At 32.5% G+C, this 72,089-nt stretch overlaps 2 protein-coding genes and 1 pseudogene across 7 annotated transcripts in view; all 3 read right to left on the minus strand.

The window, feature by feature from the left end:
• Window positions 1-3,201: 3,201 nt before the first annotated feature.
• On the minus strand, window positions 3,202-7,048 carry LOC123202361 (beta-galactosidase 15-like). The gene is made up of 17 exons (XM_044618251.1): window positions 6,890-7,048; window positions 6,687-6,782; window positions 6,481-6,593; window positions 6,320-6,386; window positions 6,137-6,229; window positions 5,921-6,064; window positions 5,753-5,841; window positions 5,563-5,668; window positions 5,278-5,484; window positions 5,023-5,184; window positions 4,731-4,939; window positions 4,544-4,647; window positions 4,353-4,462; window positions 4,043-4,264; window positions 3,751-3,962; window positions 3,384-3,660; window positions 3,202-3,309 (listed from the first exon to the last, which is right to left on the minus strand). Exons 1-17 carry the CDS (start codon window positions 7,046-7,048, stop codon window positions 3,202-3,204), a joined length of 2,478 nt encoding a protein of 825 aa, XP_044474186.1.
• Window positions 7,049-22,208: 15,160 nt separating this feature from the next.
• LOC123202294 lies at window positions 22,209-58,944 on the minus strand (annotated as a pseudogene).
• An 11,397-nt stretch (window positions 58,945-70,341) lies between these two features.
• Window positions 70,342-72,089, minus strand: part of LOC123202194 (aspartic proteinase 36-like) — a 14,691-nt gene continuing 12,943 nt past the window's right edge. For all 6 annotated transcript variants that reach the window (XM_044618027.1, XM_044618029.1, XM_044618026.1 and 3 more), the window contains 3 exons: window positions 71,836-71,899; window positions 71,004-71,075; window positions 70,342-70,901 (listed from right to left, as the gene is read on the minus strand). In XM_044618027.1, the coding sequence (XP_044473962.1) occupies window positions 70,741-70,901; window positions 71,004-71,075; window positions 71,836-71,899 (297 nt within the window). In that variant the 3' untranslated portion in view covers window positions 70,342-70,740. The remainder of the gene's footprint in view (window positions 70,902-71,003; window positions 71,076-71,835; window positions 71,900-72,089) is intronic.

Consider the following 72,089-nt stretch of genomic DNA (forward strand, 5'->3'; position numbering starts at 1 on the left):
AAGGCACTACTACATACCCGAGATTTCTATTATGTCTCTCAAGATGACCTTTTAATCTCTAGCCTAGTTCCCTTGTTGTTTTCTTTCTTCTACCCTTCATATATAGGTGTGTGCTTCTTAACATAGGGGGTGTATTCCCCTTTGCACATACATGACCATCTTTCTTGTGGCCTTTTGTTGCCTATAGTTCACAAGTGCATGAGTCAACCAAGTAATATAGAAAGATGTCAATCCTACAGGGATTGGTTGTTAAGTATTAGTTTGTTTCATAATTTGAAGTAGCCAAAGAGACCAAATATTTAATCCAAAAAATTAAAATAAATGCAACAATTTAATTAAAATCAGCGAAGAAATTGATTAAAATAGAAAATTGAAAGACTAGTAATCAAGGAAATTTGTCTCGGATTGATAACAAATCAGATTTAAAGCAATAAATTAATGAGAACTTGATGGGTAATCATCTTAAATTACTTAGTTTTTCTTTTGAAGTTGATTAAGTGTGTAAAGATTAAGAAATTACCTACTTTCATGGTCAAGTATTAATCAAAATTTATTAAAAGCTTCTATGATGATCATAAAACCCATAAGGAACCTAAATCTATTTCTAAATAAAAATTCTAGTTTAGAAATTGCTTGAACTAATTATTTATCTATCTTTCAATGGTATAAAATCAATCTACAAACAAACTAGATGTTGAGCCCAAAACATCAACAAGAAATAAATTCACAACTACTAAATCAAAACTCCATTAACATTAAATTAAATAAAAAACCTATCAACAATCACAAAGATTCATAGATTCATCATAAACCTTAGGTAGGAAATTTAGCTACTCATATCCATTGCAATAAATCCACTAAAATCAATTAAAGAAAGATTTATTATATTCAAAATAGATAAGAAACAACTATCAAGAAGAAAAAGGTTAGAGAAAGCTCTTGGGTTTTCAAGCTTGCTAGACTAGATCCTCTCTAACTTGATCCTTAAGCTCGAATTTTGAATCTTCCTTTTTGGTCTTGTGGGTTTTCCTTTAAAATTTCCTTTTTTATGTATTGTGGTTGTCCTCCCCTTCTTGTAAAGAGATGATTTTTTTTACTTTTAATAGTAAGCCAACTCAGCCCTCATTTGTTTCTTGTGTTTTTTTTCCTTTTTTTAAATTCACGTCACCAATTATGGGCATAATTAAATTGATTATAGTCATAATTGATTTCTACATCACTTTTAATAATTCATGCCCTTTTCTCATTTTGATCCTTTAATTCATTCCCAATCAAGCCCGAACCTTGTCAAATCACCTAAAAATATTATATAAAGTGTCAAATAAGATTAAACCTTAAAAAAAAACTAAAATTAAAAATATACACCAAAATTTGCCTAAAATGAATTAATTAAAAGCTATAAATGTGTGTATAAAATACACACATCACCTTTCCCTATGTAACCTTTTCCTTATATACATTAATATGGGCATGTGCTTTTTTGGTAAATTAATGCATTTTCCTTTTTTATACTCATCTTGATCACACTACTTCTCATGAGTATTCTATTTATTTCACCCCCACACATGGTCTTGCTAAAGCTATACATGGGTAGTCCATATGTTTTAGTTGACTGTTCATCGGTTATCGCCATCCAACAATCGTCAAAAAACTCCATCCAAATTCTAGAGTCTAAGTACAAGGACTTGTGTCCTAGATCATATAGTTGTGTATCAAATCTAGAATTTGAAAGAGCAAACTTGAAATCGCACCCTAATACGTCTCTATACATCTCTCTCAATTCAAAGCATACTTGAGGCATTTATAACCCTTTCTTAATGCCATTCAAGTATCATGACTACACAAATCATGAATAATCACAATATAACTCAAAACATAGCCATGACACACCTATTATCATGAAAATCATGAAAATAATCTGAGGATCAATTGTCAGATAAAGAGTGTACAAACTAAACTAAGACCTCCAACTAGTAACCTATTTAATATCAATCAAACGTGCTACCATCAAATCAATAACACACACAACAACTCCTTTGAAACATAATCTATCATCATCATAATCTAAATCTATTAAGGTAGCAACCATACCATTTAAACATTTAGTACTATCAATCTTACACCACAAATCATGATTATTGACTGCAACTAGCAAGGGAATCAATTCAAATTCACAGAACATAAAAGACTTAGTGTACAAAGGCATCCCACTTTCCTTGTGAATGAGCTCTCTTCTCTCTATGACTATTGCTGCTTGGATCACTGGTAAATGTCGTCGGAGCTGCCACATGAAAGCCAAATGATCAAACTAAAATTCCCTCTCTCCTTTCTAGAAAACTTGTGCGTTTGGATAGGGATTGGAATCCCTAAAATACAGTTTTCATTCCTCATTTAAACTAAATCCATGTAACATCACACATAGACATGTATACAGTATACATGATCATGTATCACTCAATTTAAATTTCACGCAAAAATCACTTTAACCAGTTGACATGGCATCAACACAAAGGTATAACCTTTACATACATGACAGTGTGTCACCCCAAAATCATATTTTAACCTTAAACTAACCTAACATCATGCATAAACATATAAAATGACTATTATGCTCTTGAGACGTACCTGTGGGTGCTACAAAACTCCCTTTTATTTCCATTCATTTTACCTTTTGTGGAAACTTTATCAAATATTTACCACATTTTTAAATATGAAACATATAAAATATATGCTAATTAAACAACTAATACTCCATTACAACATAAATAACCCAAAAAACCAATTACAAATTGTTGGTTTTAAATAGTTTTCTCGACTTAATAGGTTTATCAAGTTTGACCAAATCTCAAATAAATCAATATTTATATATAAATTGAATCGATTGCGCAATCGAACTAGTTTTTACAAAAAGTTGGTTGAACCGGTTAGTTGTTTGATTGAACCAGTCATATCACAAAAGAGTGAGATGACTCAGGTTTTAAAATATTGCTCAGAATAATCTTTGTAATATAAAAAGAGAGTACTAGAGGGTATAATTATAGAGGTAAAGAGAACAATTATGGAGAGGAATTAAACCTTCTCATTGTAACAAAATTTGAATTTCACAAACATCTAATATATTTTAAAAATCGTAGTTCATAGAACTTCTTATGCTTAATTGACATATTCCTAGCCTAATTACATAAAGGGAAAGAAATGAATTCAACAAACAGCTTCAACTGCTAATCTGTATATATTAGAATGGCAACCCGTTGGCCCCAAAACGGTTTCTGTCACTGGTATGGAACAACTCTCTTTGCCTAGACATGCCTGCCATTTATATTAAAACATTAATTAGTATATATCCACCAATAAGGTAATTAGTGTAGTATTAGTATTAATACCTGTTCAATCACTGATAATGAGTTAGTTGATCCACATCTGCCTTGCCTAAATGATCCACAACTACCCTCGGTTTCACCAAAATTAGCAAATTTAATTTCAGAAAACACTTTTCCTCCTTGGCATGATAGTTTCAAGGTGCTTCCCTCAAAAACATTTGCACAAACTTTTCCTACAGTTATGGTACCAATGTTGACTAGGCTAGGGGTGCCTCCAACTTCCTCAAACAAAACCAGGACATTATCATCACTGTTGAGAAACTCTCGGGGAATATGGTACCTAAAATTTTCAAAGGAAATACAAGAGTAAGGTTCAAATATTGTTACTCAAGTGCAAGAACATGTTAATATGATTCATTAACTTGCTTACCATTGCATAGAAGGTTCTCCACAGCCAGTTTTACAATTCTCAGCTTTGTAAGACTGGTTGAAATAGCAAGCTGAGGCACATCCATCTTTACCAGAAACATAGCTAGGCCAATACCGCCCGATGCTTTTGCCATTGACCCAAGCTTCTCCCTTGCCTAATCCAAGCAAGTCCACCACTACAGGATCGTCGCCAACAGGGTTTTCAAATGTTGTCTGAAAGAAATTATTGTTAAGTCCAAAGATTTTAATGAAATGCACATGGTTAATGTGTCAAACATGAAGGGAAGGATTACCTTGTACCAAACAAACATCTTATTCGTTGGAAGTTCTTCATAACTCCATTCAGACTCGTTTAGCTTTTGAGGACTGTAAAATTCCAGGATTTGACCTTGCAAACCAACCTTATATATCCATTGGTTTGAAGAGATGTCTTTTGTGTTGTTAGTGCCAGGATCAATCAACTTAACAGGACCGAGAATTCCATTTGGTGTTTTATCGAAGTTGGCACCATAGTTCTAAACAAATTTAAACATGAAGAAATTCAGTATCTTTTAAAAAAAAAAAAATCCAAACCAAAGCTTTGATAATCTAATTGATGCTTACTGGCAATCCCACAGTAGCACTAAGTAGAACGAGTTGATTAGTCCCAACATTCAACGGAACATCTTCTTCAAGAACAAAGTCATAGTGACCATTTTGAGCCAATTTTGATCCTGAGAATGTGACGGTAATGTGTTGGTTCTAGAAAAGTAAAAAGCCAAATAATAGTAAAATATTATGCACTCCATGCTCACCTATGTGCTTTGAGTTGAAAAAAGCATGAAGAATGTGTCCACTGGTATGTACTTGCAGGGTTACTGTCTTGCCCACAAGAGAATCTTTCTCATCAACAACAATACTGAAAAAAAGAAAAAAGAGAATAAATTGATTGTACTTAACCAAATATATGCACAATCTTAGCAAGTGAAGAAAGACTATTACCTAGTCATATACCACAAGTAGTCACTGGTATCATTTGTTACAGCCTTTTGATCCAAGAGTGTATTTGTGGTCAAATCGCTACCAGTAACGATGCCATTCTTAATTTCCTCAATATCTTCATTTTTCCAAACCCATTTCAAATTGGAGGGCTCCTCAGCATTATCAGCTCCATTAGGTTTCTTGACCATTATGGAGGTTTGGCTATTGACCTATTGATGAAACAAAACACAACTCATTAAATTTCATGTCATCTTAGTAACAAGATGGCTAATTTGACTGCCGAAATATCCACCTTAGCAGTATTATAGGCTTCTGTGAAGCAATCTGGAAGAATGGTAACAGACCATGCAGGAACTGTGTAATTTGTGTTCTCGAATTCAACAGTAAATGCATCTGATGTGTTTGCATTTCCTAGAAAGCAAACCGATTTTCCTTGATAACTATAAACAGAGGCCTTCAAATTGAAATGAGATCAATATATTGATTGCATAGCATGTAACAAACCATTCTAAAAATTTGTAGAAACAATGAAAAGACTAGTACTCACCGACATCATATTTCCATAATCAGTATCTATTCTCTCACCATTAAGAAGAGTTTTCTCCACTGAAATTAGGACTTCATGAAGTTCTTTAAGATGCCCCCATTTAGGTTGATTCAAATTGCCATATTCATCAAGGGGTGCATCATAGTCATATGAAGTGGTAATGTATGGTCCCCCAGATGTATGGCCAAAATTAGTACCTCCATGGTACTGAAAGGATAAAAAGAAAACATTAGCCAAGAAATTCGAGAGCAAAATCTTTTGATTTGTCCTCCAATATATGCTAACCATATAGTAGTTCGTCAGGCTGCCACCATATTGAAAGAAACGAGCAACAGCAAAAGCAAGATCTTCAGCAGGCCTGTGTGGAGATGGATCTCCCCAGCCCTTATACCTGCGGAAGTTATTAACAAAGTAAAACCATTCAATTTACTACAAAAAAAAATTATCAAGAGAATAAGAGGAGAAAGTAAGTTACCAGCCACTCCAGTTTTCGGTCCACATTTTAGGACTATTGTTTCTGTTGGGGGTGAATTGATCACAGTAGAAGCCATTACATGTGTTAATCTTTAAGAAAAAAAAATTATTCAGATAAATTTCATAGTGAAAGTTAAACCAATGTTATTGAAAAATAAATGTAGAGAACCATTGGCTCTGGAGCATCGTCCTGTTGACACATGATCCAAGGTATATTGATGCTATAGCTTTGAGCCAATTCAGCACACCATTTTACGTAAGCCTTTCCCTCTTCTCCATATTCCCACATTATATTTCCATATTCATTTTCAATCTGAACCAAATATATATTTTAATGAGATAAACAAATTCACAACAGGGAAAAAGGAAAAAGAAATGTGGAAACCTGAGCAAGAATTATTGGTCCTCCTTGTGAAGCAAAGAGCTTCTCATCTTTCATCATATTCACTATTAATGTAGTGAAATTTTGCATCTCATTCTGAAGTCAAAGTTTCAATAAAAAAATTAGAAAAAATAAAAAGGTGATTTTTAAATTAATATATAAATTATTAACCAAAAAAATATGTACCTTAAAAACTTCATTATTTGTTCTAAGAGTAATGTTTGGCATATTATGTAACCACACGGGAAAACCTCTATAGTAAATTGAAGCAAAGGTCAAAATAATTATTAAAAAGCAATTAACAAATTAATATAATGAATTATAACTTATTATAACTAATCAAATACCCATAATTCCACTCAGCGCAAACATATGGTCCAATACGAAGTATAGCATAAAGTTCTTGATCTTGAATGGTTTTAATGAACCTAACAAGATCAAGATTTCCTGAAAAATCATACTAAATTTAAAAAAAAGAAAATAAAGGTTAGATTCCTACGTACATTTATATATAATTAAAACATATGATAGAAAATTATGAAAATAGTGACACCTGACGATAAGAAGGCTCATGAGCATTCCAAAAAACGTAAGTTTCAATGGCATTGAGGCCACCTTCTTTCGCTTTATGAATAAGGGATGGCCACATCTATATAGCATATAGTATACATTTAAAGTATGCATTAGAAAAATAAAATAGATTAGTCAAATGAAATAACAATAATAATAAGATGATTTAAAGCTGAAAGCGCTTACTTGAGCAGTACTTCTAGGGTAATGAATGGAACCAGATAATATAACTTTCCTTTCTCCATCAATCATGAGACTTGAACCATCATATGTGATCTCAGAAGCTGAAGTAAAAGTAAAAATGGCACACAGCAAAATAACAACAACTGCCTTACGAGAAGTCATATTTCTGGCCATTTTCTGAATGCTGTGAATTACAGTGAATGGTGTTTCTTAATTTATAGTAGAGTACGATAGGATGAGATAACCATGAAATGGTATATTAAACTGTATTTTTTATCTACAAGACTCGTGACATTTATCAGAATTTTATCTCGAAGTTCTGCTGAGATATATTTTTTATTTATTAATTTTTAATACAAATGATCAATCTGTAAAATTATCTTACGTACAACCCTTTCTTTTGCTGATACTGATAATTCCCATAAATTATCCCCCTTTATTGCTAGATTTTATATAGTTTATTTCATCTCAATTTCACAGCAAAAATTTACTATAGTTAATAAATATAGTTATCTATTATTTACCCCAATAAAAGTAAGTTTTGCGTGTTGGAAATTTGTTGATGTGCGCTAACAGTGATTATGATTTTAGTTTTAATAAAACTGAGTAATTAAATGGTCTAATACCAATTTATAAATGAACTTAAGTGATCAATAAGGATAAGTCTAATACATTTAAAGGTTATGATCTAGGTGAACAATATAAATTTGAATTTTGAGATTTATTGGACTTTGATGATTGGACAATTAATCTACTATATATTGGCTAAGTCTTACTCCAAAACTTAATATAGCATAACTTATCTATTCAAAGTTGTCATTGAAGAAGATTTTTGGAGTAGAAAACCAAATCATTTTGAGAGGTATTCTCACCAGATAATTTCAGTATCTTTATGAATTCAAATTGCATAATGATTCATGTATTTCTAAAACACTAAAGTTTAATTTAGTATTTTATAATTTATACATAGATCTTAAGATTATATTTTATTCAATTTATGTAAAATAAATCTTACATATGGTATCAGAGTGATACGCATAGGTTATTAAATCTAAAAATTTAGAATTGAAATTGATATTATAAAAATATGAAATTAGGGTTTGATGATTCTGAGTTAAAGATTGAAAATTCAAAATTAAGGAATTAAGGTTTATTTAATTAGGGTTTTAAAATTCGAAATTAGGGTTATTAAAATTTCAAATTTTGGATACAAAATTGATTTCTTGAAACCCGAAATTAGAGTTTAAAAAAACTAAATCCAAAGTTATGAGGACAATTTTTACTATGGCATGTTTGATTAGCATTCGAGATCATTTTTTTACCGAAATTGGTCATAAGAAACCGCCAGCGTGAATCATGTCTCACGCCACCTCCTCATTGGATGAAACCTCTCATTCATGAATGGAATTAGGATAGAAAGACCATTTGAACCTAAATGTCTTACCTCTTCCTTTGCTTTTTTTTAATTATATTTGAAGTCATAGACACTGAAACAAATGAAGCCTGCATGATTCTAAGCTTTCTTATCATTTGTGGTTGTTTGTTATTATCAAAATCAGACTAAATCGACATCGATGTAAAGTAGATCAAAACCTAGGGTTTTTTTCACTCGTGGTCAACCGGGTTGGGAAAACCCAAAAATTTGACCTTGTAAAGTAAATGAATAGCCTAATCTAGTCAAAGTCAAAGTGGGTCAATAGCAACCCATGTAACCAACCCATTTCAATTAACTGACATGGCTTGAAGTGTGAGTTTCACGCGTGAAAGTTGAATCATGGTGTGTGGTACACAAGTGTGCTAAAAATCCTATAAGTAAAGCATGCACACGTGTGTGAAGACCTTGAAGCATGTGAAGGCACGTGCAAAATTATAGTGGCAAGTGGAGTTTATTGGAAAGCTCATGGCTATGCATCTAAAGCATTTAAGGTGTTTTCTGACGCATGAAGGCCTTTGGACAATGCGTGCAATGTGTGAAATGGTTCATTTGATGTGTTGGCGATCGCTAGTGGGGTGTATAGGCTTATGGTGTGTGAAAGTAATATGTAGGGTCTTCTGAAAGCATGTCAATCCATGTAAATAATGAATTATATTGAGTAGCAACATGCAATTGTGTGTAATCAGTTCCTAGCAGGTGTGTGTGTGCATACATAAAGGATTAGTTAGACATATTAGAGTGTGTAATTTTCCTAGGGCATGCAAAAACACATGAAAGGTTCTCTAGGATGCATGTGAAAGTATAAAAGTTAGATTAGACACATTTGGTGCAATAAGGACTTGTGACAGGTTATAGCACATTTAAAAGTTTAAGGACACACATGTAAGGCAAACAACAACCCATGATGTGCATTAAGGACCTATTAAGGCACATGAATGGCTTAGGGTGGTATGTAAAGACATATGAAGCACTTGTAGATCTTTGTTTAAGGTGAATTTAAATTTTAGATTAAATATTGTGGCATCAGGTACTCCCTTTTGTAGGAGTGATAAGTTTAAATATAATATCAACTCTGTTGTATATGGTTAAGTTACCACATTAGATCAAAATTATTGTTCACTGAGTTAGATGTAATAATTTTAAGGAAAACTATTAGACCCAATATGGTATCGCGTCTCATGTAATCTTAATTAAAACAATAATATTTAGCATCATTGGAATAATTTTGAGTTTTTATGATAATAATCAACAAGGCAGTACATTATTGATACTTACAAAATTTTCCTTTTGGTAATTATTCATTCTTTGATTTTTAATGCATAAGGTTAATTTTAAAAGTGCACTAGTCATGGAGAACTCAACACACCTAAAGGTGGTTAATCTTATTCAATTGACATGTGTTTTTCTTTTAAATAGAGGATAAAAAATGGTTTAAAAAGTGTATCTGCCTAAAAGTGATATTTCTTTCGGAAACCATATGTTTTAAAGGTAGTTGTGATTTTTCAATTGACATATGTTTTTCCTATTGGTGTAAAAGGGAGTAGTAACCTAGGAGGTTTATCTATCCAAAGATGATAGACTTTCTATTTGTAACCATACGTATGAGGGCTCTAATTGCATGTCGTATTTTATGTCCGAAAGTGATTATATGATGATGCATTTGGAACCCTTATGGACAATAGCTTATAAGGTTTTCAAGCTATTTATTGCCAAAGATATTGCTTATTACATCTCATCTTAAATAAAATCCATCATTGTCAACAATAATAATAATGTCATAATAGAGGTCCTAAATGACCCTAACTTTAAAGAGTCAGAGATAAAATTTGTATTTGCACTACTAATTAAGGATATAGTTTTAGCCCAGTGAGTTGATGAACCACCCAATCCCAAGATAGTAACTCAATTGAATAAAATGATTTCTATGATGAGCAGAAGAAATCTATTAAGTTAAGGTTGCTTGCAATAAACAATTAATTGTTGATTACCTCATTGGAGGTTTACGTTAAACAATCAGTGTTAAGAAGACATAGTATTTTCTCAATTAAATTCCTTATAAATCTATACCAAAGATTTCTTTAAGGTCCTTGAACATGAAGAAAACCTAGCCTGAAGTTTTGGTTGAGTTAGGGATGATCCACTTAAGTAAGCATTTATGATCCTACTGAGAAAAGACTAAAACTAAGATTAGTTCGTTACTACATCATTGGTCACCTGGGGTATTCCAAAAGAAAGGATATTTATTGCCCAAATCAAGATGCTAAAGTAATTAGCTCATATATAGTAAGGTTCTTAGGTCTTGAGATTTTCCAAAGTAATACCTTTCCACTTTTAAAGGAAGTGATGTAGATCCATTTAATTCTTGAAATATCAATAAAGTATAATAATATCATGACTAAATTGACAATAGGAATAAATAATGTTTACAAAGTCCAATGGAATTTGATATCACTTCAGAAAATATCCTCACTAAAAAACTAATAGCTAATCTTAAAATATGAGTCAAATATAATTGACAAATGTGTGGAAATTTTGACGAGAAAGTCTATTAGAAAAAGACGAATTATTATCATTAAGAATTATTTTGTGTATCTTAGTAAGGGAAATTATGTTATTGAAAGCCTTTATTAATTATCAATCTGATAAGCATTTATAGTCATGTGAGAAAAAATAAAGTCTATGATTAATAATATAGTATGAGACCTCATGGTATTAGAAGCTCATTTGGATTAGAGCTATACAAGATAGATGTCAAAGTGGTCTTTTTGAATGAAAGTCCTTGTATGGAAGTCTATATGGTGCAATAAGGTTTATCAAAAAAAAAAAAAACATAAGGAATGAAATTTTTTGTATGCAACCTAAAGAAGTCAATCTATGGTTGAAATAGACTTCTTGATATTGGTCTCTCAATTTTAATGAACTTTATAAGGAATAAATTGGACCATTATAAGAATATGAATATCAGTGGTAGCAAATTTGTCTTTATGGTATAATTCAATATATTGATAGTGGCGATATGAACTTGTTTCATGAGAATCAAGTCAATTTTATCAAAAACTTGTGATGTGAAGGTTCTTAAAGATACATCATTTGTTCTTGGTATTGAAATCCACTAGAATAGTACTCATAGTCTTTTGATTATCTTAAAGTGTATGCATGGAATATGTGTTTAAAAGGCTCAACATGTAGGATTGTAGAGCAAGTGATGCATTTGTTGTGAAAAAAATAAAGTTGACATCAAGCATTGAGAATGAGGTGAAGGGAAATCCATGTCAAATGTTCCTTATGATGGTGTTATTGGAAGCTTGATGAATGCACAAGTATGCATGAATCTAGTATAACTTTTGCCTTTAAGGTTCTTAATATATACCTCTCGAATCAAAGTTTTGATTATTAGCTTGTGGTTTAAGAGGTAACAAGGTACTTGCAAAAGATCAAGTTTTTGGTGGTTGTAAAGATGATTCAAGATATGCTTTTGAAAATATTATTATACTTGGTGAATGGGTCATATTTAGAAAAGTACTAAATAGTCATTAGTAGCAACCGCAACCATAAACATTAGATTTGTAGTTTGTCACGAGGCATCTTCTTAGGTTGTGTGGTTGAAGAATTACATTTCTAGACTACTTAATATCGACTTTATTTATCATGATAGCAATGCAATTAGGTAAAAGACTAGTAGTAAATTGAGTCATACAAACAAAATATCTTATTGTTAGAAACCTCATAGAGAAATAAGATATTAGGGTAAAGTAAATAAATATAAGGTTGATATAAGTTTAAGCCTTTAACCAAAGAAATAAGACTTGTAACTCTCTTCTATTGGGTTGAAATTGGCACTGTCCCTGTAGCTAACTTGATGATGAACTATAGCTCCCTCTTTGGTGCTAACCTTGAAAAACTGTTAGAGAACATGTTTGGAAACTCTTACACCATTAAATTACATAAAAAATAATTTGTGTTTAAAAATTTTAATTAAAATTTTTTTTTAAAATATTGATTAAATGGGCCAGGCTGGCCTGGCCCGGTTAAAACTCGGCTTGACCCAATTAAGGCCCATTATTATATGGGTCAGGCCTTGGACCTTTATATATCAATGGGTCGACCTGGTTCGAAGGTCCATTACTGTTTGGGCTTAGGGCCCAACCCGACCCATTGACACCTCTAACTCACTTACATGTCTACACCCATATTTATAATAAATTGGCGGCTTGTCATGCCTTGGATAATCTTCTCTCCTCTATTTCTCACCCTTCCAGTTCCTTTTATTATTCCTAAACTGGAAGACCTCTTGCCTCTAAAGTTCCTATTACCACCATCTTGATTGCCACCTCATTTGAGGTTGATTAATTGCTCTCTTTCTCCGCTATTGTTGTCGATTTGCTTATCAAAAAGGCCTACCAAAATTGCTACGTGGATAAGCTAAACACTCAACCTTGTCTCTTTTTTTACACTGCAAAGGGGAATGGTATAAAATCTTTACATCTTAGAAATGTGTCTTATTTAATCTACTTTAGTGTAATTCAATGAACAGGCGTTCATGCTTTGTATGGACCATCATTCATCACTTAAATTTTTTCTACATGGCACTTATCCATTTCGACTGATGTAGCATGAGCGTTCAACATCTCAAATCCATAACACTTAACTTATTTCATTCCAACTCAGCCACGAACATATTTAAACATTAGATATGTCAAAATGACTAACTTGCCCTTGAGACATACTTGTATGTATTACACTAAACTTGTATTCAAAATCATTCTAGGTGAAATCTTGAATCTACTATTGTATTGGGAAAAATCTTAGACAAACTAGTGTAAAGCTTAATTGAATTTAGTGAAACTTTAAGCATATTGCTCAAGGAAGTGAACGTAAAAGACACGGAAGATAAAACTTTGAACCACTATAAACACTGAATAATTTCTATTTCTTATCTTTTTATTTTGGCCATCATAATTACTTGTGTTGATTTTATAAAGTGTGTTTAAAATTTTACAAGATCTTATTCATCCCTCTCCCTCTAGGATTACCTTGGCCATTAGAATGTTTTCACACACCACTCTTTCAGTCCATAACACATTTATTGTGAAAGTAGAGCCTACCACCTTAACCAAGGCTTTATTTCACCCTAATTGGGAGGCTACAATGCAGGCTAAATATGATGTTTTGTTTCCCAATAAAACTTGTGCCATAGTCCCCTTAGTTACTTATATGAATGTTATAGATTGTAAGTGGGTTTTTAGCATAAAGTATAATCCTGATGGTTTAGTACAAAGATAAAAAGTTAGACTTATAGCTAAAGTCTTTTAGCAGACACCAAGGATAAATTTTTTGAAACATTCAGCCCTATAGTGAAAGTTGCAACCATAAGGGTTATTCTTAGTATTGTAGTGAATTATGATTTGGAAATCGTAGATGTAAATAACACATTTTTAAATGGTGAATTAGATGAAACTATTTTTATCAACTAGAAGGGTTTTACACAAGTGAAATTGATGAGATGTCTAATTTGGCTACTCAAGCTTTTAATTTTATAGCTTATTTTGGGAAATTAGCTTGTAATTGAATGAGACATTATATGGATTAGAACAGGGCCTTAAAGCATGATTTGAGATATTAAAGTTTGTCTTAATTACTTAGAGATTTAAATGTTCTATTTTAGAAACTAGTCTTTTGGAAGAGAAATAGGCTATAGGGTGTTTTTTGTGTGCTTTTTTATGCCTCCTCCCATAAGCTAAGACATGTCGTAGAGGTGGGTTATGACTATTTGCCCCTTGTTTTGTTTGTTTCCTTGGTGGCAACCTTGTTCAGGTTGTCAAGCTTAGGTTGTTTCTTCTCTCCTATTGTCTTTCTTAAGGTGACACTTTTGCTTTGTCGATAATACTTACTTGCTTAGCAAAAAAAAAAAAAAAAAACTAGTCTTTTTCTCTACAGAGTCCAAAATAAGATTATCTATGTCTTTCTCTATATTGATGACATTCTAATCACAAGAAATGATTATAAGTTGATCTCTCTGTTAGTTATTTACCTTAATGAGAAATTTTCTCTCAAAGACTTAGGGGCTTTAAATATTTTCCTTAGCTTTGAAGTTATAAGAAACTCACATAGGCTATATGTTTGTCTAACAAAATATGCCAAAGATTTACTTGGAAAAGCCAACATGGGTGGAGCTAAGCCTTGTTCAACACCCTTTTTTATTAGTACAGAGTTATATCCTATTGATAGTGATGCATTTGGGTAGCATATTTTGAATAGAAGTATGATAGTTGTCTTACAATACTTAACTTTGACCAGGCTAGACTTAGTTTTTTTTTTAAATAAGATGAGCCAAGAAATATGAGAGGAACCTTGTCCCATGGATTGTTTTTGCAAAAGGAGTAATCTTACAATAAGAATGTTATGTTGATGTTGATTGAGCCAACAATATCCAAGATAGATCAACTGGTAGGTATTGTATACATTTTTGTCCTAACCTTATTCAACACAGCTTAAGAAAAAAAACACCTTATTGTTTTATCTTCAACTAAATCTGAATATAGAGCTCTAACTAATATAACATCTAAAGTTGCCAAGTTAAGAAACTTATTCTTTGAACTTGTCCTGGAATCTTCTTAAAACAATATTGTTGAATATGCATTAGAAAAAAAAAAATATACCTGATGTTCTAGCCATTGTTGTTCAAGTAAAATATAAAATGCAAACTCACACCTCTCTTTTTAAGTGTTTTCTAGCTTATACTAGTAAAGTGCAGAATGACAGTATAATGATGGTATTGTCACAGGCTTTTATATTGGTTAGGCTAGAGACCTTACATATTAACAAAAAAAAGGTTTTTTGCCATCAAGAAAACATAACTCTTATACTAAATTATTATTAACTATCAGTTTCAAAATTAAGTGTAAAGGCCATTTTAAATTTTAAAAAAGGAGTTATAAAGAAATAATTTTTATTATTAACTCTCAAAAGAGAGTTACAAAAAATTAAATGGCTGACATTAACTTTCAAAAGAAAGTTACAAAAGTAACATAATGACCATCATTAACTCTTTAAAAGGAGTTATAAAAATCAATTAAATGGCAAACATTAACTCTTTAAAAGAGAGTTACAAAAATTAATTAAATGACCAATATTAACTCTTTAAAAGAGAGTTACAAAAAACAATTAAATAACCAATATTAACTCTTAAAAGGAGTTACAAACACTTATTACAAAAATAATGTCTAATAAGTAGGCCACTTTTAAGTCTTAAAATAGAGACATGTACAACATTCTCCCACTTGGCCTACTTGAACAAACTATTAGTTGAAAGTTATCATGACTAGCTTTAAAATTCTAGAAATAATGATGAAATGGTCCTTCAATGGTCCATTTAGAATTTTATCAGGAGACAAATTTTCTTTTGTGTACAAAATAACATTTTTTTTATTCAAATTTTGTTTTTACAAAAATTCTCAACCCAAACATCTAAATAAGAAGCAAAATTAAATCAAATCTTGAATGAACTAACAAGTCCCATACAATCCACATGATCTTTATACTATTTAGTTGAAAATCTTTTGGTCATAGGATTTGCAATCATCAGCTCTGTACTAATATGTTGGATATCCACTTTGTGCTTCTTAATATATTCTTTAACAACAAAATATTTTATATCAATATGTTTACTTTGAATTCTACTTTTGTCATTTTTTGAGAAAAAATTGTTGTTGAGTTGTCACAATAAATTTTTAAGGGTTTGTCCATTGAATTAACAACTTTTAATCCATAAACAAAATTTTTCAACCATAATGCCTATGACGTAGCTTTATAGCATGCAATGAATTCTGCTTACATAGTGGATGAAGCTATTATTGTTTGTTTGACACTTTTCCATGACATAGTTGTTTTAGCAAAAAGAAAAATATAACCTAAAGTGGACTTTCTTGTGTCGATACATCCACCAAAATCTAAATTTGTATACCAACTAATTCCAAATTGTTAGTATACTCATAAGTGAGCATGTCTTCCTTGGTCTCTTGCTAATATCTCATAACCTTTTTAGCAGCTTTCTAATGTTCCAATCTTGGATTATTTTGATATCTGCCAAGCATTCTTACTACAAATGCAATACTAGGTCTTGTACATACTTGTGCATACATCAAGCTTCCTACTGCAGATGCATAAGACACATCTTTCATTTTCTCCTTTTCCAAATCACTATGTGGACATTGAGAATGACTAAATTTGCCCTCTTTAACAATGGTTGCTAGAGTAAAACAACTCTGCATCTTGAATCTTTTTAAAAACTTTATTAATGTAGGCCTTCTAAGATAAACCCAATATCTTTAAGGCTTTATCTCTACGAATCTCTATGCCAATGACATAAGAGGCTTCACCTAAATCTTTCATTTCAAAGTTTTCAAAAAGAAAATGTTTCGTTTCATGTAGCATAGACATGTCGTTAGTTGTTAGCAAGATATCATCAACATATAAGACTAAAAAAATGACTTTACTCCCACTAACCTTAAGGTATACACATTGATCAACAATATTCTCAATAAAACCAAAAGAGCTTATAGTATTATAAAATTTTATATACCATTGGTGGGATGCATGTTTTAGCCCGTATATCGATTTTCTTAACTTGCAAACCAAATGACTTATTTCGTTGAAACCTTTAGGTTATTTCACATATACCTTTTCTTTTGGATCTCTATTCAAAAATTTTGTTTTCTCATCATTTGATGTAACTCTAAGTCAAAATGAGTTACTAAAACCATGATAATTCTAAATAAATCCTTCTTTAAAACTGAAGAAAAAGTTTCATAATAGTCAATGCCTTCCTTTTGAGTGAAACCTTTGGCTACTAATTTAGCTTTATATCGTTCTACATTACCTAAGGAATCTCTTTGGGTTTTATAAACCCATTTATAACCAATGGTTGTTGTTCCTTTCGATAATTCAACAAGATCTCATTGATTCCATTTCTTCTTTCATGGCATTAAGCCAATGTGTGGAATTGCTACCATTCATGGCTTGTAAAAATGATTTAGGATCACCTTTAGGTCTAACATCAAATTCAAACTCTTAAAGGCATATAACATAATCATTAGAAATTACTGGCCTTTTTTCTCTTGAAAATCTTCTTACTCCTATTTTTTCTTGCATTTCTTATTTATTATGAACTTTTTCTTGATGTTCATGGAATATTTGTTCTTGAATTGGTTGTTTTAATGTGGGACTTGTAATGTAGTCTTTTACTTCCTCAAATTCTATTTTTTAAGGAAAGTCACTCCTATTATGCTCAAAATTCTCAAGAAATTTAGCATTTCTAGCTTTAACAATTCTAAAAGAATGATTAGGATAATAAAATTTGTATCATTTGGAGTTTACTGCATAACCAATAAAATATCCATTAATTATTCTTGGATCCAGTTTCTTTAAGTTTGGGTTATACACCGTTACTTTAATTGGGCATCCCCATACATAGATATGATTCAAACTAGGCTTCCATCATTTCCACAATTCAAAAAGTGTTTTAGAAACAACTTTTGATGGAACTCTATTCAAGATATATACTGCAGTTTTTAAAGCTTCACTACAAAGGGACATTGGAAGATTAGTGCAACTAATCATACTTCTCACCATGTCCATAAGCATATGATTTCTTCTTTCAGCTGCACCATTTTGTTGTGGTGTACCAAACATAGTATATTGACCAATTATGCCTTCTACCTCAAGGAATTTAGCAAATAGACCTAACAATTATCCCTTTTTTATGTACCTTCCATAGTGTTCCCCACCTCTATCTGACCTTACTATCTTAATTTTCTTTTCCTTTTATTTCTCTACTTCTGCTTTATAGATTTTAAAGGCATCAAATGCCTCTGATTTATCATGTAGAAGATAAAGATATATATATCTAGCATGGTCATCAATAAATGAAATGAAATATTTTTAACCATTGAAGCAAAGAATATCAAATGGTCCACATATGTCTATGTGTATGATTTCTAAAGTTTCAAAACTCTTTTTAGCACCTTTAGTGGTCTTGTTGCTTAGCTTTCCCTTTATGCAACTCAAGCAAGTACTAGAATTAGTAAAATCAATGGTTTTTAGAACTTCATCATTTACTAATCTTTTGATTCTCTCAATAAAGATGTATCCTAATCTCCTATGCTATAAATATATGAGTTCTTATTAATAATACTACGTTTTATGCCAATACTATTACCATGCACATCTGAAAAGTTGCATCATAAATAAGATCTAAATTAAATTTATATAAACCATCGATTAGCAACCGGTACCAACAACATTTTTATTTTTTAGAATACCAAACATAAAGTCTTCAAAAAGAAAATTAAAACCAACTTTAACAAGTCTTGAAAATGAAGGAACATTAAAGGTATTTTCAAGGTCTAAAATAAAAACCACTTTCTAAAATTAAACGAAAAGTCTCCACAACTTCAACTTATGAACGCATCTAATTGCCAGAATAGATTTTTGCTCACTTCTTTTCAACTTACTTTGGTTGAGAAAGCCCTGCATGGTATTGGCACTGTGAATTGTAGAACTAGAATCAATCCACCAAGTATTTGTTTGGAACATCAACCCATAAGGATTAATAACACACTAGGGATACAAAAATACCTTTCTTTTCAAGCCACTTCTTGTACTTAGCGCAATCCTTCTTCATGTGTGTCTTTCTCTTGCAAAAAGGGCATGTATCTTTATTGCCATTTTTCTTTATTGGCACTTTTCCATCCTTCTTCCATGTAGGAATAGTTTTGCCATTTTTCTTATTCCTATTTCCATGAGTAACAATATTAGCATTTTCATGTTTCATATCAAGTTTTTCATGTTTCAATCTTTCTTCCTCTTGTACATAAATGGTCAAAAGTTCATTGATTGACCAATTTTCCTTGTGTATTATAGGAAATCTTGAAGGGGCTATACTTCATAAGCAAAGAGTTAAGGACAAAGTGTATAAGAAAAGGGTTTGAAATATCAATGTTCATGGATTTGAGTTTAGTAGCAATATCTCTCATCCCCATAATATGCTCACGCACTGCCTTAGAATTGTCAAATTTCATTCCTGAAAGCTTCTTCATAAGGGTGCTTGCTAATGCCTTATCAAAATTTACAAATTTTTCTTCAGTTGTTTTCATTAGATCCTTGACCTTCTTACATTCAAGGACTGATCCCCTAATGCTTTTGCTCAAATGAGCCTTCATGAGCATGATGCTTAGGTGATTGGATTTTTCCTATTGTTCATAATGAGCAATTTGTTGTGGCATACTTGATTTTGTGAGAGCAAGAGGCTCTTCCTCATGGATCACCAGGTCAAGATCCATGCACTCAAGTGTTAAAAGAATTTGTCCTTTCTAATCAACAAAATTATCACCACTTAGCATTGAAATGTGAGAAGTATTGTTAAACAAAGTAGTAGAAAAGACTACGATAAATCAAAGCATCTAAATTTTATATAACAAAGCAGAAAAGTAAATCTGAAATATTAATAAAGACTAACCTTCCTGTGGGCAAAGGTTGTGTCAAACACGAATTTATCAATTAATTTTAAGATTAGTGAAATTCAAATACAAAAAGAATAATTCAAACCTAAGGGCATAAAAATATTATTTTTGCATTTTAAATTTACTACTTCATAATTTATTTATAAAAAAATAATCACTGTCCTATGGGTAAAATGATTGTATTCTGTAAATCATTCTTAAAATTTAGATGTCTATAATCTTTGTCAAAACATACACATTGATATACGTTATGAGTTAGGATGTTGTAGCCAATCTTAAGACATCAATATGAAATCCAATACTTGAAATGAGATATCCATAAAAATCAGTATCAAATAATAAGAAACCTAATATTTAATTAATTAATTATATATATATATATATATATATATATATATATATATATATATATATATATTAATAAAACAAAAATTTAACATACATGCATATATAGTGCTTAAAATTAGGATTGAAACTTCAAACCATAGTATGCATGTTTATGTCCATTAAACTCTGATAATAAAAAGAAAAAAAAAATTATACACATTTATACTTTTATCTCTAGTCCAATTAAGAATAAAGAACTCATAATAAAAATAACATACATGCTAAATTAGATTATATCCACATGCAATAATAATTCATACTCTAAAGCATTAAAATATGTAGATCTTGAGACAAATACATGCATGAAAGAAATCAAATTTATAGCCAAAAATTCAATGGATCATATTAATCAATCACATAAAATTATGTGATTAATCTTATAAAATAAAACAAATAGCCAAAAAACTATGAACTAAATACTAAACAACATTGCAAGAGTGAGGCTCTAATATCACTACTGAAAGCAATATTGTTGAATATGCATAAAAAAACCATACTTGATGCTCTAGTCATTGTTGTTCAAGTAAAATATAAAATGCAAACTTACACCTTTCTTTTTAAGTGTCTTCTAGCGTATACTAGTAAAGTGTAGAATGACAATACAATGATAGTATTATCACAAGCCTTTTATATTGGTTAGACTAGAGACTTTTCATATTAACCAAAAAAAAAAGTTTTCTACCATTAAGAAAACATAACCCCCTGTACAAAATTATAATTAACTATCAATTTCAAAATTAAGTGTAAAGGCCATTTTAAATTTCAAAAAAGGAGTTATAGAGAAATAATTTTTATTATTAATTCTCAAAAGAGAGTTACAAAAAATTAAATGGCCAACATTAATTTTCAAAAGAAAGTTACAAAAGCAATATAATGACCATCATTAACCTTTTAAAAGGAGTTACAAAAATCAATTAAATGACAAATATTAACTCTTTAAAAGAGAGTTACAAAAATCAATTAAATAACCGATATTAACTCTTAAAAAGAGAGTTACAAAAAATCAATTACATGGTCAATATTAACTCTCAAAAGGAGTTACAAACACTTAATGCAAAATAATATATAATAAGTAGGCCACCTAAGTCTTAAAATAGAGACATGTACAACATCTTCAGCTCTTCCTATACTTTGGTTCAATAATCTGAGTGTTAATAATTTGATCTCAAATCTTGTGTATCATGCAAGAGTAAAACATATTAAGATTGATGCTTATTATGCTCGAGACCAGGTAGCTTCCAAACAACTAGTTACACAATATGTACCCATTGAATTTTAGTAGGTTGATATACTGACAAAAGCTCTGTCAGCAGCCAAGTTTGTAGATTTCAGAACTTAGCGTGGTGTATTGCAGTGATAAAGTGTTGAATGGTATTTTGATGGTGGTAGTCTTTTGCATTAATATCGCGTATACTGAATATTGTTGATGTTGAGTTGAGGTCTTTTTATTTTATTTTATTTTAATTTTTAAGAAGTAAGTGTTTTTAAAAGGATGGTCAAAACATCAGGAGACTGAAATATGCAGAAATAAACAGACATGAGATTTGGAATACAGATGCTGAGCTTTCGGGTATTTGAGTTTACGAGCGATATTGAGGTGAAGTCAAAACGATGAGTTTTGGTCTAAAACCAAAAGACACCGTTTCATCTTTATATTACCAACACCCTAGAAGTCCTCAGCTCACACTGTTCTTGCCTTTCTCCTCTCATGGTGAACTTCTCCAGCAGCCATGCAACTTGCAGATCAAAAAGTAAGATGTTTTTTGTTTATAATTCCTTTTGTTGTTAATGAGAAGAGAAAGAAATTTTTGAGGTCTTTTATTCAAATTTTTCTTCATTTTTTGCAAATTCAAAGACAAACCAAAGTCTTTACTTTGCATCCTTAGCAGATAGTCCTACTACCTTAACCTTAATATAAATTAAATTCAAACTTATATTAATACTAAACAAACGTAAAATATGTCCTAAAGAATTTATCTTCTCAATTCACTACAACCTCAGCAGATATGTAATTGGAATGAAGTACTTCTTGACCAGAAACTTTGGCCTGGGAAAGCTTGAGCACTTGCACAGCTTCCTCCACTTTGGTGGCTAAGGACTCTGCTGACTCCAATAAAAGTAGGAGTTCCGAGTTGTCCATCTCCAAAAGCATCCCCGTTATCTTTGCAACAAGATCAGGCTGCACAGACATTTCATGCTGTCAACATAATGTTGAACAAATTTTCTTCAACGAGCAACAATATGCAATATTTACCTGGTGTTTCTCCACAAGGGGATGCAGGTACTCACCCGGTATCTGTTTCTGCTTCTCAGGAGTGGCACAGCGAGAATACTATTCAGCGTCTCGGGTTTTTGTGGCACCCCTCTTAGGGAGTTAGATGCAGCAGATATCACTCCAGACCCTTCAATCATCTCACCTGTACGCCCATTTGATACATACTTGCTCTGCCCACCCCGCTGTGTTATATGAAATACGTATAATAACTAATATCAATCTGAATAGGTTAACAAGAACTTTGTCAATACTAACATAAGAATAAGAGACCAAAACTTAAGAGCTACACAGCTGTGAAGATGCAATAACATGAAATTTTAAATAGAACAAACCCTAAAATGTCAGTAGACGAACTTTAATGATAAGATTGAATAGTACGAAACATAAATCCAAACCTGCTGATTGCTTGAATCTTTTGAAGGAGCCACCGATTGATTGGGATGCTGCATACACTGAGCATCTGTCTGTGGAACCACATACCTATCCGTCCTAACCCGGTTATGTCTATGATGTTTCTGATTGTTAGGAGCCTATTGAAAAAATTTAAAGGACAAAGTAAACAAGCTGTGTGGACAACCAAATACAATGCTAATAACCAAAATAATGTTGAGAAATCTATCAGAGGATCCAACAGATGGTAGATTCAGTAAAATGGCCACAACAATTTGGCATGATCAATGCAAAGAAAAATGAGGCTTGCCATGGCAAGTTGAACGAGCAGACTTACAAATGAAGTGTTGATGCTTGAAATGTCGACCTGGCCGAAGAAGAAAGGCTGTTTGCCCTTCATCCAGCCCGCAAACGAAATGGTTGGTATATCATCCCAAGTCGTGTAGCTACTTGTGAAACAACACCCAAAGGAGCTGTATAGTAAAGATGAGGATATCCACCAGGAAATACATCAGTTGAAGGTCATGCTAGTCCAGCCATCTGCTGTCAATACTGAAGCTGCAGTTGTATTCGTCTATCCTCCTTCCTTTGAGCAATAGCCACATCCAATGGCTTACGATGAAGCATATATCCTGTTAAGTAAAAAGGAATAAATATTTGGCAGCTTATTGACCCAACATTTCCTCAAAATAATCAACAAGTTCGTTGCGGTACGACAAACTTTGGTTCTTAAAAAGCCCTTAATTATATATAGGCATGTAGAAAACATACGTCTTCATATAGAAAATATAAGATCCTTTAAACCTGGATAAAGAGAAACTAGGCAAATAAAACTTGTACAGGTACATCTTATTTGATTTATGAGGCACATTACTGGATTATTAAAGGAGGGGAGCTTCCCTTCTTACAAAGCTTTATCAACTTACCATGAAAAGTGTTGACAGCCTCGCTGGCCTCCTCAGGAGTGGAGAAGCAGACAAATCCAAACCCCATATTTTTTCCTTTCTCAGCACGCATAATTTTGCTGAAGTAATGGTGCCATACTAACTGAAGTGCTCTCTTAGCACTTCTTCAGTGACATCATCATCAATGTTCTTGACATAGACAATCGATCCCTATAATTTATACAATGATATGCGAGGATAAGAATTAAAAATCATTATGCGTAAATAAATCTCTGGAAAGAAATACAACCAATCATTAATTTGCATTTTAATATTTGCTCCTTACGTTTCTCCTCGAACTGGCGACGCAATATTTCCTCACGCTCTGCTTTCTTTTGTGCCCTCGCCACATACAGAACCTTTGACTCTAGTCAACAGGAATAAAGTGAAACGAGAGAAAATTATCAGGCCGTTATCAACTCCTCAACTAAGGGAAAAATAGAAACAACAACAGTAACAATAATACAAAACCCACCAAGTTGTGACCCTCATCGCCTCAAATGCTTGTCTAGCATCATCTAGATTATCAAAGTTCACAAATCCAAAACCTCCTGAGGCCCGTCTTCATCCTTTGCAACAACCAGGCTAGCAATTTTCCCAAACTCTGAAAATTTATGTGTCAGAAGTTCTTCTGTGACATCTGGATCCAAATTTTTAACGTACAAATATGTATATTTAGCATCAGGCCTGGGCAAAATGCGATCGCTCTTCTTAAAAAATTTCCTGAAATATCCGCATCGTAAATTATAAGTCTAATTTAGCACGGTGAACATCAAGAGATCGAGAAGTTGGAATAAGCCAGAAAATGAGACTACATTTAGTCAGATATCTCAGACATAGTAAGAAAGAGAGAGAGCTGCATTTACAACTTATTGTCACCAACGGCGGAGCCATTAAGATTCCCAATAGCGGCATTTGCAGATTCCGGAGTCTCAAATTGAACAAATCCACGTCCTTTACTCTTCCCATCCTCAGAGGTCGCAACTTTGCGGGGTACTATTGTCCCATATTTTTTAAACATCTCTTGCAGCCCCATATTATCAATAGAGTCAATCAAGTTCTGCCACAGAATTCCCATATTACATGTTAAATTGCTGTTAAAAAAAAAAAGTGGAAGCTCAGTCTTATTTTATAGTAAACAAGCAAGATACCTTAACAAACATATTCGCTACTCCACTTCTTCTAGCATCGGGATCTCGACATGACCATGAAATCCCTAACATTTTACCATTGACCAAAGTATGATTAATTTGCTCAAGGGCACGAATTGCTACGAAAGTAAGAAGAGAGAAAAATCAAATTAAGAAGAGATTATATCAAAATTCGAAGCATAATACATGAACAGGAAAGCGACAAGGGCAAACAGAAAAGTAATTCCTCTAGGAAAAAACTTCATTGTAATGCCAGACAATAAATATGTTAATGTATACCCTTGGAACTATGTGTTGTCCATTTTAAGATATTTTATCTTGTATGTAACCTTGTAGTAATTTATTAATAAATAAGCTGTTCTTTTGTTTATATACATAAGTTGTTTTCTTTATTTACAATAATATAAAGTATATATGTAAACTATCCAGATAACTCACTTATTAAAAACTGAATCATCAAATTGTTTTCTATAGACACGATAAAAGTTGGACAATTATATCATATAGTAGGTATATTGAATGCCTCCATCGAACACTGTTAGATGACATTAGTGTGGGTGATTATGATGGTTATGTTGTTAGGGTATTAATATGGATTAACAGTTTGAGAACTATTTTTCAAACATGACAAATAACGATGAGTCACATAATCATTATATTATAGTAAATAATTTATCATATGATTGTATTAGTGTACAAAGTAATGTTTTAATCTGAAACATCATGAACAGATCTGATATGGATGCACGTGATTCATATGGTGAATAAATATGGGTATAGCCATATTTTGTACAAGAAGCTATGTTGGTCATGTATTGCTTGTATTTGGAAATGAATGATGATCAAGATGGGATTCGTTGACTTAGAAAATATTGGGTTATGAATATCCAATGATTTGATCTGGATCTAAGTTTCAAAGCGAACATCCATAAATATTGAAAATCAAAATCTCTAGTCAGAGTATAATGAATGTCCTACTAAGGATATTCGTGATGACGTATTTCGAATATTTCAGTCGACAATTTGTAAAAAATCAAAATTAGGATTTTGATGATCCATGAGTCCAAAATCAATTTGGATTGGATAATGAAAGGATATTCCCTACACATAATGTACAATTAGAGATATTAGGTTTGATAAAGTATTTATTCATCATGGTTTAAGGACTATGACATATTGCTAGATATTTACTATAGTCATTGAGTTTTCAAATGCACTTTTGGATTGTTCAAAAAGGGACTCAAGACTACACTACGATGAACCTAAAGGTTACACCAATAAACTAAGCTTTCGAGAAGGAGAATTAATTATCTGAGGTTCGATAGCACCTTATGAGGGATAATAAAAATCATATAACATGTTTTATGGGTTCAAAGATAACATTTTCAAGATTGAAATGTTAGTGAAGTGAAATTAAGGTAGCTGAGGTATATAATTGATATACAAGCATGGCAAGGCTTCAAATTAAGAATTTGGTGGGCCAAAATAGAATTTCAAAATTACACATTGGCCACCATTATAAAATAAATCCTTTAGTTCATTTTGAAAGAACTAAGTTCACTACAGACAAAAATTTTCTCTCACTTAAGCCAAACTCTCTCCCCTCTATCTACCTCAAGACAATGGTGTCTTTTTTTTTTTTTGATTTGGTCGTGGATTATGTTTGAAGGTCTTATAAGTGGGAGACTCATTCCATCATCCTATATCCATATGGGGGGCAAAGAAGTAGGTAAATCACTTAACTTTCCCTAGTTTTCTATACATGCTTTGAGTTTTTCTCTCTTGATATGCATGTTTGTTTTGCATCTATTTTCTTCATCCAACATTTCAAAATGGTATCAATGTTTGTTCAGCTCCTTGCATGTCCTTCTGAAGCCAAAAATATGTTTATTTTGCATAAAAGTATGCATTGGTATCATATAAATGCATGAATGTTCTAGGTTTGCCTTGAAATAAAATTTCCAAGCATATTGTCCTCTTAAATGTCTCAGCTGGATTGTCTTGGCTGGTTTTTTTTATTTTCTCTTCATGTTCTAGTAATTTTAAGATGAAGAACATGTAATAGATGGCATGTACATGATGAAATGTCCATAGGATGCATGTGATTGTGCTCATTTTTGACATGCATGTGTATTTTGCCTTGTGGAGCGAATTTTTTATTCATGGAATGAGATGTATGTTACAGCAGCCACGTATATTATGATATGCATTTTGCTTTGAGTGGTAAATAAAAGGATATGATTTGGGAGCATGCATGTGTAGCTTGTTATGTGATTTGGCTTGAGAAATTGAAAAATTGAACCTTGATGTTATGTTGCATGTCTCAGCTCCATGTGTATATGATATGCTTGGTGGATTTTTCTTGATGTTATTTTATGCATTGTACATGGAATATATGTATTAGAGACAAACAAGAATTGTATGTGCATTGAAAGAATTAATATATGATTATACGTTAATATGTAAGCATATAAGTAATGAATGGTTCATATTAAAATTCTACATTTTTCAAGTATTAATTTGAGCATGTTAAACGATGTTTTAATATTGATTAAAACATTTGGATAAAGATTATGATGCATGTGATTAATGTAATTACATATAATTTAAAAGGTTATGACGTCTGGTGAAAGTATATGCATGTAATTTTTGAATGGTAAAGGATGTGTATGAGCCATAAGATGTGCATGTTTTCTGATCACTTTAGTTGAATGAAATATTATGTACAAGCATCAACTTGCATTAATATGATTAAGTATATGAGTTGAATAAAAGATTGTGTATAAGTATAAACTTGCATTAATGTGACTAAGTGTATAAGTTGATAAAGATGCACGGGGTTAACTAATACTTAATATTGATTAAATGTGAAAGTTGTTAGTTAATCATGGTCTAGTGTTAGGTAATTATTACCTAAAATGAATATTATAAATATTTGAATAATATACATAATTTCATTTATACTTAAATTATTGAATCATTGCATGTTGGTAATTATGTTTTTAATTAGATCATATTTTATGAATTAATGTTTAATAGATTATAAATGAGTTCATAATTTATATTAAATATTAATATTAATGTTGGATAGATGAATGATTATGGGATGACCATGGGTGTAATTTGCCTTTTTTCAAAGTTAAAATAATTGAATTGTAATATTCTTTTAATTAAGAGGTTTGTATTAAATAACCACATCTCATTTATTTAATTTTTTTTATTTAATCAGATCTGCTTGCCTAAGTTTCGAATGTAATTAGAGAGGTTAGACAAGGAGTTGAAGGCGATCTGAATGAAAACTTAGACCTAGATAAATAGTTTGTCATTAGGACGTAATTTCGAAACCCCATAATCATCCCACCATATTTTAAATTATGTATATATGATATATATGTATGACATGCTTAATTGAACTTAATTAAAATTAAGTTAAACCTAAATCTCCTTAATTAAAATTATTAAATCTATACCTCCGATCATAGGATAATTAAATTTTATAACCTAAATTTTAATATCTCAAAATTTCTATTGTGTAAGGCATGTAAAATTTATGTCATGGAATTAAATTTATTTTATTCTTGGATGGTTATTTTTACCATGACCAAAATGTTTATTGACGGGTGTCGAATCCACCAAAAAATTTTCTACTCTCTTAATGAAAACTTATAGATAGGGCAAGTAGAGTCTTATATACAGAAATTGGGCTCTTTATCTGAAATCTAACAAAATAAAATAAGAGGAATTTTGTTGTTTCGAATCCTACCAAATAAACAAAAATACATAAATTCATAATTAAATAATCAAAACAATCAGAAAATTAGATTGAAATAGTAATAAAACGAGTTCTAACCAAGTAATTTAGGTATGGTTCAGTTCAATTGATCATCGATAAAAAGATTAATCTTTCTTTTTAAATAAACTGGTTATGAAATATTAAGAGGCTTATTGTTCTACTTTTCCTAGGGTGTCGGTAATTAAGAAACGTTCTTTAATTATTTATCTTGTTTTTTAATTTGTTCTAGATATGATTTTAGAATTTAAATTGAAAATAGAATTAAGAATTAGAAAAGCCACCGATTCTAATCAACAAAACATAGACGTTGTTTTCGTTTAAATTAAATTAGCCTATTCCACTAACATACAGTAGCTATTTTACTTCATCAAACATGCTAGTTAGCTACTTATGATTAAATCATCAAACAATTACGAATTCAATAATTTAATCTAGCAAAGTTGTTTTTAATCTAAAGTAAATAAGACGTCTCCTATTTAATTAAACAAGACAACAATAAATAAAATCAAGAATAGATTAAATATTTAAAACAAAGGAACGAGTAAAGAAAATCTCACAATCATCGTAGAACCATGATCTCGATTACTCGACTAAAGAAAAGAGTTAGCCACTCATATTCCTGTTCATAGCTTTACAGAAATTTAAAATAAAAATCCTACACTAAAATTGAAGAAGAACCAGCCAAGGGCTATGGTTGTGTTTTTCAAAAAAAGACGCTGAGCAGATCGCCAAAACAGGGAGAAATTTTCCCTTTTATAATGTCAAGTCTTGCTTTAGTTGTTGAGAAATGTTTTGGTGCCAAATATCATCCAAAGGACTTGAACTTCCTTTGATTGTTAATTAAGTTCCCAACTGTGAATTTCTCAACAAATAGTGAGATTCTCTCATGTCCACAATCAGCCATCTCCTATGTATTTCGTCGTCTTTTCGTCTTGATACTTGACAACTCTAAATTTCTTTTATTCTACATCTTTTCTCAGAATAATGCAATTAATGCTCAATTTCCTAAAACAAACAATTAATCGAATAATTAATGAATTAAATACGACAAATCAAGGAAATTAGATGCCGAAAAATATGAAATTTCACACACTAACAAATTCCCCCACACCATTCCTTTGCTTATCCTCAAGCAAACATCAATCAATCTCTTCTTCACCCTTTTACCTCCTTCTAGTACATCCTGAAATAGTTCAAAGTTAAGATGCATTAGAAACCCAAGTCCAAAACAACAATCAAGAGCATAAGTCTTCATAGCATGAATTTTTGGAAAAACATAAGCATCTCATCAATCTCAACAATCTCATCAAAATCAAATGAAACAAAATTCAACACCCTCACATTGGTTTCACTCTATACTCTCAAAGTGTTTAGGGTTTCATTTAGCTCTCAGATATCATATCTCCACCACTAATAAATATGAATACAATGCGAAAATCAAAGGGTCTTAAGTAGGGTTGTAATAAGGTTTAGGTGAAAGGTAGGAAAAAGAAGGAAAATGTAGGTGTAAAGATCAATATATGAGTGAGTTCCCTTACATAATATTTAAAGAATAACGAAAATAAGTCCTTTAACCGTACTTCTCTCTTCCTATTTTTTTTTTTCATTTCAATGAAACTCATCCCTTCTTCAAAGATTTTTTTTTTTTTTAATTTAATTTGCAACATGTAGGAATAATTGGACTTCTTTCTATACAATTATGGATATTTCACTTGTCCAAACTTCCTATTCAATACATAGGGATTAATATCTTACTTCTCTTTCCTTTTTTTTTTCTTCATTTCTTTTTTTCTTTTCATTTTTCAAATTTTTTTCTTTCACTCCTTATATCTACCCATCTACCTATCTACCTATTTGGTTCTTTATCATGTAATTCACTCTCACAATATCTTGATGCAAGGGTTAACAAGATAAAACAAAAAGCTTAAGGGTAAATATTTATGGGTTAAAACAAGGAAAAGAGATTCGGCTCAAAATTGGCTATCTACTAGAAAATATAGCTAAGGTTGGTTTTTTAAGAGTTTCAAAGTGGTTAATCCTAAATGCCTTTATCATCTTAATGCATGAATTCAAAAAAAATGTGGCCTTGAAATGCATAATAGAGCAAATTCTAGAATAACAAGCCATGTTTGATAAACACTCAATAAAGAAGATAATTAGAACAAAGTGTAATGAAATGCTTGTAGGCTCAAAAGCTCACATTGGTGTTCAAATTGTATCAAACCTTGCACATTTGCATTCAATTCAATCATCAAAATCAATGAGACACTCGAAGCATTTGAAGCAAAATCACTAATCATACTTACCTCTTTCATGCATTCAAACTCAAACCAATAATGCATAGTAACTTAGAGCAAATTCTAGGACAACTTTCAAAAGGGTCAAAGGTTCCAAAGAGATTGAAAATTATACATTCCCTCCCCCACACCTGATCTTTACATTGTCCTCAATATAGAAAAATTGAAGCTCACATATAAAAGAAAGAATGAAAGGAAAGTTAAGAGGACCTCCCTGAATAAGAGTGTTAGTACAGTGGAGGAGTGATTGAAGTTGTCAGCATTTGATTTGGGCCTGTAGAGATGAAAAAAAATTGAACAGGGAGGAAAAGAGATTAGAAAAATAAAAGAGAAGACAAAAAATGAAATTTGCTCTCTTTTTTGTTTTTTTTTTTTAATTTAAACCTTAATTAAAGACACAAAATGGTTAAAAACAATGAAAAATAAGATCAATTGGGTTGCCTCACAAAAAGCATTTTTCTTTAATGTCTTTGGCTAGACGCAACCAATTTGTCAATTCGGGGGAGCCAAAGATATTTCCTTTACATTGTAGGCCTGAATTCTTTCATAATAAGGTTTTAGACGATGTCCATTAACCTTAAAAATTTTATTAGTTTAGGTACTTTAAATTTCAACTGCACTATGAGAAAAGACATTAGTAGCATCAAAATGACCAATCCAACGAGATTGTAATTTTCCTAGAAACAATTTAAGTTTAGAATGATATAGCAGTACTTTTTGTCCAACATGAAAGGTTTTCCTAGAAATCATTTTATCATGGAAAAGTTTAGTCTTTTCTTTATAAATCCAAGAATTTTCATGGGAATCATTTCTGATTTCCTCTAATTCTTGAAGTTGTAACTTCTTATGATTACTTGCCTCGTCCAAGTCTGTATTGCATTGCTTGATTGCCCAATAGGCCCAGTGTTCCAATTCAACTGGGAGATGACAAGATTTACCAAATTTTAAGCGATAAGGAGACATACCTATTGGAGTCTTGTATGCAGTTCTATAAGCCTATAAGGCATCATCAAAGCAAAGGTTCTTTCTATTTAGATTTACCATTTTCTCAAGTATAAACTTAATCTCCCTATTTGAAACTTCAGCTTGTCCACTCGTTTGCGGATGGTATGATGTAAAGACTCGGTGAGTGACATTGTACTTTTTAAACAATGCCTCCATGACTCAATTGCAAAAATGGGTTCCCTGGTCACTTATAATGGCTCTTTGTGTTCCATACCTAGAAAAAAATAAGTCTTGACAAATTCTACAATAGTTTTAGCATCATCAGCTCTTGTTGCCTTAACTTCAATCCATTTAGAAACATAATCAATAGCTAAAAGAATATAGGAGCTACCAAAAGATAATGGAAAAAGACCCATAAAATCAATTCCCCAAATATCAAAAATTTCACAAACCAAAATTAGGGTTAGTGGCATTTGATCCCTATGTCCTAAATTCCCACTCCTTTGACAATTAGCATAAGACTTACAGAATATGTGTGCATCTCAAAACAGAGTAGGCCAATATAGCCCACATTTTAGCACCTTTCGTGTTGTTCTTTTTGGGCCAAAGTGACCCTTACATGCATAAGAGTGGCAAAACTCCAAGATAGATTAGATTTCACTATCATGTACACACCTACAAATTAATTGGTTATAACATTGCTTTCATAAATACGGATCATCCCATACATAGTACTTAGAATCACTTTTAATTTTTTTTCCTTTTGGGTTTTAGCGAGACCATTCGACAATGACTTAGTGACCAAATAATTAACAATATCAACATACCAAGGTGTAGTACTATCTAAGTGAAAGAGATTCTCATCTAGAAAAGCATCTTGGAGAGGCATGGGGTCTTCGTTTGTCACCGATCGACTTAGATGATCAACCATAGAATTTTTTGCTCATTTTCTATCCTAAATCTCCAAATCGAATTCTTGTAGCAATAGTATCCATCTAATTAGCCTCGACTTTGATTCCCTTTTAAAAGCAAATACTTTAGAGCTGCATGATCGGAATAAACAATTACCTTAGTGCCCAATAAATAAGAGCGAAACTTTTCTAAAGCAAAAACTACGGCCAACAATTGTTTTTCAATTGTGGAATAATTTCTTTGAGTATTATCAAGAGTTCTTAAAGCATAATAAAATCACATAAGAAAGCTTTCCATATTTCTGGCCCAAAACAACCCCTATAGCATAATTGCTAGCATCACACATAATCTCGAAGAGTAATTCCCAATAAGGTGGCTAAACAATTGACACAAAAATTAGGCATTCCTTCAACTGATCAAAAGCTTTCTTACACTCTATCAAACTCGAATTAGACATCCCTTTGTAGTAGTCTTGAAAGTGATTGGGCAATTTTCGAAAAATCTTTGATAAATCTCTTGTAAAAGCCTACATGTCCAAGAAAAGAAAGCACTTCCTAAACACAAGTTAGATAAGGTAAAGATTTAATCAAATCAATTTTTGACTTATCTACCTATATCTCTTTAAAAGACACTATATGTCTTAATAGCAAACCTTGATCAACCATAAAGTGACATTTTCATAGTTTAGCACAAGGTTTGTTTCAATGCACCTTTTCAGAATTTTAATCAGATTATTTAGACAAGATTCGAATGAATTATCGTAAACAGTAAAGTCATCCACAAATACCTTTATGTTATTCTCCACATAATCCAAAAATATACTAACCATACATCTCTGAAAAGTGGTCAGGGCATTACAAAGTCCAAAAGCCATGCATCTATATGCAAAAGTACCAAAGGGATATATGAATGTCATCTTCTCTTTATCCTCGGGAGCAATCAAAATTTTGTTAAAACCTGAATATCCATCAAAATAACAATAGTGAGATTGACCAACTAATCTTTCTAACATTTGATCAATAAAAGGTAGAGGGAAGTGATCTTTTTTGGTAGAAGCATTCATTTTTCTATAGTCAATGCAAACCTTCCATCCATTTTGAGCTCTAATAGGAACATACTCACCATTATCGTTCTTTTAAATAGTGAAATCGATTTTTTAGGTATTACTTGTACTGGACTTACCCAATCACTATCTGAAACAAGATAAATCATACCAGCATTCAAGAACTTTATTATATATTTCTTCATAACTTCCATCATTGGAGGATTCAACCTTCTTTAAGCTTCCCTCAAAGGCTTAGTGTTATCCTCCATCAAGATTTTATACATACAAAGTGATAGGCTCAAACCTTTGATGTATGCGATAGTCCATTTGATGGCTTCCTTGTAATCTCTAAGGACTCTAATGAGTTTTTCTTCCTCACGAAGAGTAAGTTTGTTAGAAATTATCATAGAAAGGGTTTCATTATCTCCCAAATATACATGTTTGAGATGGCTTGGCAAAGGTGTAAATTCCAATTCAAGTGCCTACATAATTGATAGAAGTAATTTTGAGTTAGCTACTGGTAATGAAATATAAGAAACATCATACCTAGTTGTTTCAAATGGTTCCAGCTCATAAACTATATCACTTAATCCGTCATCTACCACAAGCTTTTGCTTAATTCCCTACAATGTTCTTGTGTTAAGTTCCTTTATTAAGGACTACTTTCAAATTATTAGAATCCTATAACTTAAAAATTTGTTAAGCTAATGAATCGATTACATCAACAACAAAAACTGAATTGACATCACTAAGGAATCTCATGGCTTCATAAATATTGAATCTAATTACTTTACCATCAAATTTCATAGTTAAGGTACCTTTTGAAACATCGATTTTTGTTCTAGATGTCTTAAAAAAAGGCCTTCCTAGCAAAATCGGGACTGATTTAGATGAGTTATCATCTTCCATGTCAAACACATAAAAGTCAATAGGAAAACTGAGTTCATTAACTTGAACAAGAACAACTGCTAACACTCCTTCGGGATATGCATTAGACCTATCAGCTAATTGGATTATTACACCGGTGGGTTTTAAAGGTCTTACATTTAAAGAATGATAAATTAAGCTAGGCATGACATTAATAGATGCTTCTAGATCTATCATAGCTTTCTCAACTTTAATATTACTAATCTTGCAAGGGATTGTGAACATACCTGAATCCTTACACTTTTAAGGCAATTTTCTTTGGAGAACGGCTGAAACATTCTCACTGACATGGACTTTTTCATCTCATTTTAGTTTTCTTTTTGACGTGCATAATTCTTTAAGGAATTTAACATATCTAAGAACTTGTTTAATAGCATCTAAAAGGGGAATATTTACCTCAACCTTGCAGAAAACCTCAAGGATCTCTTGTTCTTGTTGTTCTTTTATGTTCTTTGCAAGTCGGCTATGGAAAAGAGGTGGAATGATCATAGAAGGTGGCGTGCACTTCTCTGTATGAGGGGATGATTTTTGGGCTTCTTTTGGCTTAATTTCACATTCGATCTCCTTTTCTTTTGCATATTTCGGGATCTTTTTTTCAAGATTCTTCAACTCTTTACCACTCTGTAGGGTGATTACATTGATATTCTCAGTAAAATTTGTATCTTACTTTGGATTCACCATAATCTAAGATGGCAATCTACTAGAATTCTGAGTTTCCAATCTTTCCACAGCAGTAGCTAATTGGCTTACTTGATTTTCTAGATTTTGAATGCTAGCCTTTGTCTTCTATTAAAATTGTTGTGTATTATTAGCAAGTGCAGTAACAATTTGTTCAAGAAACATAACTTTCAGCTAAGGTAAGGGCATTTGATTAAAAGCTTGAAGAGAGGGCGGTCTATTTTGGTATCCAAACTACTAGAAATTGTTGTTCCTTTGGCCATAACTGAAGTTCGATGATCTTTCCACCCCAAATTATAGATATTTGAGTACGGATCATACCTCTTTTGGTTCTGATAACCTCTTATGGCATTAACATCCTTATGTGTGTCCTCTTGAAGTGTGGGGCATGCATCTGTAGAGTGCTCCGTATTCGAACATATCCCACAAGTCTTCACTTGTTGGTGATTCACTACAAATTTTTCTAACAAGGAGGTGAGTTTATCAAGTCTTTGCTTAAAAAGATTATTATTGCTTACCTCATTAACTCTTCTCATAGTTACATCTTATTTGATGCCAAATTGCTGAGTATTAGCGACAATTGTTGAGATCAATCTTTTTGCTTCAATTAAAGTTTTATTTACCAAAGCTCCACCACTTGCTACATCGATCAAATTCCTGTCAGACGATAATAAACCTTCATAAAAATATTGAATTAATAGTTGATCAAAAATTTGATGATGAGGACAACTGGCACAAAGCTGATTAAACCTCTCTCAATACTCATAAAGTGTCTCCCCACTATATTGCCTAATCCTACATATTTCCATTCTAATTGAGGTGGCCCTAGAAGCAGGAAAGAATTTTTCTAAGAATTGTCTTTTAAGCTCATCCTAACTATTGATAGAACTTGATGGTAAATAATATACTCAATCCTTAGTGATGTATTTTCGGCTACCTCTCCAACCCTAGCTTCCAAGTCTCTATCAAATCTCCATTTGGCTCAAGCCACCATTGAGAATGAAGAATTAGCTCCATGCAAGCCCAAAGATTCATTGCTTTTTCCACATTGGCCCAACTTTACTTTTGGGTGCAATCTCATTACTTGCATCCAAGGCCTTAATGAAATGGAAACTTAAATGAGTCCAAGAAGCCCACTACAAGCCCACTTGAAGCCCAAGTAGATGAGGCAGCCTTCCATCACTTAAATGGAGCCCAAGATGCCATGAAGCCCATTTAGTTGGATTACAACTAAATGAGAAGCAAATAACTTTAGTTGGTGGACATAGTTCCACCTTTTAGGGAAAAGTTGTTCCCTTTTGTTGTTTTCTTTAATTAATATGGTATGGGCTTAGTATTGAATGAATGGTTAAGCTTAAATGAAGGGAAAAGCTTCCATGTCAAATTAATGCCCAATTTTTGCCACCACTTGCTCTTGTATATGAAAGTGGATTTTCACTTGTAAAGGGTAGACTTCTTTGATAATGAAATATTCAAGTAAAGCTTTGTAGCTTTTCTTTAGTTGCTTTTTCCTTTATCTAATTCATCTTGGAGGAAGAATTGGTGGTGGAAGACCCCAAGGTTGGTGGAAATTTCCTTTATGCCTTGGTTAACTTTCTTGTTACCCTTGAAATCCAAAGTGTGAATGTGTGTTGTATGCCCGAATACTGTTCACAGTATGTAATTTTGCCATTTTCAGATTTTGCCATCAAACTTTGAAACAAGTTTTGAATGCCTTGTTGATTGAGTTGTGATTGCTATAATATACCATTAGAAAGCTCTTTGAATACCCTTTCCAATGATCTATCCTTTGTATGTTTTGGAGGTCATTTGATTAGTTAAATTGGAAGATAAAGTGCTGCTATGCCATATGAACATTAATTTCCAGATTTGAGTTTGTGAATTGTTGCATTGCCTTGATGGATATGCACCACTTAGCCTTATCAATTAAAGAGAAAAAGAAAGCATGCAGTTTAATTTGCTTTTCACTTACCCTTTATGGTTTCATAATGGAACAAACAACATAAAATTCTTTCAAGTGTTTATGAGGGTCCTCACCTGATAATCCTTGAAAAGTAGGCAATAAATGGATCAAACCTGATTTGAGTTCAAAATTGGCATTGATGTTTGGATAGGCGATGCATAGAGGTTTTTGATTGACAACAAGTATAGCCATCTCCTTCAAAGTAAGCTCTCGTTCGGTCATTACCATTGCTCTCGTATTCTTTAAATCTTCTCCTAAATTAATTTCAGAAGATGAAGAAGAAGAAGCTTTACTTAATTTAGTTTCCTTACAAAGTTGTCTCGTAGTCTTCTTGATTTCGGGATCAAACTGAAGTTCTCCTGCAACGTATTCTTTAAATCCTCTCCTGCAAGGTTCAAATAGGTCATAAAAAAATTTAAACAAAAATAATAAAAAAACAATTTCAGACAAATTATTAACACCAATCCCTAGCAACAGTGCCAAAATTTGATGGATGTCAAATCCACCAAAAATAAAATTTTCTACTCTCTCAATGAAAACTTGTAGATAAGACAAGTAGAGTCGTATCCTCAGAGATTAGGCTATTTATCTGAAATTTAACAAAATAAAGTAAGGGGATTTTGTTGTTTCGAATCCTACCAAATAAACAAAAATAAATTAATTCAGAATTAAATAATCAAAACAATCAAAAAATTAGATTGAAACATTAATAAGGCAAGTTCTAGCCAAGTAATTTAGGTATGGTTCAGTTCAATTGATCATTGATAAAAAGATTAATCTTTCCTTTTAAATAAACTGGTTATGAAACATCAAGATGTTTGTTGTTCTGTTTTTACTTAGGTGTCGGTAATTAATAAATGTTCTTTAATTACTTCTTTTATTTTTCAATCAGTTCTAAATACGTTCTTAGAATTTAAATTGAAAACATAATTAAGAATTAGAAAAGCCACCGATTCTAATCAACAAAACACAGACATTGTTTTTGTTTAAATTAGATTAACCTATTCCATTAACATACAGTAGCTATTCTACTTCACCAAGCATGCTAGTTAACCACTTATGATTAAATCATCAAACAATTGCAAATTCAATAATTTAATCTAGCAAAGTTATTTTTAATCCAAAGTAGATAAGACATCTCCTATTTAATTGAATAAGACAATAAAAAATAAAATCAAGAATAGATTAAATATTTAAAAGAAAAGAATAGGTAAAAAAAATCTCACAATCGTTGTAGAACCATGATCCTAATTACCCGACTAAAGAAAAGAGTTAGCCACTCATGTTCCTGTTCATGGCTTCACAGAAATTTAAATTAAAAATCCTATACTAAAATTGAAGAAGAACCAGCCAAGGGTTGCGGCTGTGTTTTTCAAAAAAATGACATTGAGCAGATCCCCATAATAGGGAGAACTTTTCCTTTTTATAGTGTCAAGTCATGCTTCAGTTATTGAGAAATTTTTTGGTGCCAAATGTCATCCAAAGGACTTGAACTTCCTTCAATTGTCAATTAAGTCCCCAATTATGAATTTCTCAACAAATAGCGAGATTCTCTCCTTTTCACAATCAGTTATCTCTGATGTATTTCCTTGTTTTTCCATCTTAATAATTGACAGCTCTAAATTCCTTTTATTCTGCATTTTTCTCAGAATAATACAATTAATGCCCAATTTTCTAAAACAAGCAATTAATCGAATAATTAATTAATTAAACGCCACAAATCAAGGAAATTAGATGCCAAAAAATATGAAATTTGACACACTAACATTTATTATATGAAGATATGATGGTTCAGATTTAACTAACCAAGGATACCAAGATTTCTATAATGTGAGGTACTCAAAGCGAAAGACATGAAAATGAATCAAATCTTATATAGGTATATAAATGGAAAGGGTTTCCTACTTATTAAATTTAATTAACCAAGATTTCTATTATATGAGGGTAATTACATTTACTAAGAATTCAATTCTCCACTAGAAATTTAATTTAACGAAATTTCTGAATCTTATCTAAAAGAGTGTGAGATTAAGAAAATATAGTGGAGCTAATAAGATTATACAATAAAAGGTTTAAATTCATACATACATACATACATACATACATACATATATATATATATATATATATATATATATATATATATATATATATATATATATATATATATATATATATATATATATATATGTATGAGACACCAATAAAATTAAAATTTTCTCTGCAGTATTTTACAATCAATTATAGGGAGAAGGACTATTTCCTACCCAACTTTTGATGTGTTCTTAAAATGTCATCCATGGTAGATGGAAATCCACTTTTCCCACCCATAAGCCATTAATATGGATGATATCTGTTTGCATAAGGGTAAAATATCCATTTTACCATTTTACCCTTATTAGATGAAATGACAAAAATACCCCTCAATTTAATTTGTCAAATTCGTCCCAAAATTGACGTGAGGGTTTTACCATTCACCCCCCTTAGGTTTTAGAAACTAACATTTCACCTTACCTAAAGTTTTTAAACTTTGAAAACTAATATTTTCACCCCCAAACCTAGGGTTTTCATATTTTTTAAAATGCAGCCGCCCCCTATAACTTTCAAAACTAGCATTCTCACCCTCATTCTTCAACTTCATCTCTCGACGTCGTCTCCGGCGTCGTCACCGGCCTCCTCCTTCTCCTGGTGCGATGGCGGTGGTGCGATGAAGAGATCTTCATCTCCTCGTCGCACGGTGCCCCTATCCCTAACGACATTTTTTACAAACATGTTTCTGATGCATTTAAAACAGGGAAAAGGACTATTTCCCACCCAACTTTTGATACGTTCTTAAAATGCTATCCACGACAGATGAAAATCCACTTTTCCCACCCATGACCAAACTGTTGTCCAATTTTTTAGTTAAGGACAGGGGTAAAATCGTCATTTTACTTTTAAAACCTTAAAACTTTAAAATTTTATTATTTTCCCCTTCAGGTTTTAAAAATTAATAACTGACCCATCCTCAAAGTTTGAAAAGTTTAGATTTCACCCCTAGGGTTTGCTTCCTTCTTCGGCCACCACCGACGGCCTACTCATTCGATCGATCTCCTATCTCTGACTATAAAGGACGATGAAGGACAACCCTTCATAGCCCAGATCTGGATGACGAAGCATCATCCAGATCTAGAAGAACAAACAAAGAACGATGTTTCATCGTCCTTCGTCGTCGCGTCTAGATGACGTGACAAGCGAAGAATAATAGCAAAGCATTGTCCTTCATCGTCTGGGTGGAGCGACGAAGAGAGACCTCTTCGTTATACGGTGGTATGATGAAGAGATCTTTATCTCTTCATTGCATCATGCGACGAAGAGATCTTCATCTCTTCATTGTACCGTGTGACGAGGAGATGAAGATCTCTTCATCATACCACCATCGTCGCACCAGGAGAAGGAGGAGGCTGGTGACGACGCTGGAGACAACATCAGGAGATGAAGTTGAAGAATGGGGATGAAACTACTAGTTTTGAAAGTTATAGGGGGCGGCTGCATTTTAAAAAATATGAAAACCCTAGGTTTGGGGGTGAAAATGTTAGTTTTCATAGTTTAAAAACTTTAGATAAGGTGAAATGTTAGTTTCTAAAACCTAAGGGGGGTGAATGGTAAAACCCTCACGTCAATTTTGGAACGAATTTGGCAGATTAAATTGAGGGGTATTTTTGTCATTTCATCTAATAAGGGTAAAATAGAAATTTTACCCTTATGCAAACAGATGTCATCCATATTAACGTCTCATAGGTGGGAAAAGTGGATTTGCATTTACCGTGGGTGGCATTTTAAGAACGCATCAAAAGTTAGGTGGGAAATAGTCCTTCTCCCTCAATTATAATAACATCGAAAATGGCCAACAACATACTACTAAGAGTAATGGACAACAATATTTTGGTTGGATCAAATTTTAAATATTCGCTAAGAAATCTGAGAATTGTTTTAAATTTTGAAAAGATTACTTATGCCTTAGAAACACCACTTCTTATTAATATAGCTCTCGATGCCTCCAATGAGAAACATAAGATGTTCGAGGCATGGATCAAGAATAACCAAAGAGCTCAAGGCTACGTGTTAGCCTCAATGAATAAAGAGCTTCAAACCAAACATGAAAATGTTTTAGGTCTTATGATATCCTTGTTACTTTACAAGAGTTGTATAGTGAGAAGTCGGGAGTAGTTGAGTATAAGCTATACGTTTCACTCTTTAGCATTAGATTAAGGCAAGACATGCCTTCCGATGATCAATGCATTGGGTAGTTGGACATGTAAGGTATTGTCCTACCAGACCGCATCAAGGTGAATTTGATTCTACCATCCCTCCTATTAAGTTATAAACCGTTTATAACCAATTATACTTTAAATCGGATTGAGCGAACACTTCCCAAATTGCTAAACCAACTTCAAGAATTTTATAAGCAAGGAAAGAAGTTTGAGACATGTTGATGCCTATTTAGGTTCCACCAATAGGGCCAATAAAATGCCTTAAAAGCAATAGAAAAAGGGTTCAAATGTTGGACAAAAAAAGGGAAATTTCAAGAAGGGTGCCACCAAGGCAGTGAATGCAAAAGCTAAGCGAAAATGTTTCCATTGTCAGCAAAATGGATAATAGGAAAGGAACTGTCCTCTATACCTGAACAGTGTCAAAAAGAACAAAATAAGTATTATCCACTGTTAAGTTTTTTAATTCGAATTAAGTTTAGATTTAGATAATCATTTTTGGATTATAGATTCAACAACTATATCTCATGTATGGCTTTTTGTGCAAGCATTGTAGATAGTTCTATTTTGTCAAAGGGCAAGATCATTTTGAAGATGGCAAATGGGGCAAGAGTTGCAACCAAGGCCATAGGGACCTGCCACATTAGACTACCATATGACATGTTTTGAGATTGTACAAAGTTTTATATTTTTTAAAAGCCATTAGAAACATCATTTTCATTTATATTTTATGTAAACTTGGTTACAATATCTATTTTATGTCTCTAGCTCCAGTAACACTATAACACATAATAGTCACCCCTCATAATGATCGTACTTTGGTTATTGTCAGTGGTGTCATACTCAAGGTCATATTGTTAGACAATGTCTTATGTTTCGTTAGATGAATTTGACCTTACAAACACCTCCAATATCACATACAACTCAAAAATTACAATCTCGTCCAATGACACCATGGAACCCACGAGCCAATCTTGTAACTACCAACACACTTACTGATTCCAGTTAGCTTCTTGATAGTGGAGCTTTACACCATGTTACCACTGGCTTAAGACATTTTTCTGTTCATACTCCTTATGATGGTTCTGATGATACTAGTTTGAAATCTCTTAACACTCCCTTGCATACTTTTTCTTCGAATAATTTTCTTTATGTTTCTATAATGAAAAAGAATCTTATTTCTGTTTCTTAATTTTGTCAATGTAACAATATCTTAATTGAATTCTTTCTACTTTTTTTGTTATGAAAGATCTTCGCACGAGGGCACCTTTTTTGTAGGGTCAAATTAAGGATGGTGTGTACAGTGGTCTTCTTCCTCTAACAAGTCTTTCTTATTAGTGGCTTTTTCTATTGTTAAGACCATTTTGTCTGTGTGGCACCACAGATTAAGGCATCTATTTTCCTCTGTTTATAGACATAAGTTCCAAACTTTGACCTTGAAATGTTAAATCCTTCAAATTTTAATTTTAATTGTAATTCATGTCAATGTAATAAAAAGCCTCAAGTTACATTTCTCAATAGCTTTTCTTGATACTTCCTCTTCTTTAGAAATCATATTTTCTAATGTGTGGGCCTCTCCTATCTACTTTGTAAATGGAGTCAACTACTATGTTATTTTCATTGACCACTTTAGAAAGTATATCTAGTTATGCCCACTCAAATAAAATTTACATAATCATGATATTTTTGTTTGTTTTAAATCACTTGTTGAATTTTTTTTCAAAAAAAAATTATCACTCGTTATTCTAACAATGGGGAGGAATATAGAGCTCTTTCTACCTTCTTGCTACCAATGGCATCTCTTATCTCACTTCTCCTCCTCACATACCAAAACACAATGGATATTCTAAACATTGCCATCATTATATTGTTGAAATGGGTCTTTCTCTTCTCTCACATGCATTCATGCCTTTATCTTATTTGTCTTATGCATTCACCACTATTACTTATCTCATCAATTGTTTACCTATCCCAATGTTTCATTGCTTCTCCTCATATGCCAAACTTTTTTGTGGTCCTCCCAATTACTCTAAACTTTGTAGTTTTGGATGTCTTTGTTACCCATGGCTTCGACTTTACTCATCCAACAAACTTGCTCCTTATTCTTATCCTTGTGTCTTTGTTGGTCACTCATTTACCCAAAATACCTACCTTTATCTTGACCCCACTTCTTCTCGTATCTATATGTCATGTCATCTCAAATTTGTTGAGTTTGTCTTTCCATTTAATTCACTTTAATCTCACCTAAAATATCCAACCTTTGAAACACACAGTGTCTTTTCTCCCAATTGTCAACATACCATATATGACATTGACCTCTATTCCCCTTGCGATTCCAATTCAACACATACCTTCTCCCACTTCCATCTTTACCTCAACTCTCTTTTCCTTTATTCCACTAATAAATATATCTACCATAGAACCATCCCTCTCCTCTTCTATATATGTTGCCTCTCCTCCCCAAGTTATTGTCTCTATATCTAAAATAACATTTATAAGCCAATCACTAAACTAAACCTCACTGCTCAGCTTGTTACCTCTAATGGCATGGACCCTACCTTCATCACTCAAGCCATCCAAGATCCCAAATAGCATCAAGCCATGTCTGATGAGTACGATGCTCTTGTTCATAATAGAACATAGGAACTTGTTCCACCAATTCCAACACAAAATGTGGTGAGTTACGAGATTATCGACCTCCTTAAATTAAGATATCAAGGTTTAGGATTGCAATTCCTAAATTCAAGTTTATCCACCTCCTTAAATTAAGACTTCAAGATTATCCATCTCCCTAAATCAAGATCACAAAATTATCCATGTCCTTAAATCAAGACATCAAAATTATCCATCTCCTTAATTTTAGACTTCAATTCCTACCATCAAGATTTGTTTCATTCCTTTTGTTATTACATTAATCTTATGCACAATCAATTAAGCTTCCAGTTTTGAGATATTTATTATTTACTTTGATTTTGCTTAGAATATGATTATACTTGTACACTATATGTGTGTGTGTGTGTATATATACAGAGAAAGAGTTTATTGTACCTATTAAAAAAATAATATAGCTCTTATTTTCAACAATTCCTCTTTTTCACTGTCACTCTTTTCTTTTAAAACCATCAAAAGTGACACTGGAGCCATGGGAGTAACCATGGATGGAACCGCCATTGGCCGACGATTATTACAAAATAAAATAATAATAACAGTAGTAAAACAGGAATAAAAATAATAATAAATAAAGAAAATGCCTTCAGAATTTCGCAGGCTTTAATGATTCGGCTTATTGTTAAAAAAGGGGAAATGAAATGAAAAGGGTTGAGTTGAGAGAGTGAGTGATTAAATAGGAATCAAATCAAAAGAAATTTGAAGCGAAATTCTGTTGATTAGGTGTAAGGGAGAAGAAGGTGAGCTGTTGTGTGAGGAGCTTTGCATGGATGCTGCCAGCATCATGCTGGGAGGTACAAGCACGATAAAAGGCCTCATTTGTTTACAACGCGCCCTCGCCAGAGCGTTTCTCTCCGTTCTACCTGCTTATCCGGTACTGCTACATCTTTTTCTTTTTTATAATTTTTAATTTTAGTTGATAATTACTATTTATTATTTGTAAATTTTTTTTTTATGTATTATAAAAAATTAAGTGGTTTAGTTTTGAATGCATCTTATTAATATTATTTAATATTTATTATATCTCAAGTTACTATAATTTGTTGGATGTAATCTGTTATAGATAGGAAAGTAATTTGGTATATTCTTAAGTGGATTAATTTTTAATTAATGTAAATTAATATGAATTTATATTTAATTAATGTAATTAACCTAAATGACTGTTTCAAAGTGAAGGAAATAACGCTTCACACTACTTTTCACTATAATTTATTGGCAACTTTTTATTGTCAGAATTTAACCGGATACGAGGTCTATTTATTGGAGACATGGATCATGTTCTCGATCATTTTCACCATCTTATTTAATTTATTTTGTTTATTAAATTTTTCACTTAATTTTTTTCTTCTGTATTATAATTTATTAAGGATGAGTTTGAAAAGTATATAATAGAAGGAATTTAACTTAAATTGAAAAAGAAAACATATATGATTTCATGTATGCGCATTACGAAGGGTTGGTTTAAATTTAAAAATCATATCACATGATTTCATGAAAAAATGTTTTAAGTTTTATATTTCAAAACCATTTCAATGAGAATTGAGTTTTAGTATATGCAATTTGTTGCAATGAAAGTAAAATATAACGTTAATAAAAAAAAAAAAGTTATTAGGAATATTTTTGGAGATGTCATTGAAAATAATTAAATAAGTCTTTTTTGTTCACTCAAAACCCAATTTTGTAGCTTTTTTCCATTAAAAAAAATATGATTGATTATGGGTCCTGAGTGATTAAACCAATATAATTTTTTTTTTTGAAGAATTAATTAAAATGGCCATAATTAAGCTAAGTGATATCTAATTCCCATAAAATAAAGAAAAAATAATATTAGTATTGAAATAGAATCTAGAAACATCATGTATTTATTTATCTTTGTAAAAAATACTTACCTTCTATAAATAGATTCAACATTCTTTTGCTTTTTAACTCTAATTATAAAATTATAATAATCCTTATTTGTAGTATTTTTTTCTTTTTAATGATAATCAATGATAATCACTTTCTTAACAATCCTAAATATCACATATGCAATAAAATAACATTAAATCATTCTATTCATGAACTATAACATTTGTTAATCATAGATTTTAGATTTCACGTATAGATTACAAGCCACACCCTTGAATTGCATAGATCACCAAGTCACGACATTTTCAATCTTCAAATCAATAATCAACAAAAACAACATTTTCACTAACAACTTTAAACGCAATCCGAACTTCATGTAAATCAATCTATACATGGTTTTGATTATCAAAAGCCAAATTTTACATATCGAAATCCAAGGATATGCCAATTCAACAAAAAAATTGTAAGAACAAATTCCCCACTTACGTTATTTCATAGCAAGAAGTTTTGATGTTGTAAATCTTTTTATCTCTTCAGCAAAAAACATTGTCGTCAACAAAAAACTATCTTCTAGAGCCCAAAACTTTCAAACTCAGATTTAGGATAAAAACCAAAACTGAATTATGTGATAATAGCTTTGTTCCATGATTATGTGTCTTATATAATTTTATAAATTATAAGTGCTCGAAAGGGTGTTCCCCCAAGTGAACAATCATTTGCCTATTCAAAAATATCTTATGTGGCTTGTAATTCACATAATCGACATAGTATTATAGGAATGATTTTGCACTCTTCATGCACAGTTATTTGGTAGCTTAAATTTTCACTATTAAACACTTAGCCAATTATAAAATCTTTTTCAATAATCATTTATTACATCAAATAACTAGAAATGATGAAGGTGACCTTGGTACATACTTTTAGGAGTTACAATGTTTGCGTCTGTATCTAATAATACTCGATTGTTGCTTTGAAAGTCAAATCATAAAATTAAGAAAATGGGATAGATGATTCTTTTGTACCTCAGCCTAGATGAGATATAAATATGATAAAAAAGATTTTATTGCATGATAACTATACCAATGAAAGATATAATTAGTTTATTAGGTTAGTCCACCTATGATGGGTTGACCTGACTCATATCTAAATGATGAGGGAATTGTCTTAATTACCCTTGGGATGGCATTTGACAAAATTGCCTTTGGCAGTTACTAGCAGTTAGGATTTTGAAATCCTAACTACCTCCCAAATAATATAAGGCAAAAAATATAGAAGGGCAAAGAGACTATGTATCTCTAAAACTCTTCCCAAAACTCTTCTTCATAAAAATATAGAAACTTAGAATCTATAGAGCCAAAAAAAAGGGCAAAAAGTGTTGTGGCAAATTCAAAAGGCTATGCAAGTTTCATCTACAAAAGATCATCAATCAAGTAAGTCAACAAAACCTTGATCTAGGAAATTTATTTTTCCCTGGAATTGATTACTAGAAAATGTTTACATTGGTATCAAAGCTTGTGTTATTTGTTAGCTTATGATTATGATCCTTTTGGCTTGTGAATGATTAAATTTTAATCTAAATTTTTGATGATTTCTGAGTTAAATTTTTATATATATTCATATTGCATTTTTGCCGAATAGAATCATGTTAGGATGATTGTTGCATGTTTTAATTTCAAAATTGCGTTGAAGTTGGCTTCGAATCAATGGATCTAAAAACCAAAATCGTCACCTTATGTCGTGACATTGATGTCCTAAATTTGCAAATTCTAGTGACGTTGGCACTAGAAACTACTACTTCCAAAACCATCATGATATGGGCTTCAAAAGCCCTATCATATTGTCATCAATCATCGATTAAAAGACAGCCAAGTTCATTGGCAGCGTGTTTAGGGTTCTTTACAATCGTAATTAAGTGAGTTAACTTATTGATCGATAGGTTTTGACTAATGAGTCGGGCAATCAGGTTTTCTCAACCTAATCAGTGACTCGACCTAGGTATTAACCAGTGGGTCAGCTGACCATCAACAATCAATATTTGACCAACTAATAGTTAAAGTTTGACTGACATCGAAACAATTCTAGCACCAACGCATCTCGATGCTTGAAATGCTTTCTCTAGTGTGTGAAGACCTTTCTCTAATGTGTGATGGCAAGATGGATTATATAGGCAATAACACAAAAGTATAAGTAAAAGGAATAAGCACATGCAAATTAGTTTTGTGTGGTGGTCAAAGTTATACCTTCATGAAGTCTTGTATGCTCTAAATATTTGGCAAAATTTGGTCTTTGTGTTTGTTTTATCAAAGTTAGGATATAATTTATTTTTCTCTCAGAACTTGGTTAAGATTTTTTATGGTGCTACGTTTTATAGATCTGAATTTATGTTAGAAGGTTTTATGGTTCTAGACACCTTATTATGTAATTATGATAATTTTATTAGTTTTTCATTATTTCCAACTTTTAGTAGTCTGGATGTAGATATAAATATATGGCATGCTAGATTATGGCATACTAGATTATGGCACAATGGTTATGATAGAATGAATAGATTGGCCTATGAAGCTTTATTATGAGTTATCACAAAAGTAGATTTGTTTGTTTGTAAGCATTGCTTAGCAGAAAAATCTACTAGAAAACATTTTGGCAAAACTATTAGAGTTGAGCTTTCTTTACAACTTATGCACTCAAATATTTGTGATCTTATAAATGTCAAAGTTAAAAAAGGTATATCCTATTTCATTACTTTCATAGATGATTATTCACATTTTGGTCATGTCTTTTTTATCACTCATAAGTCAGAAGTAATAGATTGTTTTAAACATTATATAAATGAGATTGAGAATCAGTTACGTAGAAGAACCGACTAAGGCTGTGAATATTTGTCTACTGAATTCAAGGAGTTATGTAATGAAAAAGGAATAATAAGACAACTAATGATTCCAAGAACTCTACAACAAAATAGTATGGCAGAAAGAAAGAACCAAATTATGTTAGAAATGGTTAGATCTAGAATAGTGTAAGCAAATCTTCCAATTTCATATAAAGGGGACGTTTTGTTAACCGCGACTTATGTACTTAACCAAGTGCCCACTAAGTCAGTTACTTTCACTCTTTATGAGTTATGGACAGGTAGAAAACCTTACTTGAATATGATCTAACCTTAAAAGGTCAATAACATGCATGCATCTATGACTCATCCCAAAAATTTGGAAAATTAGGACCAAAAGAAAATAAATGAATCTTTATAGGATATTCAAAACACTTTAAAGGGTCTATGTTTATAGGGGTGGACTCTGATAGAAGAGAGAGTGAAATAGAATATAGAGATGAGACATTCATATAAGATGAGTTTCTTAATAAGGGTGACATTGATAAAAGTTTTTATATATATAAGACAAAAGAGTATTATGGAAAAGCTACATCTTAACAACTATCGGTTATGTTGCAAGAGACAATGCATTTACCTGTTCCAGATAATGGGAGCAATAAGATTTAGCTTTAACCTATTTTAGATAGTGCGAGTAAAGACTCTCAATTGCATAGGAGCGAATGTCCTAGAAATATTTTTATCAGTCATGAGATTTACTTTAATTCATGTAATTCTAGCTATAGTAGCACATTTAAACCTTGAATTGCATCAAATGGATATGAAGACAATTTCCTTAATAGAGAACTTGACGAAGAGATCTACATAGATTAACTTATAGGTTTCATGGTAAAAGGTTAAGAGCATAAAATGTGAAAGCTTCAAAGATCAATAGATGGCCTAAAATGGTCATCAAGATAATGGTACTTAAAATTTCATAAAGCTATATTGTCTTAGAATTTTAAGATGTTAGAACAAGACCACTGTGTCTATATAAAAAGATTTGATGACAAGTTTACAATTCTATCTCTTTATGTGGATAATGTACTAATAGTTGAGAGTGATTTGGAGAATGTAATGACCATTAAAAGTTGGTTACCCACAAATTTTGACATAAAGGATATGGATGAAGTAGATTATATTTTGGGTATTAAAATCAAAACAGATCATCCAAAAAATTTTTGGCTCTATCATAAGAACTTTTATCTGAAAGATTCTAAAACAATTTAACATGGTAAACTATAAACCCATAGATAATCTTATGTCAAAAGATGATTTGTTGAGCCAAGACATGTGTCCCAAGACTTAAAATGAGAAAAATGAAATGTCTTTAATACCTTATTCAAATGTCGTTGGAAGTCTCATGTACACTATGATGTGTACTCGTCTTTTATTTGCTTCACTGTCAGGTTAGTCAATCAATATCAATTGAACCTTGGAAGGGAACACTAGAAGGCTATTAAGAGGATATTAAGACATCTGAAAGATATTATATATTACTTTTTATACTATAAAGGATCAAATTTACTTATTGTTGGTTATTTGAATATCGATTGAGGTGGTGATTTAGACCAATACAAATTAACTCTAGCTATGTTTTCTTACTCCAAAAGGGCGTCATATCTTGAAATAGTAAGAAATAAACATGCATAGCCTTATCCACAATGGAAGTTAAATTTATAGCCTATTCTGTAGTTGTGTAAGAAATTGCTTAGTTAAAAAGATTTTTTGAGAATTTGGGTGTATAGGATGAAATAGTTGGTCTAATAGTAGTACATTGTGATAATCAAGATATGATAGCATTCACGAAAGATTCTAAATTCCATAACAAAACTAAACATATCAACATTAGATATAACTGTCAAAGATATCATTTTGAAAAAGAAAGTGATTGCACAATATATTTCTACTCATAATATGGTTGTCGATCCTTTAAACAAACGGATTCTGAGAGATGTATATCTTACACATGTTAAATCTCTTGATCTACGAAGAATAAGATAGATGAATTGTTGAGTATATATTGTACTTGTAACATAATGTTGAAAAAGCAAAGAATTCAAGTTTGTTTTTTGTCTTTATTCGCATGTCTGAATTCTTAATGTTTCTCTATATACACATTATTTTGAAAGCTTAACAAGATCATAATGTCACACAAGTTTAAGATTGGCTCACTCACACAAACAATCACCTTTGACGCTAAGAGAGCGTGTAAAGATAAGAAATATTTCTTGAGATTAATAGTGTTAAGAGAGCACACATAAAAGAGGAGAGTTACTGAAAAAATGAATTATTATTATTAGACATGTCACCTTAGTGATTAATCAAAATAAAGTCATGAATCAATGAATTTAGCAATGACCGGTTTGGATTTCCCATATCTAAATAACTTGTGAATGACAAATGTGAGTTCTTATTTTATATAGTAATACTTGCAAAATTGAAAAGATGATTAAGAACTCATGTTAGGTGTTAGGTATAGTGACTGAACTAAGATTTGTACAATATTGATGATGACATTTAAGAAAATACATACTATAATATATGATTCATATCATGTGTGCAAAAGTAAAACGACCATTTAAAGTAATGAAAGGATAAATCCATGTTTTCTCACTATGTGAGACTTTATAAGGATTACATCATGTTGGTACCCTTAAACTTTTAGCTTGGCACTTATGGCCACACAGGATTCGGTCTATAGAACATGAATAGAAAAGTAGTTAAGTTTGAATTAAGAATTTTGAGTAGAAGAGGAAGACTTACATATTACCTATGTCCATTTGTCAAGTGATCTTGTTACTCATAAAGAAGAATGGACTTGATCATTGATATATAGGAAAATAACACAATGATAAATGAGGAATTAAAAGAAGTTAGTGTTATTAAGTAAGTATGTGATACTATGAGACCAACGCTTTATCATTTTATTTAGATTGAAACGATGTATTCTATTTAGATTAACACTTATCATTTTATTTAGATTAAGTGTGCGATACTTGAACATATGTATAATTTATTAGCTCTCAAGTGTAGGTTGCTTACAAGGTCACATGACACATTTGACAATATGAAATGTTTTGCTTTGTGAAATTTTTGTGTAAGAATTTTGATATAGATCACTTATCATTTATGAATGAGATATTAGGCTAGGTCCACTCATGATGGGTTGACCTGACCTATATCTAGATAATGAGGGAATCGTCTGGATGGGATTTGAGAAAACTATCATTGGCTGTTGACAACGGTTAGGATTTTGAAATCTGAATTGCCTCCCAAATGAAATAATGTAAAAAATACAAAGGGGCAAAAAGACTATGCTTCTATAAAACTCTTCCCAAAACTATTCTTCATCAAAAACACAGAAACTTATAATTTGTAGAGTTAAAAAAAAAGGGTTATGGCGAATTCAGGAGGCTACAGAAGTTTCATCTACAAAGAATTATCAATCAAGAAAGTCAACAAAACCTTGATCCTAGAAATTGATCTTTCTTTGTAATTGATAACTGGAAAATGCTTACATGATTTAGCATTGATTCTGTATTTGTTCAATGGTCATGATGTTTTGCTAGAGATTGCTCATTGTCAATGAATAAAAAGATTATTAATTTAGATAAACACGATTTTATTCACTATTAATTTATTAGGGAAACTATAGGTCACATGTAATAAGGACTTGTTGGCCCTAATTGAGAGAAATCAAATGTTTAAGGTCAAAAAGGCAATTATCCAAAAGTTTAGACTGTGAAAATAAATAGTGTGGATTATGGTTAAGATTTTTCATATAAATTGAGACATATCTCATAACCCAAGTAGCTTAGTTGTCCTTTATCAAAAGAAGAGGGAAAATTTTTTCTTTGAAACGCACTCTTTCATTTAATCTAATCATACATAGAGCCCTTATGTATGAGTAAGGTCTTTTTACAGCAAAGAAGAAAGGAAAATGAAGCCAAGAGAAAATATGTGTGGTGGAGCTTCCAAATTTTAGTAAATCCTAATTAATCTATTTTAAAATTGCATGTATAATGATCACTTGATCCAAGGGATGTTCTTTAGTGTTCTTCTGATTGTTATATTATTATTTTTCACTATGATTATATGTTTTTTATCACCATAACCCTTTACACAATTGCTAATAGAAAATATATGTCAAAGTAATCAATAAAAAATATCACAAATATTTACATGTTCAATAACATGCCTACATCCAAGAAGCAGCCATTCATTTTATTAATCAATAGAGAAAAGTATGAAAAATGCGGTTACCATAGTCAGCCGTAGACCCAGAATTTTTATTGGGGGGCCTCCATGATTTTATCTTTATTTTACCATGGTCATCCAAAATATTTGCTAATTCTTTCTCGTTTTTTTTTTTTGTCAAATATTTTTATTGACCAGTCTAGACTATATAAGACAGTACTCGTAGTCAGCATACAAAGTACAATCCTTTCTTACACGCATAATTCTCTATTTTTTTTTCTTTGCTGTCCACACAGTACAACTGACATTTTTTTTCTTTGTTGTCCACACAGTACAACTGACATTTTTTTTTCTTTGTTGTCCACACAGTACAACTAATATCTTTTTTTGTTGTCCATACAGTACAACTCGCGTGTAAGGATTTTAAGCATGCTTTTTGCTTTCCTGTATCATATGAGTCATTATAAAACCAAAAATATTTGTTTTCCATTTTTTGAAAACATACATAACTTAGAAAATGTTTTTCCTCTATCTTTATTTTTCTGAAATCATGCATATGTTATGATTCCTCATGTATACATGTATAACCATAACATGAAATATTCTCATTCATTGTTTTTCCTTATTCTTTTCAAGCTTCATCGAGCATCAGATTATTTTCTCATGCATTCCATATGAATATACAAATTTATTATAATGGTTTTTTACACATATCATGCACATAATTAAGCAAAATTAACCTACATCACATAAAATAACATTTTTGCCCTTATGAATATAAGGGTTATTCCACGTATCATGCACATAATTAAGCAAAAATTAACCTTATGGATAAAATTACGTGCTTACCCTTAATGCAAATTTTTTCATCAATTCATCATTTTTCATATATTCAACACATAAAATTCACAAAGCTAACCCTAGGAATATGAAATGTCTAAAATACCCTTATGGCCAAAAATTACATCATGAATTCTAATGAATTTGTTTATCCTTTTAAGCATAAATCACCTTAATTCTAATATGTTACACACTTATACAAGTAAAGGTTATTTAAATAACCTAACTCAAATTACTTCAAGTATGTAAAATATGAAATTCTTACCTTTTCTTTTGCTAATTAGGTGATTTAAGTCTATCCTTCTTCTTTTCTTCTTTCTAGCAACCTTAATTAACCAAAAACATAATCATCCATCAAAACTCTAAACTTGACATCTCTTAAAAATTAAACTTTTTACCTTAGAACTTACCAGAATTGATAGATCTATACTTTTTATAACTAGAGGCTCTAGAAATTAGGTGGTTTAGTTAGGTTTTTTGATGAATTTCACTTGAAAGAAAAACTTTAGTTAAAATTATGGAGATTTTTGGCTAAGGAAGAAGAAAATGAATAGTTGGTTGGTTTTATAAGTTTTTTGAACTAATTTACTCTTAACCTTTTCCAAAAAATGACTATTTTATCTTTAACCAATTACCAAAAACCTTTAGCACCATTATATAATTTCAAGTGTGCCATTAATTTTACATTCCCACTTTGTCTCTTAAATCCTTCTAAAATGACCATTTTACCACTTCTGAAAATTATTGCTCATTTAGTAGTTTTTTATAATTCTTTTATAATTTCTTTAAACAACAAATTATAAAATCAACTCTACGGGTAATTTTGGAAGTAGAGTTCACTGACATACCTAAATCGAGGTGTTACATTTCTTCCCCCCTTAGAAGAATTTCGTTCTCAAAATTTAAACAAATAAGTTGGGAAATCTCTCTCTTATTTGTTGCTCAACCTCTCATGTGGCTTCTTCTACCTTATGATTCTTCCATAATACTTCCACTAATGGAATTGTCTTATTTCGAAGCTCTTTTATTTTTCTGTCTAGTATTTGCACCGGTTGCTTCTCATAAGCTAAATCTTCTTTTAATTCCACATCATCTAATTTTAATATATGTGAAGGATTGCTAATGTACTTTCTCAATAAATAAATATGAAATACATTAAGAACTCGATCCATACTAGGTGGAAGTACAAGTCTATAAGCCACTTTGCCCACTCTTTCTAAAATTTCAAATGGGCCAATAAATCTTGGAGCAAGTTTCCCTTTTCTTCCAAATCTCATCACATGCTTGTAAAGGGCTACTTTCACAAAAAACTTTGTCACCAGGTTGAAACTCTACTTCTTTCCTTTTCAAATTTGTATAGCTCTTTTGTCTATCTTGAGCTTGCTTCAATCTAGTCTTGATAGTCTTTATATCTTACACCATCCTCTGGGTTAACTCAGGCCCAAGAACTTGACTCAAATCATCTCGCTCTCCTATGTCATCCCAATGTAATGGGGATCTACACTTTCTTCCATAAAAAGCCTCATATGGTGTCATTTTAATGGTGGACTGGTAACTATTATTATATGCAAATTCTATCAATGGAACCATTCCATGCCAGTTTATTTTGTAATCTAAACAATAGACCCTCAACATATCCTCTAGTATTTGATTCACCATTTCTGCCTAGCCATCTGTTTGAGGATGATATGTTGTGCTAAATACCAGCCTAGTACCCAATGCTCTCTGTAAGCTACCCTAAAAAGTTGAAACAAATCTGGGGTTTTTATCTATTTGACACAATAGTTTTGGGTATGCCATGTAATCTCATAATCTATCGTACATAAATCTAGGCCAGTTGATCTGAAGCAAAACTATCTTTCACTAGAATAAAATGTGTCGATTTAGTCAATCTATCTACAATCATCCATAGTGCATTATAGGTTTTTGTACTCGAGGTAGGCTAATGATGAAATCTATTAAAATATCTTCTCACTTCCATTTAGGAATACTAATTGGGTGAAGTAAACCCAAAGGTCTTTGATGCTCGGTCTTAACCTGTTGACATACCAAGCACTTGGCTACATAATCACCAATATCTTTCTTCATACCTATCCACCAATAAGTTTTCTTTAAATCTAGATACATCTTTACTCCCCAAGGGTGGGCAGTGTAAAGTGTATCATGTGTTTCACTCATGATTTTCTTTCTTAAATCCAAATCTTGGGGAATACATACCTTGTTTCTGAACTTGAGCACGTCATCAATCATTTGAAACTCAGTTGTTTTCCCTTCACATATCTGTTGACTTATTTTTTAGCACCACAAATCTTTTACTTGTTTCTCTTTTATTTCATTGAGGATATTAGGTTGAATTTCCAATCTGGCCACCCGACTCCCTATCACCTCAATCTGTTCCCTCTGAAACTCTTCCTATAACTTTATCTAAGTGGTGAGATGAGCTATGACAATCTTTCTACTCAAGGCATCAATTACCATATTTGCTTGGCTAATACTTAATATCATATTTATAATCTTTAACTAGCTCCAACCATCTTTTTTATCGCATATTCAAGTCTTTCTGAGTGAAAAAATATTTTAGACTTTTATGGTCGGTGTAGATATTACATTTAACTCCATATAAATAATGCCTCCAAATTTTTAAAGCAAAAACCACTATCGCTAACTCTAAATCATGGGTAAGGTAGCGTGTTTCATAATCTTTTAACTGTCGAGAGGCATACGCTATCACCTTACCCTTTTATATCAGCACGACTCCCCAGCCATTATGCGAGGCATCGTAATAAACATCATAGTCTACACCCTCCTCTGGTAATACTAAAATAGAAGCTGTAGTCAACCACCTTTTTAGCTCTTGGAAACTTTTTTCACAAGCATCATTCCATAGAAAAGGAGTTTCTTGTCTAGTAAGAGTTGTAAGTGGCTTGGCCAACTAGGTAAAACTTTGTACAAATCTCCTATAATAACCGGCTAGCCCTAAAAAGCTTCTGATCTCTTTCACCATCTTCAGCCTTGCCCATTCAAGAATTGTTTCCACTTTACTGGGGTCTACAACTATACCTTTCTTAGTAACCACGTGTCCCAAAAATACTATTCCATCCAACTAGAATTCACACTTAGAGAATTTGGCATATAATTTATTTTCTCTCAATCTTTGTAACACAAATCTCAAGTGTTTGGTATGTTCTTCTTCTGATCTAGAGTATATCAAGATATCATTAATAAATACCACCAGGAATTTGTCAAGGCAATCATGAAATACTCAATTCATTAAATCCATAAAGATTGCTAGAGCATTAGTCAATCTAAAGGGTATTACCACAAACTCGTAGTGCACGTAGTGGGTCTGAAAAGCTATATTTGGAATATCTTGCTCTGCAATCCTCACCTAGTGATAACCCGACCTCAAGTCAATTTTAGAGAACACATAAGCTCTTTTCAATTGATCAAATAAATCATCAATTCGAGGTAATGGGTATTTATTCTTCACACTCAGTTTATTCAACTTCTTGTAATCTATGCACATACGAAATGACCCATCTTTTTTTTTGACAAATAGTATGGGCGCTCCTAAGGAAAGTGGTTGGGTCTAATAAAACCCTTATCTAAAAGTTCTTTACAACTGTTTCTTTAATTCTTGTAATTTAACTAGAGCCATCCGGTAAGGGGCCTTTGAAATTGAGGCTAAGCCAGGTTCTAACCTATACTAAACTTCAACTCTTTGAATATCACGCTCATGTACCACATGAGCTAAATATCCCGCACACCTCTTTTTCAATAATTTTTGCATCTTTATACTGTTGATCATTATACTAGGTTGATGGCCCTCTCCAAAACTAAAGTGATCCCTATTGTTGAGTTGGAATCGAGCCTTTTTCTTTCTATAGTCAATCTCGACTCCATATCTTTCTAAGAAATTCATGCCAAAGATAACATCAAAATTGGACATATCCAAGACAATCGAGTCTACCTTTAACTCTCTCTTATGTAGCATTACCCTCTGGTCCCTTAACATCTTATCAATAATCACACTCCCACCATCCAGCATCTCAACTCTAATGGAATGGATAGATCTAACAGGCACTAAACCTACCCTTTCAATAACCCCATGTGTAATAAAGGAGTGTTTAGCTCCTGAATCAATCAATGCATACAAGGAAACATAGTGGAATAAGAGCTGATCAGTAACAGCAGATGGACTAGCCTCTGCCTAGCTATGGGTAGCTGTATAGACCCGTGCATTAGTACCTCTCCCTGGTTACACTAGTAGAATTAGGATTTGTTGTGGCTGTATCGGGACTGGCACCTCGTTACTCTGGCACTCCTTTGCTATATGCCTTGGCTATTAACATTTATAACAAATTACATGTTTCTGTCAGTACCAATATTCCCCACTATGGCGTCTCCCATAAATCTGACACTGGGGAATATTTTCTTTTCTAACCTTCTTGTCACTCTTCCCGTCTTTTCTACTTGCTTTTAATTGGAATTTTCTTTTTCCCATGTTGTTCATGAAACTTAAGCTAATTGAACTACCCCCTAATGCTATAACAAGTGTTGAAACAATCAATGAAGCAGGTAGAGCTGACCGACTTGGCATCACTATCTGGGGTGCTGTCAATGATGAAGGTGCATTCCTGGGTAGCTTATTAACATATACCTTCAACCTCAATGTTTTCTCCAATTCCTCTTCATAAGTTTGAGGAGGTTGTGGCCCAGCTAGCATATGCAAGGCTATCTCTAGTCTAAGGCCCTTAAGAAATCTGTCCAGTCAAAGACTAGGTGTACTCGCCATACCTAAAGCAAAACTAGATAGGACCTCAAAACGGGTAGAATAATCTTTTACTGAACCCTCCCCTGCTGCAAAGAAATGAACTCCTGAACTTTGATTGCTACCATATTAGTTGTTCTATATTGAGCCTTAAATGTCATTATGAAGTCTTGTCAGGTTATCAGATCCATATTTCTGGTTTCTTTAACTAGGTCCCACTATACGCGGGTCTCTCCCCTTATCAAGAAACTGGCATACCGAACTTTTTCTCTATCGGTTACAGGAAACAAATCCATGGTACTTTCCACCTGTTTGATCCACTCATTAGCCACCAAAGGATTTTTAGTACCTTTAAATTCAAGAGGGTTATACTGACTAAGTAAGGAATAAATGGGCTCAAGCCGCCTTTGAGCTTGAACTTCTTCTCTCCCTTCATTCCTCATTTCATTTTTGATTTCTTTTATGACCTCCTCACGAATCTCACTTCTAATCTCATCTCGGATAACATCTCTGGCTATATTTTCAGGTGTGGGTCTATCTTGACTCTCGATCAACACCTGACAGACTATATCTCTGATTTTTGCTAGCCCAATCCTAAACCACCTAACAGGGTAAGGTTAGATAGCTCTCCCATCTCTCTCTAAATACCCCTTCCAAGACCCCGTCCTCGTCTTGTGGTACTTCTCATCTAATAACTGCATAAGTGTAACTATATAAGGACTTTATCATTCTATTATTTGAATACATGCAAAGAAAACAACTTACTGTAGTCGATTCTCGAGAGCTGATCTATGAGACATGAGGCGCACCTGTGCAATACCAAAAAACAACTTACTATATATAAATATTATATTATATTACAACATATTCTATTATATCCATCTTTAAGTGCCCAAAATCGCGCTCTGATACCAAAAATGTAACCTTTCCTAACCAATAGGTATGTTACAGAAAAACGGTAAGAGTTCCTCTATTTTTTAGGGCCCGGGGAATTTTTTTTTTTTAACTATGCCCTGTAACACTCCTAATTAGCAATTTATACAAATCAGTCCTACCAACCGACTGGATTTTCATCAACTTAATCACAATTAACAAAATAAGTACATAATAATAACCATCATAAAAATTACCACCCATAGAAACTTTATAATCAATTTTCATGACTAGTCATAGATATACACATATATAGATATATATATATATATATATATGCACAATCACATATATACATATAGGAAATAAAATATATACATATCTACCAATATTTATATCAAGTATATATTTATGCATATATTCACATATATATCAAGACATATAAATCAACAAAAATATGGTGTCTTTCTCTTTTAGCCTTATGTCTCACTAGTGTTCCTTGGGAACCTTTGCTACAACTCTTTACCTGTAAAATATTAAATTAAACGGAGTGAACGACCATGGCTCAGTAAAAAAATCATACACAATACTCAAAACATTTCATACCAGTACTAATCTCTTCTATACTCAGCGTGTCTGGGCTATTCAAATACAAAATAAATGACAGGGAACACGCATTAAACACATATAATAATTCTTTTCTTTCACCCATTTATTCATTTCTTTACTATACAAATATGATTCACTTGTTATGATTTATGCATGTATGAGTGTCATGACTTTTCTATTTTCTGATCGTATATCTTTCTCGACTCTTTATCAGCCACATAGGCTTGCATGCATGATTCTAATGCAAATGACTTTCATAAAATATTTACTAATTCTTTCACTTTTTTTTTTGTCAAATATTTTCATTGACTGGTCTAGACTACATAAGACAGTACTCGCAGTCACCATACTAAGTGCAATCCTCTCTTATACGCATAATTCTCTATTTTCTTTTTCTTTATTGTCCACACAGTACAGCTAACATTTTTTTTTGTCCACACAGTACAACTAATATCTGTCTTTGTTGTCCACACAGTATAGCTGACATTTGTTTCTTTGCTGTCCACACAATACAACTCGTGTGTAAGGATTTTAAGCATGTTTTCTGTTTTCTTGTGTCATATGAGTCATTATAAAACCAAAAACATTTGTTTTCCATTTTCTAAAAACATGCATAACTTAAAAATTGTTTTTCCTCCATCTTTATTTTTCCGAAATCATGCATATGTTATGATTTCTCATGTATACATGTAAAACCATAACATGAAATATATCTATTCATTGTTTTTCCTTATTCTTTTCAAGTCTCATCGAGCATCAAATTATTTTCTCATGCATTCCATATGAATATACATATTTATTATAATGGTTTTTTACACATATCATGCACATAATTAAGCAAAATTAACCTACATCACATAAAATGACATTTTTGCCCTTATGGATATAAGGGTTATTCCACATATCATGTACATAATTAAGCAAAAATTAACCTTATGAATAAAATTACGTGCTTACCCTTAATGCAAATTCTTTCATCAATTCATCATTTTTCATATATTCAACACATAAAATTCACAAAGCTACCCCTAGGAATATGAAATGTCTAAAATACCCTTATGGCCAAAAATTACTTCATGAATCCTAATGAATTTCTTTATCTTTTTAAGCATAAATCACCTTAATTCTAATACCTTATACACTTATACAAGTAAAGGTTATTTAAATACCCTAACTCAAATTATTTCAAGTAAGTAAAGTATGAAATTCTTACATTTTCTTGAAACAAAAAATACATAGGATAAGTCAACCACACAATAACAAATAAAAAATTTAAAGGGGAAGCAAAGTCAATTCCTCAAGAAAGAAGAAACACTCAAATCAATTTCTCAATACAAAAATTCAAAGTTCAACAAAATCAAAAGATCAATCAAGCATCTAGTCAAACTCTTTACAACTCTATAATCATACCCAGCAAATACCATCTCAACTAGGGCTGGATTCGAGCCGAGCTGAGCTCGACTTAGTTTACATATAACTAAGCTTGAGTTCGAGCTCGAGCTCGTCAAGCTTGTGAAAGCCAAGCTCAAACTCAACTCAAATTCAACTCGGCTCGGCTCATTTTTCGTTATTAAAATGACATCGTTTTAATACATATTAGTCAAAATGATGTCATTTTGTATCAAAATTTTTAATTGAAAAATCTGGCTCGAACTCGAGCTCGACCGAGCTCGTACATGGCTAACTCGTTTCGGGCTCATTTGAACCAAGCTCGAACGGGTTCGGTTCGAGTCCAGCCCTAATCTCAACACAATATATTACTTTACATTAAGATTTGAAATAAAGTGAGTGAAACATTATGATTTTGAAGCAAAGAAAAGAGAGATTAAAAACACATTTCTAACACATTAAAGAAGATGATATGAGAGAGGAATTACCAAAGTTGTTGCTGCAACTTGAAAGGAGATGACTTGTTGAGTTGAAACCCTAGTTGTAGTAAAGTTTTTGACCACATAATGCATATGTGAGGAAATGAATTTTATTAAGGTTTGTGTAGTTTTATATAAAGGTAATTTAGTGTAAAATGAAGGGTAATTTTGTCCTAAACAAAACAACTTTCAGGTCAAAATTGGTACTTCGCATGTGTGTTATTTTAATTGGAAACAAGGGCATTTTGTCCTAAAATTATTATGAGAGTAAAATTGTAAGAAAAATAAGATTACATTAATAATCTTAAAATGCCTAAGGTTGAGATGGTTATCAGATTACCCTTATATTACCTGCCATATCAGTTTAGTAATAAAACATTATCAAAATTTTCATTACTTTTACAATCAAACAAAGAAATTCAAGTAATAAAAGTTAACTTGTTAATATTTTATTCTCTCAACCAAATGCTCCTTTAATATTTAAAATTATTTTTCTTTTTATTGAAATTTAAAAAAAAAAAAAAAAAATGAGCTTTAAATAATATCACCCTTAAAAGTAGACATGGCAAATGGGTCAGCCCTACCTAAAGCACAAAAAAATGGCCCTACCTAGAAAGACATGACCCAATATGTAACGGGTTGTGTCAGGCCCATGGACATTCAAGGTTGGCCCTTGGGCTTAGGCATCAGGCCCATGAGCCGACTCATGCACTATTCACAAATTAAATAAAAAAATTCTTCGTTTTTAAGGTTGCTTATAATTGCAACCTTGCAAGCTACAGTTGCAACCTTAAGGCTAGACCAGTAGCTGTTAAGGTTTGAATTTTTTTTATTTTTTCTATATAAACCCACACTCCCTCTCTAAAAGACACACATCCAATATAATTTTTCACTCTCTCATTATCTCTCTACATTTTCTTCTTTCAATCCCTTTCATATTCAACATTTTTTTTATTCAATTTCAATCTCAATTTCTTTCTATATTCTATTCATTAAATTTTGTAATAATTTTTTTGATTTTGGATTTAAAAACAGTTAAAAATAATTATTCAAATTTACTAATATAAATATCCATCCAAATTAATACAACCAAGGATTGTAAATTGTAAATTGTAAATCAATCACCCAAATCACATTTTATTCATATTTTTAAATGATATAAAATAATTTTATATTACTAATTATCGTATCTAATTAAAGAAAACTCTTTAATTTATCGATATTGTCATGATGAACTTGTTTTATATAATTATGTCTTTTATACACTCTGTCAACAAGAAGAATTGACTAGCTTATGCTCTTGGCCTTCAAATAGTGTCATTCGTAATTTTTTTTATATTTGTCACTAGTCCCTTGATACCTATTAACAACATAATTTCTTTTTTGTTTTTATAATTTATTAATTATTATTTTTCTTTAAAATATTTTCATAATAAAAAAAATTAATCTACTTTAAATAGAAAAGGTATGCAAGCAATTTAGACAACTTAACTTTTGTAAAATCAATTAATCATAAATTGGTACAATGTAAACATTGTCACATAGATCGTACATGATCTCTATTACAATATTTATATTACGCCCATTCTTGATTAATCAATTCTACAAAAGTAAAGTATTTCCAATCGTTTGAATACTTTTTTCATTTAGAACATATTAAATATTTTCATCACCAAAATACTTTTAAAAAAATTAATAATCAACAAAATTATAAAAACAAAAAAGAAATTATGTTGTTAATAGATATTAATGGAATTGTGGCAATAACAGATATAGAAAAAATGCGAGAGACATTGTTGGACAACCACTCACGCAAGTTATTTGGTTCTTCTTGATGGTTGAGCATATGAAAAGTAGTTGTTTCAACTTAAGTGTCGGTTAAGTCAAGAAGACATAATTAGAAAAAGCAAGTTCATTACAATGTTACCAATAAAATAAAGAGTTCTCTTTAATTAAATAAGATAAATAGTAATAAAAAATGATTTACATAATTTAAAAATATAAGCAAAATGTGATTTAGGTGATTAGTTTGTAATTTACGATCCTCAATTGTATTAATTTGAAAAAAAATCTATATTAATCAATTTAAATAATTATTTTTTATTAATATATAGACAAGTGGCCCCACAGGCTAGGCCCAATCCTAAATATATAGGGCATGCCATAGGCCTTATGATTTCCTTAGGTCAACCCAACTTAAAAGCCCGCAACTATACTGGTCTTAGACCAACATGACCCCTAGGCCTAGTGGGTTGCACCAGAGCCAGCCCAGCGTGACCCATTAACATCTCTACCTGAAAGAATTCAATCTGAAATTTGTAGAAATTTAACTTGATTATGGTCCAAGTTACCAAAAATTTCATCCCACTGATTCGAAGCTTTGGCCCATTCACTGGAATTAAAAAAAAAAAAAAAGGCTTCTGAATTCAATTTTCATTCTTCTTCAACTCTTCAAACTTCGACTCATCAACAATTCCCTGTCAACTGAAATTGCTTAAAACAGATTCCCTATTTCTGTGTGGTCTCTTTTCTTCTTCTTAAACATTCACATTAGATGTCCAAAACGCAACCTTAGTTGCTTTTTGTTCTCCTTCCGCAAATGACTCTTGAGCGAGTTTTTCCTTCTATTACGAATTTGAACGAACGCAACCATCCAGGAAGGACTTAGATTGCAATGCAGTGATTTGGCAAGATTAATGAAGTGCTGAGTTTAAGAGAATAAAAGGGACGATGTCGTTTTGCAAACTAAGTAAATAATGTAGAAGAAGAAGTTGAATCTGTTGACTTGGCGGAATTAGAATTTTGTATAAATACGTGTAATGAAATTTTAAAAGAGAATGAAGTTCTTAGTCATCTTCTCCCACACTCTCTACATGTTTTCCTTCTCTCTCTAGATTCTTCTCAATTTGAAATTCTTCTTCTCATTCTGAAATTCTTCTTCTTCTAATTCTTGGCGACTAAACGCTTCAATTGGTATCAAAGCAATTCCTGGACATGGTGGATGGCACACGAAATCAAGAGCTCTATCGGGAAATGGCTCATATGGTGCAAGAGGCGGAGTTACGACAACAACGTCTACTGAAAGAGTCTATCGATGAAATCAAGAGCTTGATTGGTGGTTTAAGTATGCAGCAATCAGAAATTTTCACTAAACAAAAGCTTGTGGATCTTACAAAGGAAGGAAGAGCACCAAAATCGAATCATAATCTTCCCTGGGGTCGCTCAACAAAACTAGAATTTCCAAAGTTCAATGGTGAAAACCCAGACACTTAGCTCTTACGAGCATAATATTTTTTTGAGGTGGATGAAACAACACCAGAAAATTTGGTTAAAGTAGCAGCTCTGCATTTAGAGGGAAGAGCCATACAATGGCATCAAAGTTTCATGAAATCCAAGGAAGGTCAGAACGTAATCTGGAAAGAGTATGTTCAGTGTCTGAATGCCAGGTTTGGTGCTCATGCTTATGACGATCCTTTGTCTGATTTACGTAATTTGCGACAGAATGGTTCACTCCAAGATTATTTGGATGGCTTTGATGAATTGTATCAAGGGTTGGTATCCGTGAAGATCAGGCCTTTAGTTTCTTCCTTTCAGGACTAGTGGATGTCTTACAAATGCCAGTTCGGATGTTCCGACCAAAGACTCTTGTCGAAGCATATGCTTTAGCCAAGCTGCAGGAGATAACAGTAATAGCCATGAAGGATCAACCAAAGCCATTTTAGAGGACACCTCAATTAGGAACAACATCTAAGCATTCCAATATTCCAACCATTAATTATCCACCTTCTAATGTTACTACAGGTACCATAACCAAACCTCAATCACAAGCAGGCCTTCTACCTACTCCTAATATTCCCAAATCTCACAAACCAATGACAAGAAGGGAAATCGATGAAAAGAGGGCCAAGGGGTTATGTTTTTGGTGTAATGATAAATACACCTTTGGCCATAAATGCAAGAAAAAATAGTTATATAACTTGCAGCTTCAGGTAGATGCAAGAGAAGAGGATGAACTTCTACTGGAGACTGAAGATGTGGAATATGAAGAAGGGCCAAGTTTACTGCATTTGTCATTAAATGCCTTAAATGGTGCAAAGGGTCCTAGAGTTATGAGATTGGAAAGGCTATATGGGAAGTGGTCCATTTTTATTTTAGTGGACTCGGGTAGTACTCATAATTTTCTGGCAAGAGAAACAGCTATGAGATTGGGGTGTTTACTTAAACCTGTGGAAGGCACTAAGGTATCAGTGGCTAACGGTCAACAACTACTATGCAATTCGGTATGCGAAGGGTTCCAATGGAAGACTGAAGGGCAGGTTTTCATAATTGATGCTTACATCTTGCCTCTTGAAAACTATGACTTAATCTTGGGGGCTCAATGGTTGGCTACACTTGGAGACATAACTTGGAACTTTAAGGCTCTAAGGATGGCATTTACACAAGGTGGTCAGTAGAGAGTTTTACAAGGACAAAAAGGGAAAAGGCTATCAATTGTCAACCACAACAGGTTATGCAAGTTATTAAAAAGGAACCAGTAACTAGCTTCCATCCAGGTATTAATGCAATCCAAGGAAATAGAGTTGGTGATGTTGCAAACGACAGGAGAAATAGATGTGAAGGAATGGAAAGAGTTGGCCTCACTTTTAGAAGAGTTCCAAAATGTTTTTAAGGAGAAGTTAGAGTTGTTTCCTTTAAGGCCACAAGATCATCATCTCACTTTAAAGGAGAACGGGCAACCAGTGAATTTGAGACCATACCGTTACAACTGTCTTCAGAAGGATGTAATCGAAAAAATGGTAGGAGAAATGCTTGATTCTGGAGTTATAAGACCCAGCACCAGTCCTTATTCAAGTCCCATTGTCTTGGTTAAGAAAAAAGATGGGTCATGGAGGTTTTGTGTAGACTACAGAAGCTTAAATCAATCCACAGTCAAGAACAAATATCTCATTCCTATTGTAGAAGACTTGTTGGATGAATTAGGACAAGCCAAGGTGTTTTCGAAAATCGACTTGAGGTCGGGATATTGGCAAATACACATGCATACTAACTCCATTGAGAAGATAGCGTTCAAAACCCATGGAGGTCACTATGAGTTCGTTGTTATGCCTTTCGGCTTAACCAACGCACCCTCCCCCTTTCAAGATTTGATGAACTCCATCTTCAAGGCTTACTTGAGGCGATTTGTGTTGGTATTTTTTTATGACATCCTCATTTATAGCAAGGACAAAATAGAGCATTTATCTCACCTAGAATCAGTGCTTAGGTTGTTAAGGAATAACAAGTTGGTGGCTAGGAAGAATAAGTGCTCTTTTGGGTGTACTCAGATATCATATTTGGGTCACATTATTTCAGACCAAGGGGTTATGATTGATCCAGCCAAGGTGAAAGCAGTAGAGGAATGGCCGGTTCCGAAATCTGTCAAGCAATTGAGAGGCTTTCTAGGCCTTATGGTCATATAGCTAGACCATTGCTAGAACTACTCAAGACAAACTCTTTTCATTGGAATAGTTCAGCACAGGAAACATTTGACAAATTAAAAGGAGCCATGGTGACTGCCCCTGTTTTGGCTTTACCAAACTTTAACAAAAAATTTATGATTGAAATAAATGCATGTGGTGAAGGAATTGGTGTTGTATTGATGCAAGATGGTCATCTGTTGGCATACATAAGTAAGTCTTTGTCTCCTAAAAATGACTTACTTTCAGTTTATGAGAAGGAGATGCTTGTTATTCTTTATGCAATCAAGAAATGGGAGCATTATTTGGTGGACCAATACTTCCTTATAAAAACGGATCATCAAAGCCTAAAGCATTTATTAGAGCAGAAGGTTACTACTCCTTCACAGCAAGACTGGGTTGCCAAATTGATGCAGTATAGTTATGAAATAGTGTATAAAAAAGGAAAAGAAAATTTAGCTGCAGATGCCTTGTCCCGATTACAAGCTATGGAATCCAATTGTTTGATTAGGAGTCTACTACCATCTGAATTTTTGAAGAAAGTGGAAGAGTCATGGCTTAAGGATGACCATTTGCAAACCATTATTAATGCAAAGAAACAAGATCTAGCAGTACATCCAGAATACAGTTGGCAATAGAACCAATTAAAGAGGCAAGGAAAATTTGTAGTGGGCAAAGATTTGGCTTTACGAAATAAGTTGATTGCTTTATTTCATGCCTCAACCATGGGAGGGCATTCTGGTGTTAGTGTCACGGCCAGAAGGATAAGTTTTATACTTTACTAGAGAGGCTTGTGGAAAGATGTTCGGAATTTCATTCGGACATGTGAAATTTGCCAAAGATTCAAACCAGAAAATGTTGCCTCTCCAGGTCTATTACAGCCGCTGCCTATTCCGACAGGAGTCTTCACCGATGTTACTATAGACTTTATCGAAGGGTTGCCGAAGTCACAAGGAAGATTAGTAATCTTAGTAGTGGTTGACCGGCTCATTAAGTTTAGCCATTTCATGGGGTTGAAACATCTTTTTTCTGTTGTAACAGTTGCACAAGTTTTTCTGGACAACATTTATAAATTACATGGTCTTCCCAATACCATTACTAGTGATCGTGGACCTATCTTCATTAGTCAATTTTGGTAGGAAATGTTCAAACTGCTGGGAGTCGGCGTGCAATTTTCCACAGCCTATCATCCACAAATAGACGGCCAAACAGAGGTCGTTAATCGGTGTCTAGAAAATTATCTTCGCTACATGGCTGGAGATTTGCCCCACACATGGTTTCGTTGGTTATCCTTAGCCGAGTTTTGGTACAATACTTCGTACCACTCGAGTATTCATATGTCCCGTTTGAAGCTCTATATGGCTATTCACCATCTATACAAGTACCATATTTTCCTAATGATTCACGGATTGCGGCTGTTGATGCTTTTCTTCGATCTCGCGAAGACACTATCCTGGTGCTCCAGCGAAACATGGCAAGGGCTCAACATAGGATGAAGATGTTTGCTGATAAAAAGAGGACAGAAAGGAGATTTGACATTGGTGATTGGGTTTACCTCAAGCTCCAACCTTATCGACAAACTTCTTTGCACCAGAGATGCCCGAAACTCCAAGCTCGCTATTATGGCCCTTTTCAAATTATGGACAAGGTGAGAGCAGTAGCAGATAAACTCCAGCTACCAGCTGATGCTGAAATACATAATGTGTTTCACGTGTCCTTGCTCAAACCGGCGTATGCTTCCATTCAATCTTCAAGTACTCTGCCACCATGAGTGCCACTATCTGACCGCATTCCCCAGGCTGTGCTAGATCGACGGATGGTAAAACGTCAGAATACAGCAGCAACTCAAGTTTTAATTCAATGGCAGGGGTTTTCGCAGGCTGCAGCAACATGGGAGTTCGCTGATGAAATGCGTCAACGGTTTCCTCAATTCTCCCTTGAGGACAAGGTTGCCGAAGGGGAGGAAATTGTTATGAATTTGAACGAACGTAACCATCCAGGAAGGACTTAGATTGCAATGCAGTGATTTGGCAAGATTAATGAAGTGCTGAGTTTAGGAGAATAAAAGGGACGGTGTCGTTTTGCAAACTAAGTAAATAATGTAAAAGAAGAAGTTGAATCTGCTGACTTGGCGGAATTAGAATTTTGTATAAATACGTGTAATGAAATTTTAAAAAGAAATGAAGTTCTTAGTCATCTTCTCCCACACTCTCTGCATATTTTCCCTCTCTCTCTAGATTCTTCTCAATTTGAATTTCTTCTCATTATGAAATTCTTCTTCTTCTAATTCTTGGCGGCTGAACGCATCACCTTCATTTCCAACATTAATCAATGCACCCCCGATCTTCTGCCCAAAGAATATTTTTTTCATAATTATGTTTCTTCCTTATTCAAGCATTGCTTGTTTTACTACATTTTTTCTCACCTTCGATAGTTTTGATTTGTGCTTTACATGCTCTCTCCTTTATGGGTGCGTGGAGGTCGATAACAGAAGAGTATTTTGAAGAAATCTAACATAATATGAGGATTTTAATTTATCAGGCAAGTGTAGGAATTGAAACCTTTTAGGCCTTTCAGCATTATAAGCAGAAAAGCTTTTCAAAAATGACATTTTTCTGATCAATGCAGATACAGAAATGAACAGTTTGAGTTGCTAAAATAAACATATATTACAAATTTGATATAACTTCTATATCTATTGGTACCACAATAAATAAATAATCATTGTATTCTGTTCTGCTTCCAGTTGCCCAGTTTGATGTAAAATACTCACTCAACCTACGAGATTTTGATGGCTGATCCTTTACAAGCAAAAGGCTGAATTCCAATCAACACTTGAAGACAGCTATCATTACCAGTAACCAGAACCCCGGAAGAATTAAGCAGCTATCAGCCATATCAAATCGGGGATGGCAAAATATATGTTTATATTATAATCAGACAAATTAGGACTCCATGAACACCAGGCTGTGCAAGAGGAGAGCAATGAAGCTCAAAAGTAGCATTTTTAAGAGCATGTCTCTTGATGAACTACTCACACTAAGCTGTCCCGCATTTATGAACTCATCCTTGCCAACAGTTATTGAGACATTTACAGACAAGGAACCTGATGGATAAGAGATTCATTTATATCTCATGGTACATGTTTAAAGCGATTCTGACTGCCAAAGAAGACAAAGATAGCAACTTTCATATTAAATAAACTTACAATCATAGTTAGCCCATCCGAGTCGTTGCTGAGCCAGATCATATACAAAGATTTTATCTTTTAGAACAAGATCTACAAAATGAAAAAACAAAACAAGAAATTAATTCCACAGTTTAAATGGTAAAGAAATGGGTAAAAGGTTTTGCAGCTTCTAGATGTTGATTAATACAGACAGATGCACTAAACATTTCTGAAACATTCTTAAAGATTTTTTATTTCAATGAAAACTGTTTATGCATTGTGAAACAGCTCCTGATCCCTTACATGTCCAAGAGAAACTTGTATAGAGAAAGGCTTACAAACAAATACGGCCTATCAAAAGAAAATCTAAAATTTATTAAATGGACTAATATATACAAGTCAAAAGCATGCGCCTCGTCTGATCCTTGTATATCTATGTCATATACTCAACAAAATAATTGCAATGCCTAAATTCCTTTATTATTTCAGATATCCAAAGCTGATGTGCCGAAACAACAAAGGGTTGTCTTTTTACTTGGTTTAAAAATCATGAATGACATTATAAACTTCCCACATGCAATGGCTTATACAAGATGCATTTCCTCATAAGAGTAAGAACTAAATCAGAGTAACAACCACTGGGAAAAATTGTAAAATCTATTTTCACAATGGAAGGGTATGCAAGACTACAAGTAAACAGATCATAAATAAGAAGCAGTCAGTTAATCATGGGATATAGTTAAATGTTTGATCAGTATTAACGGAATGACTAAGATCCACTGTATATTGTAGATGCAATATGACTCATTGAATTTTGGAAGTCAAAGTGAACTGCTCAGCTTTAAATATGTTTGTGGCCCAGGAAGCTAACCTCCTAAAATGGATACTTCTCCTTGAACTTTCTCAAAACCAATGCACCACATCGCAGCACCACCCTGAAACATATAGCACGTTCAATATTTTTCAGCAGTGGCATATCATATAGGGCTGGACTCGAACCGAGCCAACTCGAGCTCAGCTTGAACAAGCCCAAAACGAGCCAACCCTAGCCAAGCTAGAGCTACTCGCCAGATTTTCCAATTAAAAATTTTGATACAAAACGACGTCGTTTTGACCAATATGTAT

Source organism: Mangifera indica, chromosome 18 (assembly GCF_011075055.1).
Source record: "Mangifera indica cultivar Alphonso chromosome 18, CATAS_Mindica_2.1, whole genome shotgun sequence".
Lineage (NCBI taxonomy): Eukaryota > Viridiplantae > Streptophyta > Magnoliopsida > Sapindales > Anacardiaceae > Mangifera > Mangifera indica.

What these genes read in the sequence shown, in the direction of transcription:
- LOC123202361 (XM_044618251.1), bottom strand. Translation starts at nt 7,048, where the DNA reads ATGACTTCTCGTAAGGCAGTTGTTGTTATTTTGCTGTGTGCCATTTTT. An exon ending in GTGCTACTGTGGGATTGCCA is followed by an intron (nt 4,265 to 4,352) that starts GTAAGCATCAAT and finishes AAATTTGTTTAG; the next exon opens with AACTATGGTGCCAACTTCGA. An exon ending in GGAGAACCTTCTATGCAATG is followed by an intron (nt 3,661 to 3,750) that starts GTAAGCAAGTTA and finishes TGAAAATTTTAG; the next exon opens with GTACCATATTCCCCGAGAGT.